This window comes from Xiphias gladius, chromosome 10 (genome assembly GCF_016859285.1).
Source record: "Xiphias gladius isolate SHS-SW01 ecotype Sanya breed wild chromosome 10, ASM1685928v1, whole genome shotgun sequence".
Lineage (NCBI taxonomy): Eukaryota > Metazoa > Chordata > Actinopteri > Istiophoriformes > Xiphiidae > Xiphias > Xiphias gladius.
In genome coordinates, this window is record NC_053409.1 from 8,992,572 (window position 1) to 9,063,135 (window position 70,564).

General features: G+C 43.6%; 1 protein-coding gene across 1 annotated transcript; it reads left to right on the top strand.

The window, feature by feature from the left end:
* Window positions 1-30,900: 30,900 nt before the first annotated feature.
* On the top strand, window positions 30,901-60,277 carry runx3 (RUNX family transcription factor 3). Its single transcript, XM_040137841.1, has 6 exons — window positions 30,901-32,050; window positions 32,831-32,987; window positions 34,469-34,573; window positions 47,319-47,465; window positions 53,377-53,451; window positions 58,625-60,277. Exons 1-6 carry the CDS (start codon window positions 31,793-31,795, stop codon window positions 59,098-59,100), a joined length of 1,218 nt encoding a protein of 405 aa, XP_039993775.1. The 5' UTR covers window positions 30,901-31,792; the 3' UTR covers window positions 59,101-60,277.
* The last annotated feature ends 10,287 nt before the right edge of the window (window positions 60,278-70,564 follow it).

The window sequence follows — 70,564 nt, forward strand, 5'->3', positions numbered from 1 at the left end:
GCAGCATGTAGTGTTGCATTTGACACATACACAGTTCAAAAATGTATCTGGAAAATTGAGGAATAAAGGCTCACATTAAAAAAATTACACAAACAGGCAGACAGCACCAAACTCACATGCACCCGAGTAGCACTGCAGCGGAAACCGAACCCCTCGAGTCTCGTAACGGAACACTGTACGTTATAGAATAGAATTTACATTCACGTTATATTCTCACACAGGCTCACACCTACAGAAATACAGAAAGAAAAGACAGTTCCTTCTCAGTTGTCTGCACAGCAAGCAAGCCACCAACCACAACCACAAAGCCCCAGTATGTCAGCAAGCACCTGGCTATACACCCGCTCCCAGACAGACAGTAGAAACACACACACACACACACACACACACACACACACACACACACACACACACACACACACACAAACAGTCACACACACACACAGGCACATGCAAAAATCTGCACAAGAGCAGCAAAAGATGCACACTTTGGCTTTTCTTAAGTCCTCTAAGGAAAGAGATGCAAAAAGCACCTGCGTCTTTCAAAGCCGCGTCATATCATGTATATAGGTGGAGCAATGCATGGATTACAGTGAGAGTCACATAGTTTCTGTGTCAATGTGTGTGTGTGTGTGTGTGTGTGTGTGTGTGTTTAAATGTATGTGTTTGCGTGTGTGCGTTACAGATGAACCCAAAAGCCTCTAGACCTATTTTCAGCGATGAGCGTGGGAAACAACATCAGAAGTGTTGTCTTCAAAACTGAGAGATCGTACTAAAGCACTACCATGTGTTAGATGTACATGAAACACAAACATAAATATACTAGGATATATATACATATATATCTTTTACATCTTTCTCTATATATTTATATTTACGTCTACTGAATATCTATACTAGATTAGATTAGAAATATACTGTACATATATTTACATATATCTATTTTATATCACTTACTGTATAATTTAGTTTAGGATGCATTGGTATATGCACACACTTAGATAGAAGACAGGCAGCTATAGACATGTATCCATATATGGACAAATACATGCACACACAAAGTCAAACACACAAGCTTGTCTTGGTGGATGGTAAGATAGATTCAGTAGATACAGTGGAAATGTTTTCCAGTGATGAGATAATGATTCAAAAACAACACAAAACGTACACATGCTAGTTCATATCAGTTTGCCACAAAGAAAACATCTCAGTGATCTATACAGACATTGCAAACTTTTAAAATTTTGATAATAGTAAAAAAATACATCTCGACTTGACTCGCTTCTCACTATGAATTTACTGAATCATCATATTCGTCCTCTTGTAAGTTTATATTCAAGGACCCAGGTGTTAGAACCATACATATTCACACCTATCACATTTCCATGTTGGTCTGCGCCAGCTAAACATTGAAACCCAACAGATGTGACAATCAACATAATTATCTCGAACTAAGTGGAGTCGTCTGCTTGACAACTGCAGTTTGTTGTTTTATTTTGTGTGTGTGATTGCGTGTGTGAGTGTGCGCCCACGCGCGCGTGCAATTATAACAAAGTGCATACCGTTTTCGTCCAGCAAACCACACCAAAGTCATCTCGTTTAGTGAGCCCATTTCATATTGCAGATTCTGTAGCGAGTAATGTCCTCGAGCATCAGCACTCTTTTTTGTAACTGCGAAGGTTTGAGAGTTATTTTGGAAACATAAACATAAATTAATTCTGAGTTACCTTTAGCTTTGAAGGGTAAATCGGGCAATATGCATTGCTATTGTTTTTGTCACCAAAGCCAGTGAAATGATACCAACACCAACAATGTTAGGGGCTATTTTTAACAGTGGATCTAGTGCGTGTTTACGGCAGGAGGCCGGTGTATGTGGGAATTCAAATAAATTACAGTGCCCAGGCTCAGCGTAATGAAGAAATATGTAACCCAGCGCAACGTTTTGGGTCACCAATATGTTTTTAATAGCTTTGGAGAACAATGGATAACACAGAAGAAAAAGATACATCAGGATTTAGCACAGACAATATTTGTTTGAGAAAATAAAGAATATCACAAACATCATCATTTGAGCCTCTGCTGTGGGTCTGTCTGTTGTGTGTTCAAAGAGTTTTTCTTTTCAGATTGCTCCATGCTGAAGGTCAGGAATACAGAAAGTGACATTTCTTGCGAATTTCAAGGGGGAAGTTTGTTACCTTAAAGGGGAATTGTCTGACATTACCTCACGTAAATCACAACCAGCGTGTAGTAGTGGTTTAGAATGTAGGGTGTCTATGAGGTAAGCAAACACATATTTTATAAATAACAATTTTCTTAACATTTCTAAATGTTTTCTTGAGAATGCTTTTGATCTGCATTTCCTCGTATGAATAATACCACTCTTTGCAAATGCCTGAGAAGTCTCTTCCATATCGAACCTCAGTCTGAGCAGGAGATTCATCAAAGACGGTCTCAAGGTGCTCTTCGATACTACAGGCACTATGTAGCATACAGGTCTTTAGACTGGGGGAGAGTGGTGTGAGGGGCTGAGTGAAGCAGGTTTATGCAGTATACCTACTCGCACCCTTGAGCCCCACCAGTCATCCAGACTGCCAGTCAGTCCAGGGGGCCTGGGATGCATTAGACGCCAGGGGAGAGGCCCTGAGTGGCCTTCATTAGAAACCCACGCACACACACACACACACTCACACACACCCACACACACACACGCACACACACACACACACACACACACACACACACACACACACACACACACACACACACACACACACACACACTCCCCTTCCACAAAGGAAACACTGTATGTCTCCCTCAGAATAAAAGCCAGGCCTGGATCATAGATCAGACATGTGTAGCGCCTGCTGAGCCTGGTTCTCGACTAGTGAGGAGGGCCCACCAGAGCTGAGGGATTCAGCTACACACACACACACACACACACACATACACACACACACAAATGCATACATACACACACATACAAGGAGACAGCGCAGGCATGCGTTGCAGTGGATGACAAAGAGCAATGAGCTCTGATATTAAAGAGCACAGAGGATGAACAGGGAGGCAGAGACAGGAAGACTTGAGAGAGACCGTGTGTGTGTTTGCGTGTGTTTGGGGAGTTGAGACAGTGTAAGGGGCCTTCAAGAGTGCCCTGTGTCACCATCACCTCATAAAGCATCCTAATGGACGCCGCTTCTATTTGTCAAAGAGAGAGACAAATAAAAGAGAGGCAACACGAGGGGGGGGGGGTGAAAGTGAGAACGACATTTTGGAGAAAAATGGTGTGCGCTATTATGTTACTCCTTTTCAAAAGACTATAAAAGGCTTATATACATATGCCTGCATTTAAAGTTACACGGACACACAGACACAAAAACTTGCAAAAACACAGTCATGGATTTACTGAGCCCGCGTCTCTCATTCTAGGTCAGTAAAACCCACTGAGGTACTGAAATGTGTGGGCTGTCATATGAAAGCAGGTCACAGCTACACACACACACACACACACACACACACACACACACACACAGACGCACACACACGGAAATCAGGGGCAGAGTGATGTGAGGTATATGGTTTCGATGTTGCCCATTACACTTAGAAGCAAAACTCTTCCTAAGACAAACATGCCCTTTTTGATTTGACCATGTGCAGTTCTAACCTGCTGATAATGAAGTGGATTCACTTCTCTACTTTACATAATGCTTATGCATTTTCATGTGGCCCGATCTAATGGCATCAGCTCTAAAGTCACTATGAAATGTGTTAGCTTTTTTTTTTTTTAATGATAAACAAACACAAGTAGATTTGTCTTTAACAGAGTTACCATGGCTACATCACCTTAAATAGACCAGTCAGTGTAGGCACTGTATGATTAAAAAGAAGTCGCTTATTGATTACGCTGATTGTGTGACGTAAGGTTAGCCTTCAGCATGATCATACATTTTTATCATGTCGCGTCATGTGAACCTCTTTGCCACACAGTTACAAACTTTTAATAGATAACAACATTTCTCATGTTGTCTTTTAAAGAATAACTGGAAAATACAAATAAAATAAATATTTAAGATTTTTTTTTTTTTAGTTTCAGATGTGAGCAAATAATAAACCACACTATTAATTCGGTTAAAGCAGCCGTATTTAGTCGCCTCTCACAAACACACACACGGACACACAGTCATGTGTTATCATGCTGGAAACTCTCACGTTCACTCTCACATGCTGGCGTTGAAGACTGAATAACAAACACTGCATCAGGTATGAGCTGTCAACCTCTTTATGATCCAGAAATCTAAAAAGCTACCCCTTACTGTGTTTTTACAAATTATTACTTCACATACAAAACATACAATATGACCAGCTTATAAAACCCAATACATTGTTATTGATTAAAATACCCAACAGTATGTAAAATAGCTCAGATTTGGTCAGTAATAACACTTACATTATATATAATAATTTAACAACGAAAGTGGGAATTCTGCCTGCATGATGAACATTTTTGTTTTGATAGACTAAGTACATTTTGCTGACAGAACTTCTGTACTTTTATTATTTCTAAATGTAGAACTTTAACTTCTAAAAGATCATTTTCTACGTTATGGTATTGCAATTTTTACGTGAACTGTAACTAGGCAAATGAGCACTGTATTTACAGAACATCTTAAATTGCGACAGAACTACTTTAAATTAGCTGAAGCTCAGTATCTCTTTTTAGGGTGTCATTTTGAGTAAAGGCCTTTGAATGCACACTGGACATATTTTTTATTCATTTCTTTAAAAAGTTGTTCGACTGAAGTGACTGTCTCATGCAGCAACGCAGTGACACATAGTCACATGAACACAGTGTCTAAGTAAACCACTGTGCATCTGCTATAGAGGAACATCCTGCCCCACACAAACTAGCATACTTGCAAGCTCGTCTGTCACATCCAAAACCCATGTCTGGACCACAGGAAATATGTATGCACACACAGAGACTCAGACACGTCAGAGATACATGCACAGGTAATAAAACATGGTGAGAATGACACTCTGACAGAATAACTGCATCTCTGCAAGGCCCTCAGCTATGCAGAAAATATGCATTTCAATATGAGTTCCATTTCAGTGGCAAAGATCAATTGGGGAATAGAGAAAGAAACCAGACATCGCAACGTCCAGCTTTTCACTTGTGTTAAGTCAAAAGATCCTAATGATGCACTGAGGTCAATGGGATCAGTTGGTTTGTGGCAAGACCATGGTCTGCTCTATTCTGGTCTGGCTAGGGCTGAGCTGTGTGTGTGTTGAGCGTTGGGGCATTTGGGGTAACTGAGGTCTCGGGTTTATGGGAGCTTTTATGTAAGGCTGAAGCACTTCACCCTCCAGCTGCTCTGTTGCCATGATGTGGTGCCTCTGTGTACCTCAAAGCCGAGTGCAAATTTACCACTCTGGTGAAGATAAGTGGTTCACAAAGCACACAGGCACAATGTGATAAGCATTGTGCCCCCAAACATGATACAACTTGAAGGTGCTCAGTGGACTGTTGAGTTTGTTTTATTGCCAAGTATAATAGCAACTGAATGTGATGAACATTTGGCAGCCAACATATCACATGTGTTGTTTCTTATCACCAACACTTGAAAGCAGCATTACGTTATATGTAAAAGTCATCCCACAGCTACTCAGTGGAATCGAAGAGAATTTGACGCCAACTTTCTGTCTAAGTTGAGAGAATCTATATGTGCTGTGTACTGCCAAAATTTATAAATACATAAATGAACGTAGGTTTGCTTGGCATAAATAACAGAACTTAGATATATATAGTTGTGACTCAACTCTCCCTTAAAATAATTCAGTTAAAACAACTTTTATTTTTATATTTTTGCACCTATTTTTCTCAGCTTCAGCTACGTCACCCTGACTGATCCTTTTAAATACCGCAAAATCAGATAAAAGGGTAAAAAAAAGGGATATCCTTAGCTAGCCTAATTCACAAATTTAAAGCAAAAGCTTGTAAACATGACAAATGTCGGTATATGCCTCCTTTAACGGGCATTAAGAGAACTTACTTCTTATGCACCACTGTTCCTTATTCATAGTATATACATTTTCAGCTACTACTACATTACCGGAAAACAGAAATTCTTATCAAAAAAGTACAGATTACAACTTCAAACGTAACTTCCATTGTTCCTCTTTGAAGACCTTAATCTTCTGGACATTTACATAATTATCAATAAGGACTGATGTGATGTAATTGCCGTGATGAAATGTTTGTATTTTGTACTGTATTTCACGAGGTACACAGGAGGAACTATTTGACAGCCATAAATTGTCCAATTAGCCTACACAGCTCATTGCCAGTGGCTGCCGGCGTTTTGAGTCAACCTCCTGTAAGGGAAGCTGGATGCTGGGTCTTTGTGTTGGCACAGTTTCTGAATAACAGGAAGAGCTTGAGTGAAAGGGGTGGGATGGAGGGTTTCCTACCTGCAAACATGGTAAATTTGTCTTACAGAGCTGTAGCAGGTGCCAGGGGTACCAAGCTGCACTGAAGGAACACAGCTACACCTCTCCCCTTTTGCATTTAATCATGATCTTCAATCTCATCTGTCCTCACACAGCTTATTTTAGCGCTCATCGTTCCTGACAGTGATCTCTGCCGTGTCGACTTTCTCTATAAGTATGCGTGACGGGGCTCTCCTACTGTTACGGCCTATCATAGGCTTTTCTGTTGTCTTAGCCCTGCCGCAGGTTACTGTATACATGTAGCGCTTCTCAGGAACTGTGGGATACGGTCTGCTCAGTGTGTGGCAACACGGCGCCCTCACTCCCCTCCTCTCTGTGCGGTTACCAGAGTCTCCATGTCTGCTGGAGCCAATAAATAAATAATGGGCCTGGTGATCACTTCCAACCGTGATACTGCACGCTAAAACCACTGCATCTGGGAGTGCCTCGTTTACAATGACAACAACAACACAGACACACACATGTAGACACACACACACACACACACACACACACACACACACAGATTAATGCTGAGCTGGTAACTCTGAACCAATTTCTCATACAGCTGCAACTTTCTAAGAATTCTGATCTCTTTAAAAGAACAGTTTTAACTGTTTGGCTTCTGTTGTGCTTTAACAGTAGTTTATTTATAATGTGATAAGTTAGGAGTTTTTATATGTTTTATATTTTTGTTTCTTACACTGTGTCTTGTGCCACTTTCCTCTTTGGAGGTGCCAGTGCTTCTAAAGAATACCTTGAATTAGCTTGACAACTTCAAGAAGAAATCTCTCTGTTAAAAGAGTCTTTTATCGATATAAGTTACGGATAAAACTACCAATCTAAAGTCAGTGACGACTCTCTTTTTTTGTCCATCAAATCTGTGCAATGTTCAAAATGATAAGACTAGACTATGAGTATTCTGTGCTGAAACTGGAAAGGAATATCAGTCAATGGAACAAGCAGTGTAATACAATTAGAAGAAAATGGCCAGTATGAGGTGTGAGTGAGCAGTCTGGACATCGGACCTGTGTAAGCAGCCCTAAAAACGGGCTCCCATGGCCTATCCTAGAGGAAGGCAGCACCATGGTGTTTGATGCAATGACGGCCACTTCATTATAAAAGCCTCCTCAAGTCCCACGCTGCATTCCACGTTTATGGGGAACATATGGGGAAGCCTGCAATTTTTAGACCACAAAATAAGCCCCTTTGCAGCTGGACGCACGACCGCAGTGGGTCCTTTTTGCCTCGCGAGCCACACCCGAGAGGCGTAGGACCACTGACAGTGATTAAACCACCACAGTTTTCTCAGCAAAACAGGAGTTATATTAAGCTTAAATACAGGGGCTTGATAAACAAGGCCTGGGCAGGGGAAAAAAAGAATTGAGTGAAAGATGGCCACAATCATCCTCAGACTATTTTCCCCTCACGGTCATGGGCAGTGCAAAGCCATGAGATAGATTTCAAAACATGAAGCAGATGTTTACCTAGACAAAGAAGAAAAAACACAGAGCTGACTGAGGACTAAGAAAAAGGCCTTGACTCCAGAGCTTTCTTCAAATGTCAAGTTTGGACTGCACTACAATAGAGCCAATTCCCGTTCTTGCACAATGCTGTGGGATGGTCCTATATTTGTTTTGCTTTTCTCTATTTCTCATTGAAAATCCAGATGCAATGTCTTTCTTTCCACAAGTGGACAAAAATAAGGAAATTGACAATAATCTGAAACAGTCTGCTCTTGTGAAAGCAACTAGAAGAAAAATATATTTTTCTCACTTAAATGAAATCTGAAAAACCAAACAACACGAATTATTACCAGCAACAGGTCTCACGTAAAATGATTATAAACTAAATAACCACAAACCCCTGTACTATGAAACCAGTACACCGCACTCTCGAGCATCCCCTTCTCTAAACAAACACAGATGGGACCAGAACCCTGCAGAAACCTTCCACCTCAAATGTACCAGACCTGAGGAAAGGCACAAAAAAACAAAGATGCAGATGTTTACAGCTTCTTAATTTTTTCTTAATCTAAAGAATTCAACACAAAGGTTCAGCCATCACGTCTGCGGCCTGGCAGAGAGTGGTGCTTCCCTGTGGGCCTGTATGACAGCTGTACCTCTTGCTCAGCAGAGACAAACAGAACTGTAATCTGTCCCTGGGCTGGCAGGCCAGGGCCGAGGCCATGTCGGGAGGCAGCAGAGGTGTTAGAAGAGGAAGCCTTGCTGTGTGTGAGGTTAAGTCAGAGGCCTGTAGTGGCTGCGTGGACGGACTGATAAAAGCCCTGGGGCCGCGGCTGTGGCCTCAGCATTCGGCCACACTTGCCGACACGCCGTGTCATTTAGCCCGCGCTGCCGCCTAACTCAACAGCAACTGCTCATTTACGGGGCAGTGCGGGCTACCAGGAAGAGCGACAAGCTCTCTCTATTTCCCTCTCTTTCACACACACGCACGCACACGCACACGCACACACACACACACACACTCAGGACATGGTACTGTATATACGCTTACAGTACAAACACATTCTGTGGTCCGTGCAGCAGTTTTGTCCAGCAATTAACAGAAGACACCGTGGGCTGACATCCATACACAGAGCAGTGTGAAACCGAAACAGAACCAAAACATTCATGCAGCTACACACACACACACACACACACACACACACACAGGTTTCCAGAGAAAGCAATTGGGTCACATGAGTGACCAGACAGTGGTTTGGGTCTGTTGTCCCAGGGCCAGACATGGTCAGAGTGTCACTGAGAGACAGGAGAAAGGAGAGAGGAAGTGTGGATACCACAGGTTTGCAAATGCCAGTGATTTGTGAACTCACACACACACACACACACAAACAGGCAGAAACACACACATGTACATAGTACTGCAAGACCGTCTGGGTAACACCACAACAACACTTAGTCTTTCTCTCTGGCTGCACATATGTCACTCTGCTCATCAGTTAATTTCTGTATGAATCTGAAACAATATGAATCATTTCCTGTTTTTCACATAACTGCAGAATAACTTTCAAATCAATTAAATAATAAATTAAACAGCATAAAGACTATAGAAAAAGAAAAGAGGATATTGGTCTCTAATCACATCTCAGTCTTATACCGTACAAGTAGTACAAGTAGCCACATCAGTGAAAACCTTTCCGTTCTAAAATTTAACCTAGAAAATGAAAAAGTGTGAAAACCACAATCACGTTAAATCGCTTTGCACTTTCAGAGGAGGAAAGAGACTATACCACGCAACAAGCCTGGTTTTTTTTCCCATAGTTAACAAGAAAGCTCAGGTGAAAAAAAAAATCAGAAACACAGAGTGAAAGTAAATGTTTTTTCTCAAGCAACGCCGAGTAAACTTGAAGTGAAATATGTATATTCGGGAGTATGTTTATGCTCGAGTGTTTTTAAACAAAAAGAGAGAAAAACTGAGTACGGGATGGAAGATGAAAGATAAGAATGAGGAGAGGACCCAAGCAGAGCCGAGCAACTGGCACTGCTGCTTCTACTGAGACTAAGATTATGATACTATCAAGTGGTAAGTGAGGGTGGAGGTTTTGCAGGCCCAAAACCACCGGTTCTTACAAACACAGATGTGCTGTGAGTCAGACAAACATAAAACTAGCACAGGACATACATACACAGTCAAGAATAATACGTTCGGTGTTGTTCGTTAGAGACACAACACTTTCCGGTCTCCTAGCAATGTCAAAAGCCACAGGTACCTCTCATTTTCTCTTTCTCTTCATCTCATTCGCTCGTGTCTTTTTTCTCTCCCCTGTGTTTGTGTTTGGTCTTAATACATCTTAATGCCTCTCCAGTTCTTCTACAGTGGTTTCAGTACTCTGTAAACCTCAGTGAGCCACAGTGGCGCAGGCCGCTGCCTGGTTTGAACTCAAAAGAAAATAGAATGTTTCCAAATCTCGGACGACCAATGAAAAGTGAGAGTGAAGACGGCGAGTCAGAGAAGGAGAAGCATGGAAAGTAAAAAACCAAAGCAGAGAAACCAGAGAAAAAGCGACGATGATAGGAGAAAAGGGGAGGGAGGGTGAGAGGGTGGGAGGGAGAGGCCCGGTGACCTCACGTGACATGTGACCTGGGCTCCACCACTCACGAAGGGGAGTGTGTAAGTGTCTCTGTGTGGAGGATGGCGAGGAGGATGCAGATAGACTGTGGCTTTTAGCCTTTTACTGGCACTGACGCTCCAGTCAGGCCACCACCATCGTGGGAGAGAAAGAAAGAGACAGACCACGCTACCAAGCTAGCTGGCTAACCTCAGACCCTCAGTACGCTGCGTGACAGAGGACCACAAACCCAGCCCTCTACGCCGGCCTGCTTCCACCAGTCGGGCTCTGTTAAGTGGGCCCCATCTCATCTTCAGCCCTGGTGAGTCCACCTGGACACCTGGAGACACAAATTCTCTTCTTCCCTCTTTGTTAACTGCTGCTCTCTCAACTACGTACTCTTTCTGCTTTTTCTTCTCTTTCTCCCTCTGACCCTTTTCTCTTCATTTCACTCTCAAACGTATCCTGGTGCTACTGCTTACACATGCTGTTGCTCTCTTTGCAGGCTTGTGGCTTGGGATTCCTGCGGTAGTCACAAACCCTAGATTCTTGGTTGAAAACGGGCTCAGAGCTCCAGGAGCTCTGTCTTCTTGCACTCTCCTTCCTTCTCTCTCGTCTCTCCCTAGTACTCTTTGGTTTCTGTGTTTCAATCCTCCTCTCTTCCTCTGCAAGGTCGGTGGAGATCAACTGCATCGAGGGCTCCACACTGTTCTGGTGTCCCTGTCATGGCATCCAACAGCATCTTTGACTCCTTCTCCAACTACAGCAACAGTCTGCTTAGAGGTGAGTGCTGATCCTCCCCTCTCTCCCTCCTTTTCACTCCACTCACCCCCGCCCTCCCACCACCATCCCCCTTTCTGTCCATTGTCTTGAAGGTGCAGCTTTGTCAGTTTGACAACTTGTTTCTTTTGACAAAAAGCATTGACATTCACAAGTTCATATGTGAGCGCTGGAGCTTCTTGTAGCGTGTGAATGCATTTATCTCTCTGTCCACACACAGTCAGACGTGTGCTGAGGGAGGATTAGAAAGGAGGATCTGATTTTGCGCAGTAGCCCTCATCTGGATGACTGATATGGCCCTTAAAGGGCTCTGCCACTCCGCTCCTGTGTTTTCTGTAGGCTTGATGGAGTGGTGCCATAATGGGATTCTCACCACAGACATTCATTATCAAGTGAAACTCTGTGCTCTCTCTGTGAGAATACGAGCTCGAGGCTCCATGTGACTGGGCCCTTTACTGGAACAAAGCAATACGATAAAAGAGCAAAGAGAAAAAAACAAAACATATTAGGCTCTCTCACTCTGCTTTACTTCCAGGAGGTACTTTTGGTCTGTGTGGTGAGGTGAGTGCACTATACTTGGAGACGCTGAACGCTAGCCTCAATGAAGAAGCCATTTGTTGCCATGGTAATTCCAATCAGACAGCTTTTACTTGCAAATACTGAAGCACTTGAGTGTACAAGAAGTAGAAGAAGGTCGAAAGTTTTACCTGACTTTCGTTTGAATACTTGTTGTGTTTATTCCTGTAAGTGACGATAAACACAAACATAAAGTAGTCAGTCTTGACAGAGAAGTTGTTAATCTGATGGCAGCCGGGGGACTCGGGTGTTCCCACTGTTCCTCACATAACCACCGAGACAGCCACTGAAAGGCAGCAGAAAAAAACAAAATCTCCTTCTCAATTAAGGCCTCGTTGCAGTTTTAATTAGAGACAGCCACAGGAGAAGCACTACCAGCTCCTAATTGTTTGCAGAGTATATCTTAAAATCTCTGGAGCCTCTCTCACACATACACACACACACAGTCAGACACAGACAGTCAAACATACACACATACTCAGTACATCTGCGTCTCACATGAGAACAATCCTCTGATATCCTCAGTGGAACCACAGTGACAGGGAATGATGTTCCAGCATTCTCACAGCTTCTACAGACACCCGTGCATTTATAATTTCCTCCCGACAACGCTCAGGCCTTTCCCCCCTTTATTCTCTGTAACTGCTGGACCTGCATCCCTGTATCTCCTCACTGTTTACAGCTCAGATAGTCGTCGACTTCAGGTTTCAGGCCAGCCATCCATCAGGCTTTTGAGACTTTTTTACCTCTAACATAATCTGATTTTGGGTGCTTGATTTTGATTTTGAACCCTACCAGAGCAGCAAGACCAGATGTTAGACAGTAGGTCAAGAGGGGGAAAAAGAGACAAGCATTTAAAGCTGTAATCATCCATTGGAAATCATTAGTGAATATGCAATATCCTTTTACAATTCATTCTGTCAGGAGACTGAAACCGAACTGCGCGAGAACAAAGGCCAAGAGTCATTAAATCCTCCAGTTCAATCTGAAAGCATTTGAAATCGGGACTACCTCATGTAAGCAAAATACCCCAGCGGTTAGTTTAACAACTTGCATTACACAGGAAAGCAATTTGGCCAAGGTTCTCTTTTTTAAACTTAAATCAAACTGAAATTAAGAGGAACGGTTACAGAAAATCAAGGAGACTGTTAAATGTCTGGCTTCCTGAGCTCTGACTTTAATACTGTACGACATGAAGTTTATGGAAATAATGTATTCATCTCTCCTGCTGTAAGCAACATCTCATTCATTTGAGACATGACACAAAAAGAAACTAAACTCATTAAGCTCTGGTAAAAAAAAAAAAAAAATTAAAAGACAATACTTAATAAAAAATGAAAACATTTAGATTTTTATTATCTTTTCTTGTTATACTATCTTATTATTTCAATTGAAATAAAAATAAAAAGACACGAGCACTAGATATATTAGCGCAATCCAAACACGATCAGTTTGTAGGTGTTACATTGGTACCTCATATATTTCAGCCTGTCTCACAATGCGGACAGAGAACACACGTAAGCATGTGATGTGCAACATCAGATGCACTTCGCGTGAGAAGCGAGAAGACTCCTCACCTCAGAAACCTCAGTTCACCGCTGAAGTTCAGGGAGACACACACACACACACACACACACACACAAAACATATGACACATGCACACCGAATCACAAAGAGAACAGACAGAGCAGCTGTCATTCTCATGGTGTCTAACTTGGCATACAGGACAAGAAAAAGCTAACAGTCCGACAGTTAGTTTGTTGTGAGAGAAAGAGAGATGGAGAGTTTTGCATCAACGAGGCGTTAATCTGATGCAGACTCACAGTGCTGCTGCAGTTCACTGATAACCACAATGAGGCTACACCTGCTAACCCTCACACAGAGGCACCACTATTTAATCAGAAAGCAGCATTTCTGCCTTAGAAAAAAACAAAAAACGAAGCAGGCTCCAAAAAAAGCACCGGACTTTCCACCTGTGAAGCAGAAATGTATAAACTTTAACGGAGTTTTCAAATCCTGACATATCCTGGCAGTGTTCGCACCAGGTGGGGTACCTGGTTTATTGTAGCTGTGATTGGGGCTGTATGGTGAGTCATATCCTTGGCGCAGTTTCCGTCACCGCATTTCCTTCCACTTGGACGGGCCGCTGTGTTGCCTGCTGGCTGTTTTATACAGGGGTCCATTTTTTTTTAGAGTGTTACGCTCTTGGGAGCCAGCTCCCTTTGTGGCAGAGAAAAAGGCCCTGCTTTATTAGGGTGGGAATGGTTTTATACGTTTGGCTTATTGCACTGCATGAATGGAAGTGCGGGCTTGTGTGTGAGAAATGCGCAATGCCTCACCACAGTTGTAGCGAGGTTATTTTGGAGGATTCTGGGAGGTGGTCTGGTTTGTTCTACAAGTGTTTGGGAGGGAAAAGCCTGAGAGACACATGCACAGTGTGAGAAAAAGACACTTTAAATGCACGCAGTGCTAAAATGAATCATTCACAGGGGATAAAACTCAAGAGGAATTTCAAGCTCAATACCACTGACAAATAAAAAGGCACTATACAGTAGCTCAGAAAGAAAAAGACTATAAATTTAACAGAACACATGGCTGGCCTCTAGTGAATTTATTAATAACAAAGTCATATGGTGAAGATTTTTTTTCTCCTCTCTTAAATTAACATGCTTGATTGGAGCCCATTCCAAATCCTGCTGAGTGTGAGGCCCCACAGTGACGCCAAAACATGAGGACTGGCTGAGCGGGCTGAAATCTGTAACCAGATATTAAGAGTTTCAATATTCTAAAGTGAAAGCAAATAATAGAAAACGTATGACAGCCACAGAGCGGCGAAATCCTGTCTCCAATTTAGCTGAGTATAATATCTATTTATAAAACTCTGAAGGCATATTGGATAGAAGAAACGCTCTGGACTTGATTAGGGCTGTAAACGTTTTTGGAGGTACTTATTTACTTTTTGGTCTGTCTCGCCGTTTTCACCGTCTGTCAACACGACTTTATGGGGAACACTTTCAGGGGTTGCCAGTAAAATGGCTTCCAGGTAGAGCATGCAGAGGGGCGTGCTGATTGTGTGGTCGACTAATTCCAATCCTACCTCCACCCTTGTACACTTTGGGCTCAAACCACTGTGCTCAGTGTTGCGTTGGTCAAGGTTAAAGTTGTGCTAAGTGTAGTAGTAAATACAATTTTCTGGTGGTCGGCAAGCAACCACAGGGGCCAGATTCTTTTCAGCCAATCTGATAATATGGATTTATGCTGTAAAGGTTTCTCAGGCTGGGAAAAAAAAAGTGTTCTGAAAGGTTGAGCAACTTGTATCAACAAACATTCCTGGAGGGGGTTACTGTAATTCTTCTGGAAAGTAAACTGGAGGTGCGTCGGCTTTGGAGCAGCATCCAGGGAGGAGTGAATGGGATCTGAGGCTGGGGTCGAGCCAAGCAGGCAGGAAGACTGCTTGGCTTGGTGTCTCAGCCCCCTTTAACACAGTTCATCCAGAGTTGGTCTGCATGTGAAACTCTGTGATCTGATTGTGCATGGCAGCTGTGAGAGCAGTGAACGCAGTGTATGCTGAACACATTCACTGAGGTCATCCTCAGATGAAAAGGAGTGAATATGTACCATTGTCTTACATGATTATTAAAGAGCGGTGGTTAAAATAATTGGTATGAGAGACACAAATGTCCAGATATGATGCAAGTGATGTTAAAGGAATTTATAATGTCTAGACCAGCTACTTTAACCGGGACCATCTGATGTGAAAAAAAAAAAAAAAAAATCGAACAAGAACAAATTGCATGTCGGCAGGAAAATATGCAGACTTTGAAAATGCTTGTATAAGTGGATAACAAGGTGGAAATGATCACAAAATAAAATTCTTTAGATTGATTTTTAAAAAGTAATGCCCATACCGGATGAGGCTCTTATGACTCATTTTTAACGGTTAATTTGCCTCACTTACGAGCTGATAATATTTCATATAAACCCTTAAATCCACATCACTGTTATTAGACTCTTCATGATCTCATTCGTCCTGCGTGGTGGACGACTAAATTAAGGAAAAGCCTTTCTCGCAATTTTCTGTTTCTTAATTTTGTTTTAAACCTACGCCCTAAACCACAGGCCAGCCCCACAGTTTATTACATGGTAAGGTTGGGATTATAGAAAAAACACAAGTATTATTTTAAGCTAATTTATGTATTATTAACCTAAATTTATGCAGCAATTACACTGGTAAACGGAATTCACTTACAACATTTGGCACAGCTCGAATAAGATAAATAATTTAAAGTAAAACTAGAAATAAAACATTTGTTTCATCACAGGTTTGGTTTGTTTTCAGTGACTGTGAGCTGTGACCTGACTCAGATAAAGAAGACCTATTGTTTAGACCCCTCCCTGTATCGTTAAGCAGATGTTGTCAACAACATCCTTTCTGTTGCAGTAAGAAGGAAAAGCAAAAATTGTCTGTGAGCAGGCACAATGTCGATTGCTGTGCACTTTTGTTTTTAACATTACAGTTGCATTCTAACCCACAAATTACTTTAATGGGCAGGCATGGGTCTGGTCGGCAGCACATAAAATGACTCAAACTTATGGCGATTCCACATGTTCAGAAACATATCAGCAGACAGCAACTCTTTTTTTTTTTATACATAAGATGGAACACAGGAGGAATGGAGGGTTTTATTTTATCATGTGTGAAAGTTTAGCAAAGATCTAAGGCCCAGAGGAACTCATTCTGTCACCATCAAAGGCTCATAAGGAATGTTTTTCACAGACAAAAAAAATCCATCCTCCAGACTGAATCTTCACTTCATTATGAGCAACTTTAATCATGCTCAAAACATCCTTATAGCCTATCCCTCTTCCCATAAGCAATAAAGAAAAAATTTAATTACGGTGGAGAAAAAATGCAGATAATGATAGGATGTGAGAGGCTGTAGGCAACGAAATGTTCTCTGATTCTCTATTTTCCCAGAATTTTTTTTCTCAACTTGTTTACATACAGTTAATTGTCATTGCTGCAATAAAACATGTTTTTGGGTTGCTTCTTCCCTCCCCCCAAACATAACTTTAACCGCAGGGAATTGATTTTTGTGGAGACAGCATTTCAAAAATGGGATTTTAGTTTTCTCTTAGACTATTCATTGGGGGGTACAAATAACTGACAGTGCTGCTAACTGCATCGGTAATGGGCCACCTAATTGTGCTTTTCTACTCTGCCTTGCAGTGGGAGTTTAGCATCAATTATTATGTTTTGACTAAAAGACAAGTCAAAGAATAGTTATATCGTTTTGAGAGATATGCCTATTTGCATTCTTGCAAAGAGTTAGAGGAGACTGATATAACTCTCATACAGTATCTGTTGGTTATGTGAACCAGCAACCAGCCAGTTAGCTTAGCATAAAGACTGCAAACAGTCCAAGGGTAACAAAATCTGCCCACCAGCACCTTTAAAGCTCAGTATTAATCACGTTACACCCGTTTGTTTAATCCGTACAAAAACTGAAGTATAAAGATGACGATTTGCAGTACTACAGGGGGTTATGTGTCTGACTATTTCATGGCCAGATGCAGTGACTTCTTAACCACACATTAATGACAGGATTCCAGGAAATTACTGTGCCCGGCCAAGAAATAATCCCACACACAACTCCCCATAAAACCAAAAATTGCTTCACATTTTAGTTTTTGTCCCAAATAAGAATATTTCCCAAAATGCTGAACTAGATCTTAAAGTAAAATATAAAAAAATTAAAATGATGAAAAAAAATTGATTAAAAAAATGATCTACAGTTAGCTACATAAGTACTTGGACGGTGACACAATTTGCATAATTTTGTTTCTGTACACCACCACAGTGGATGTGAAACAAAGCCATCAAGATGTGACTGAAGTGTAGACTTTCAGCTTTAATTCAAGAGGTTTAACAAAAGTATCACATTAACCGTTTAGGAATTACAGCCATTTTTATACGTAGTCCCTCATTTTTAGAGGCTCAGAAGTAATTGGACAATTGACTGACAAACAGTTTCATGGGCAGGTATGGCCTGTTTGCTCATTATTTCATTAAGCAAATAAAAGGTCTGGAGTTGATTCCAAGCGATGAATTTGCATTTGGTAGCTGTTCGTGGGAACTCTTAAAATGCAGTCCAAAGAGGTCTCGATGCAAATGAAGGGCTGAGAAAACAAAACAAACCTAACAGACAGACAGCAGAAACTTTAGGAGTGGACAAATCAACAATTTGGTGCAATCTTAAAAATAAGGCATGAACTGGTGAGCTCAACAACACCAAAAGGTCTGGAAGACCACGGGGGACAACTGAAGTTGATAAACACAGAATTCTTTCCTTGGTGAAGAAAAACCCTCCACATTATCTAGCCAAGTCCAGAACACTCTTGAGGTAAGTGTGTCATTGTCAAAAACTACAATCAAGAGACACTTTCACGAAGGTAAATACAGAGGGTTTTCCACAAGGTGCAAACCACTGGTAACACTCAAGAACAGGAAGGCCGGACTAGACTTTGCTAGAAAACATCTAAATAAGCCTGCCCAGTTCTGGACAAGATTCTTAGGAAATATGAAACCGAGAATAACTCGTACCAGAATGATGGGAGAAGGAAAGGAACGGCTCATGATCCAAAGCCACCACATCATCTGTCCAACATGGTGGAGGCAGTGTTATGGCATGGGCATGTATGGCTGCCAATGGAACTGGGTCACTGGTGTTTATTGAAGATGTCACTGCTGATAAGTGGCAGGGTGAACTCCGAAGTGTATAAGGCTTTACTATCTGGTCATATTCAGATTACGATTCAGTCACATGCTGCAAAACTGATATGGAGCTTATGAAAGCAACCCAAGAGCTTCTCAAGGCAAAGAAATGGAATATTCAGTCACCTGACCTCAACCCAACTGAGCATGCTTTTCACTTACTGAAGGCAAAACTGAGGGCAGAAAGACCCACAAGCGAGCAGCAACTAATGGCGGCTGCAGTAAAGACCTGGCAAAGCATCTCAAGGGAAGAAACTCAGCATCTGGTGATGTCCATGGGTTCCAGGCTTCAGGCAGTCAAAGTCTGCAAAGAATTTTCATCCAAGTATTAAAAATAATCCTTGTATTTAAATTATGTTGGTCTGTCCGATTACTTTTGAGCCTCTGAGAATGATTGAATATGTATAAAAAAGGCCGTAATTCCCTAAAAGGTTTAATGCAATATTTTTGTTAAACCCCTTGAATTAAAGCTGAAAGTCCACACTTCAGTCACATCTTGACCCCCTTCTTTTCAAATCCACTGTGGTGGTGCACAGAGACAAAATTACAAAAATTGTGTCACTTTCCAACTACTTATGTACCTAACTGTATTATCCCTGAATCGCAACAGCTTTCTCTACAGCTGCTCACTTCTGTATTGGCTCAGTAGGAAACACTATGCTAGGGATTCCCCCTCAGCTGTGCAGCAGAAGTGTCCCTTCCATCTCTTCTCCACAGTCTGTCTGCTGTGAGGTCACTCTGTCTGCTGCAAACACTGTTCTCACGGTCGCAGATGCTGCCGTCACAAGCACAAATGCACAGAGAACTTTATCGTATACATGCACCAACATACACACACATACAGGCTACAGGCGACACATGCTCACCCACAGAAGTCCACCGCCTGAGTTTTTCCCCATGCTGAGTCAGAGAGGAGCAGTGCATGTCAAAATGATGACTGTGACGTTTTTCCCCTGTAAATGCAGTCTGACCTCACTGTAATAGCTGGTCAGGACTAACATATGGTCTCCCGATGCCTTAGTCCAGCAAAAATACTGACATGGTGACTAAAGAGCAGAGAAATTAACTGAAAAATATCAGTGACTGCTTTCTTGATTTTATAAAGTGAAAATGTATGTCTTGTGCTTAAAAAAATATTTAACGGACTACTGTGTACTGCGGTTACTCTTGTACTGACAGGACTGAGAGTTTCTAACCTGTGAGCCTTTCCTATGAGATACAACGTTGTTGAATTCACTGCCTGCAAAGTGAAAAGTGTGACTTGGAAAGGGTCTTTGCATTTTAAGGGACATCTGTTGCACCGAGAAGCTTGATTTTTGGTGATAGATGTGACTTGTTACAGAATTATATATTTGTTTGTAGTCAGGAGGGTAACATGAACTAAACAGCATCTTTACACATTCTGTCATGTTGAAGCAAAATAACACTCACATTAAGTTAGTCCTCAATGAAATAGGGAGTCCCCTCATGTCTCCACTTTATAGCATGACTGCTATTTGTGCTAACACTGCCAACCTGGCAGAAAGACATTTGTGTCAGAAGTGCCTGATGGACTTGAGCACAGCTTTTCCCCTTTAATCAGTGTGATGACATAAGAGGCAGAAAGCTAGCCAGTCATTCAGTCAGTATAGTTTGATTAACCTAATCACCAGGCAGCCAGACTCCAGGCTTCTGATGGGGTTTACAAACGCTCCTTGTCATCGTTGTGTCATTAGCTCGTCGTTAGCCGCAGCCGCTTTGACGTGGAGCAGCAACGTGCTGGGCCTAAACACGGCAATCAGGGGATTAGTGTGCAGTTACAGCAAAGCCTCAGTGGACACCTCAGGCTCTGAGTCAAAGAGGAGAAAGTCCTGCCTTACTGTGCGAGCTCCACGTGGCCAAGGTGCTAACTGTACATGGGCAACGCCACTACTGATTAGCGACGGAGATGATGAGAGGAAACATTCGGTCACTTTGGACACACGGGTGGTTTACTGGACTCCAATTAAGCCAAAGCTTTGACTCAAGTAATGATTTGAATGGAGGGACTTCACTGAAAATAAGTTTTAGCCTCCAATTAGGTTTGCTTAATCTAGAACTGGGAGTCAAGCCCAAAGACATCACAGAAACAGAGCTGCATGCAACGCAGTGACTCTCTGCAGTTGCTGCAGAAAGGCTCAGTGACATTTGGAGATGATTCATTTTCTTTTGATTTAATTTGAAATCAATTGTAATGACTGCCAATAATCACTTACTGTGCAAAAGATTAGATTTATGAGGGATGATAGTATTATGTGTCTAACTGCTCTCCTGAGCTCCTTGGCATGCAAGCTGAGAGTTGCCACACCCTTGTTTCCTTACGGTGAGAAGCCTTGAAGGCCAGTTGAGTACTTTCCAAGAGTTGTCTCACGTCTGCAGAGGAAAGTGGCACGGACACTTGTCAGGAAACCAGCACCGGGTTCCTGCTCGAATCTGGTTGGATTTTGCGGTGAGTCAGATGGTGCTCGGGAGGCCGAACCCCTCTGAAGAGGAAAATAAATGCAAATTCAATATTTGGGGGCTCTTTGAAGTCCATTTGCACTTGAATGAGTGTGACAGAACCTGGAATGACCCCTGTTGAAAGAGTCCCTTAACAGTGATGAAAGGAGCTGAAAGGGACAAACATTGATGACAATAGTTGAAAAGTTGGAGATGTGTACACTGTGTGTATTTGTGTGTGTCCACGTAAGCTTGAATGTGTGTGTGCAGTAGCATCATACATTTGACCATTTGAATATGAATACATTATGCAGCTAAGAATAATACAGTTGGCCCAGTGCCTGCTTGGCAAAGCCCTCTCTGACTTGTGTTTTATCGGTTAGCCTTCACGTCATTCATTTCATTCGTTACACACCTCAACATGTTCCTTCACAGGAACAGGGACCTAGTCTCAGAAAATAAAAACATGTGGCTTTGTTGCAGGGAGGAATGAACAACAGCATTCCATATGCAACCACATCAAAGGTCCCGCTTGCCATGGGGCTAAATGAGGGCAGAGTGTCCTGCTTGCCCCTCCTGACATGACTGCCACTAATTAACCAGAGATCTAAAACTGACACTTCCTCTTCATCACTTTTCTTCACATCTTCACTCTAATCTCCGCAGTTTTTAAACATACAGGGTTCCTCTTTGGGTTCCAGTGAGAGGGGACAGCCACACAACAAGCACAAAGGGGCATTGTCTGCTGGTGAAAAATGTGGTTTACAGGCTCTGCTATAATGGCTTGGTGGTTGCTGGAAGCCATGCGCACTTCCTAATATTCGGCTCACATGCGATTTCATTTTGAGAAAAGACTGAGCTATGGAGCTTTGCTTTTGTGTGAGAGGGACGCCTCACAACTTCTTTTCTGAGCCGACAGGCTCGGGCTCCCTTACCCCCTCCCTGCTCTTTACCCCCTCTTCCCCTCTCTGGTGGCGCTACTATATTTGTTTGGGATCTCTAGCGATGGAAGAGTAGACACAGACTGCGTTGCCAGTCAAACGTGTTCGGGCTGTCAGACTGAATGGCTTCCAGCGCTGCGATCTGTCTCCTCTCCTCGTCAGTGTGAGCTGTTTGATCTGACAGAGAGACTCCATTAGAGACACAGGGAAGTTCAACTGCTGGGAGGTTGGATGGCTTCAGCAGTCAGAGTAGCAGCCCAGAGAGAAAAAGGTTTGCACACACAGTCTGGTTGCAATCTTGGTGTCTGTGCTGTGTATCTATAAATGTCTCTGAGCATTACTTGTCCTTATTCTAGGTGTGTGTGGTTACACGTAGACGAGTGCAACGTAGGAAAGCCCAACTGGGCTGACATATTTTGGGGCTCTGTTGAGCAAAGGGGTGATGACGCAGTGGGTAATGATATCATAAATGTGCGGCGCTGCCGAGCTGCAATGACAGAGAGAGAGGAAGAGAGCGAGAGAGCGAGAGGGAGAGAGAGATTATTTGCTGAGGCAGTGAGAAGAGCAAGTAAAACGTGCTGTCTTCTTCAATACACATAATAGTTTGCCTTCAATCTCACGGTGGTGATGACCTCACAAACCTGCACCGCAGTCCAACAGAGTAGAGTAGATGTTGGTGTCAGAGTGGTGAAATGGTAGGCAATTGTTTGATAAATGTGCCTCAAAGGTTCAGATAAAGACCGTCACTAGACAACTTCCACTCATCAGGAGGAACTCTGAAAAAAATTTCAATTCTCTGAGACGAATTTCCAAGTATTATCAGGGAATTAGTTTTAGACATGCTCAGGGTAATTTCATCACCTGCTTGTAATGTGTTATAACTGTTAAAAAGGAGCACGGAGAGTGAATTGATGTGGCTCCTGTGAAAGATTTCTCCCCTGATCTGTGTGTGGCAGCTGGGCTCTGGCAGGGCTCTGGCACCAGGGCTGCATGGCAGTTAAACTGTCACTAGCAGGAACTGTAAATCTTTTGCACAAGGTGAATGCAGCATGAGAGCACCACAGGTGTCTGTGCGCACTGCTTAGCGGTTGCAAGTTTGTCACAATACAACAGTTTGTCTTTGTCCCCCAGCCATCCTGAGGAGCAGTCTCCAAACTTTTTGCTGGACACATTTGGTAAAGTCAGAATGAGTCCAGATACTCTCTCTCTCTCTCTTTTTCTCTCTCTCTCACTGTGTGTGTGTGTGTGTGTGTGTGTGTGTGTGTGTGTGTGTGTGTGTGTGTGTGTGTGTGTGTGTGTGTGTGTGTGTGTGTGTAAGCTTCTGTGTGGGTACGTGTGTGTCTGGAGGGGGTGGGGGTGCTGTCACTTTGGCAACGCAACTGCACATATTGCAGCGATTACCACAGCGGAAAAATGTTTTTCTGCAACATGCAATTACTACAGATTACAGATTGCCGTCCTTGCATCAGAAGCTCTCGCCAGAAAAAGAGAAACACTGTGCATTTGTGTGTGTATGTGGATCTGTGTGTGTCGTTACACACAAATAGACAGTCAGACACTGTGACAAAGAAAGATGAGAAATGATTATAGCTCACACTAAAAACCACAACTGAAGAAAAATGGGGGAGTTGACGTATTTATGGGTCTCATTTAGATTTAAAAGTTATATTGACTTTCAGGGGTAAATAAAGACCCTGGAAAAAAATACAATCTTTCCTTCAGTAAAATGAAGAAAAGTAGAACAGTGTACATTTTGTAGGCCTTTGTCCATCAACGTCAACATTATGAAAAACATAAACTGGTGTCCTCATGAAGTACAAAACCCTAAATGCCACAAGCCATATCAATTTTGGACTTTACATTTCGTTCCAGGTTACAAATCACCCTGAATATCAAAAAGCTTCCTTCAGGTCACACTAAACAATATAGCCCAAAAGTGGTGCTCCGCAGCAAGGCAAGGCCCTATTTACAATCCCACCAGATCAAAACTCAACCCAAAGTGCTCCTATAATAGCACTGGGGCCTTTTGGTGAGCTTACCATCCAATGCTACTTTTAGTGGGTTTCCAAAGAATAAACAGGCCTGCGAACCACATCACAGGCTGCTGACTGTCATCGTTGGGTAAGTGTACCCGACGGATGATGTGAGGGCGGAGCGACCGTGACACTGGGGTTTACGGCAAGTTCCCCCTGCCTGCCTCGGGTGTGGTGTGTGCCATTGAGCAGGGAGGGGGCCTGACCACATCCAACCCCCAATCACAGTGAACCCATCTGAGTGTCACACTGTGCCTTTCATGACTTTGCGGGTCATTGTTAACACGACAGAAGTGAGTCCTGATTTTTTAAAGACTGAGGTATATTTGTTCATGCAGTTGCATTATGCTCACAGACCAAATAGGATCTGTAGCAGCCCCCTCTGGAGCAATAGTGGAAGAAGTATCCTTTTCTTAAGTAAAAGTACCCACACCACAATGTAAAAATACTCCAGTCCTGCATTTACAATTGTACCTAAGTAAAAGTACAAAATTATTATCAACAAAATGTACTTAAACTGAGTAACTTTTGCTAAGCAGCGGCTACTATAAGCACAAGTGGTGATGATTACAGGATAACAGTAAATACTATAATGTAGTGTAACAGGCACAAATAGAGAAGAGTCAAAAACTGTCAGTTATACAGCAATATTGAAAATCTGCTTGCTAACATTAGCTAATAAGCTACTGGTCATACCAGACCAGGTAAGGTTGTAGCAGCAAAACTCCTGAGTGTACTGAATTAAAAAACAGTTAATTTTACTAAAGGTGAATTAAATTTTTCATTTGCAAGGGGAAGACTGTGTTATTTTATTTTTTATTTAATAAATAGAGTTGCTTTAAAGTATCATAAGTACCCTTCCTGCAGAAATATTGCCCCTGTCACTGATAAACAATATTATTAGATTGTTAATACTGATACACCAATGCGCAAGTAGTATTTTACAGTTGTGGCTTTTTTGATTTGGAGCTCGTTTTAACTACTCTATAACAGTCAGTTTAGTCAAGTGGTTCCAAACCTGGTGGTTGGCCACCCTCCAAAGGGTCACAGGAGAAATCTGAGTGTTGTGAGATGGTTAATGGGGTAGAAAAGAAGAAAAAACTGCATTCTGCTACACAAATTTGTTTTCATTGTTTTTGACTATTCTGTAATCTTTGCTTTTTGGAATACTGGATAATTTTACTTCTTTGGGCCTTGAACCTTTATCTAAATGAAAACATTTGAGAATTTTAGAGGGGAACTGCCTTTTTGATGGCACAGCTATTGATAAGACACCAGAACTCACAGACACTGACTTTAAAAGCCAAAAAGATTCGGAACGACTGGTTTAATCTTTAATGTTTTTTTTTATGTGAAATCTTAAACTGAAAAATAACTATTAGCAATAGCAGTCAAATAACTGTAGTAGAGTAAAAATATAAAATAAAAATACAATATTTCCTTCTGTAAAATAGAATAAAAAGGGAATACTCAAGTAAAGTTCATGTAAAATTGTACTCTAGCAGATCGGGAAACATCTAGTGGCACCACTACCAAACTCATCGCATAATGTGTTCAGTATGAAATGACGTGTCAATTAGAAAAATATGTGCTTGGCACGTTTGAAAATGAAGGCAGTCTTTAAGAAGTCCATTTACATTCAACAGACAGACATAAAAACATAGTTGGAGTCGTCCCCCAACAGCCATTATAGTGCTCAATTGATTCAGAGGGCTTTAATAAGCCCTTGGCTCCCCTCCGCACCTTTTATAAAATGTAAGCAGAATATTAAAGATGCATGAAATGAATGTGCTCATTGTCTCCTCTGGCGACTGCTCAGTTCAACGCACCTACATAGTAGTTAGCTGCTGGGTTTGCAAATGTCACCAATCTCTTCATCACTTTTAGGATAATGTATACTCTAAACGCCTCCAAGGATCTGAAATTGGGACCTGACACTCTCATGAGTTACTGGATATCTAAAGTTCTGCAAGGGACAAACTATAGAAGTAAACCATAGAAATTAAAATAAAAATAAAGTTTTTTAAGGTCGTTAAGAGCTAAAACAAAGCTTGAGCGCACAAATGGATTCCAGTGATCTTTAAAACTAACACAGACAGCCTTGGTGGAGAAAAAATAACATCAGAATTTATGTGATCAAAATTGTTCAATGTGTTTCCTATTTTCTTGTCTGAACATCAAAATGGACAAAAATGACCACCAATTGTGATGTGCTGACACATTATGTAATCAAAATTTGAGAGAGAATCAGCCATCAGAGTAGCAAGAGCCCAAAACCCAAACAGTCTGTACCCACTCACTGTTGTTTAAAAGTTTCTCCATATACTTGTGTATATAAACACTTCGACGCTAGAATATGATTTCGCTTTGAGGGGACTGGCACAAATGGCTTTGGTGACTTACATCATGCTTGGAAGTCTAATCACAGACACTCTTGTCATATCGAGCAAAAAAAATCCATTTCGTAGCGAGCTATGTTTCAAAAAAAGGGAGGGAACGGTAAACAAGCCTGGCGTCCCGCAGCCACCACAGAATTCATCATTCAAAAAAATAAAAAAAAATTTAAAAAAATAACCCAAGCCCCAAAGTAGAGCTAATTTAATCCGAGAGGAATAAAACTCCATTTCATAGAAGTCGTCCATTCAGAACACTCATATTTCCACTGAGCAGAAACCCCCGGCTGAAATTTGAGCAGACACTTTTCGGAAGGAATGCATTCAGTGGGTTGAGGGCCAAAGCTTGCCCTGTAATTTGTGAATGTACAGAAATGTGTGACCGCCACAGCTCCTCTAAAGATAGAAATCTTTGTCTTATGTCATCGCTGAACCTCAAACTATTTCTAATTGCCCCCATAGCCCCCTTTTCCAAATGAATAGCTACCCATCCAAGGGCTTATGTGTGCATGTCTGAAAATAGCCCGGCAGTTTATACAGGCTAATAGATCATATTCAGTACAAAAAAATGAAAAATTTAAAGGGATCTCCACGTATTTGAGACTGTCCCCATCTTCAAAGTGACTTAGGTGGCACTGAAAGCCGTGTGGGTGGCATTTAGAGTCAGGTATACGTTTACAGAGCCCAAAGGTTTCCACTGGTTTATCTGCTAATGTGGATCATACTCATACTCTTAGTCTTATTCTTTACAGTCTGAGTCATTATTCATTAAACTTAAACTAAGTGGGATTTCCTTTTGGTTTTATACACACAGAAGAGGAAGGATCTTTAGTGTTCTTCGTTAAAGACTCCAAGGAACCTTGTGATTCGTAAAACTTCATTTTGCAAATTTATTTAGCTTTCTCCAGTGTTATAAATGACACATTTAGAAGGGTTTGACTGTGGTGCTATAGGAAGATTTCCTGGTTTCTTTATGGCCAACAACCATTTTTTGGTACTGAAGTGACCCCGTTTTATGTTATGAGCGTACATTATGACTCAGGTCAGGAAACCAGTGATGAAGGGAACCTCTTAGTCAAGTTCTCACAGAGTAACCCATCAGTAACAACGCTGTAATTTCTTGTTTTATATGTGAAGGATCCATTTTCTTTTCATTCTCGAATGGTAAGAATCATATATGCGGAGGCCCATTTGAGGTGGGTCTCGGGGTTTCACATGTCCTGCAGGAGTTCGGTCTTGATTTCAGGCTCAACCCACCCGGATCATTAAAAATCGTTCAGGGGCACAGCGGGCTCTGTCCTCAATGCCTGTGCGGCTGAAACTGTAGAAACTGCATGTTGAAATGCAGAGGTCTAAATGTGACAGGCGCCCGGGGCACACATTACAGCTGAGCAGGGTATAGCTGGGGCGTGTGGTCACATATTAATAATGAACTAGGGCAGGAGGATGACTAAAATATCACTGGCATTGTCATTGTCCCAGCTGAGCTTTACTCAAAATAGAGGCCACATGATAGGTGATCTGATCAGAGACGATTTCTTGTAGTCAGGATTGTAGAGGTTTAGCTGCTGCTGTTGCGTGGAGTGATCTGACTGTGAAATAAGGTTCTGTGAGTTGGGGTTACCCTGCATTTTCAAGTCAAAAAACAGCCAAACCGACTCATAGTAGGTGGCCTTTCCCCGGGAACCTTGTAAAGGAGGGTTTCTGCTGTTATATGCTCTGAGCTCGGAGGATGTCAGTAATGGCTTTACTATCACAATTTAAATAGTCTTTATGTCTGTGATTGGTATCATTTCTAATTTATAAAATAAAATAGGGTTGTTGTTTTCTTGTTTTGTTTAAACTTCCTGTTAACCCCCTTGAGTCCCCACACCTAACTGAACAACTGTCCTAGATCACCTAAAACCCAAGCGAACGCAAACAGGGAGTTTCAGGGTGTAACACAAGCTTATAGGTTAATATTTCTGTGACCTCAAAAGAGGCACTCCAAAAAAAAAAAAAAAAAAAAACTTTTTTTTTTTTAAAAATACGATGAAACTAAAAAAATGAGAACAGACACGTAGGAGCTGTTTTATGTAGATTTGATTTTTTGAACTAATGTTTAGCAGCACTTTCCCCGAGCAGATAATTCAGACACAGGTATGGAATAATGTTTATACACTGCATAGGTTTTTTTTCTACTTGTGTTAGTGCTTTTTCCTTAAGGATTAGTGCACACTGCATCGTTGCACCACCGCTGACATTGTGATTTTTCTGGCTCTGGTTTGGTCCCAAATCACAGCTGTTGTGAAAAATAAAATGGCATATACACACCACTCAGCCAAAACATTAAACTGGTTTTACTGACTGGTTTTAATGTTGTGGCTGGTCTAATGTTCACACCTTATTTGGACACTTCCACTATGAGGAATTCTCTATATGTTGTCTTTTTAACTTTGTAAATCTTTCCTCTGCGCCTCTCTCTGCCTCCCTGACTTGGATCAGTGCGTTAGGGGGAAATTGTGGGAAAATCTGAAGCCACGCGGATGACTCCTCGCGCCACTTAACTGCACCTAATTTATTCTCGTGCAAGTAAACAGCTTGAAAAACCGCCACACACACACACACACACACACGAAGAGGCAGGCACGCACGACAATAAAATGTGTTATTATTAAAATGAAACATCGATTGATTGGATGCATTTTAAATGGATCTTCAAGGAAAATCCAGATGACTTGCTCAATATTTCTTTTATTTTCAATTTCCTTTTTGCATAAATGATATTAGGCCATTTTATGTCGTTTTTTTTTTTTTAATCGAAGCTGACAGAATGTTTTAATTAATTTCTGGACCAGTCAAGTCCCGGAATATTTCAAAAAATAATGTTAACCATCGTAATGAATAATAAACTCCATCAGTTCTCACCAGACCCAACAAGGTCTTGTATACAGGATTTTCAGCGGTGTTTAGGAAATTATTCGTGTATTTACTGTAAAACACACAAAACACTGAATAAATGAAATCTCTAAATGTTGTATTTAGGGGTGGAAATATTAACTCTGATCCAGCACATGGCTTCACCGTGCGGTTATTAAACGAATAACTGTCACTATTTTTAGGACAATTTCATTTCTCAACAATTATAATTAAGTTGATTGTGATTCTGGCAAAAGCTCAAATGTAGATGCGGTCAGATGTTTCCCGACGCGTCTTCCAGCGACAACAACGCCTCACAAACGCGATTCGTTTCGCTGGTTCGACCAGAGTCGAAATTAAATCAAATATCCAACTTTCTCAGAGCACAGATAAAAGTTTCCTTTTCCACTGCAGATGTGAAATGTCTGCCCTGAAGACTGGCTGAGCTGACGGCGATTGAAAAGGCAAATGCGCCAACTAGTGTCGGAAGGCAGCACGGCGGGGGCTTTGAAGGGTTTGCATCGATGCAACCCTCAACATTTCAGGCTTCTAATGAATTCAGCCTCTGGCACACGCACTTATTACTCTGTTGTGTCGATTGACGTGGGGGGCAAAAAACTAATTTGCTTGTTTGCTTTCATTTTCTTATTGAACTCAGCCCATTAAAGTGATACCAATCTGTCCCAAACCCCTTAACTCCAATTTTATGAAAAAAAATTCATTCACCTGGAGGTGTGAAGGTGTGAAGCCGCCACAGATATAATGGCTTTTCAAAACTGAATAAATGAGAGTAAAACCACAGGCCTCTGCAGTCTAAATCCTTCTTCAGGCAAATCATAAACAGCTCAAATTCCGAGCAGAGAAGGTGCAGTGATAAATCACTGCGACTGGGATAAAGGTGATGATCTTTTATTTTCTATGTTATTACATGATATTAGAGCCTTCCCTAAAAGACTAGCAATTCGCAATCTCCACACAAAGGTTGTGTTGCACAAAAGCAGGATGTTTTTTTTTTTGTGTTTTTTTTTTACATCTTGAAAGTCCATCAAATTTAATGTCTAACACATTTATGGTTGCTCCACCTCGCCAACGTTGCGTTATGATTATTGGCTCCAATGTAAAATCAATTTGCGTCCAAATAAATCTAAGTCTTTTTTTATTGCGTTCTGATAAACCGAGGGTCCCTTCTGCAAAAGCAGCTGCCTTACATGTCACAGTGCGTCCGCATTTTTCCCCATCGGTTGACGCGCGCTGCCTGTGCAGTGTAGAAAAACGCGAGCAGCGAGAAAAAGCACAGATAGGGATCAATAATTAAGCTCGTGTGTGTGACAGCAGCACGGGGTGGCAGACGGAGCAGCGGCGAGTTTGATTGGTCCGGTGAAAGCCCAACCCAGCAGAGTCATTGGTGGAGATCATTTCCACACTCCCGAGCACTAAACACTAAAATGACTCGGGTAAAATAATATCGCGGCACTCTGCACGGCAGTTCAGCCTCGCGGCTCCCTCCTGCGCCCCAGAGCCCTGCCACAGCGGATAACTTGAAAGGAAACTGGAGCGACAGGACAATTCCCTCTATCCCACAGTAGCGTTGTTTTCGTTTTTCGTGGGAAGATCCAACCAGGATAAAGTTGCGAGAACTTCTGCGCACGAAAGGGACACTGATATACTTCAACTTCAGTTTGACTGTAGATATTCGGGTTCGAGAATTTGAGTTTTACGGTTCTTTTTTTTTTTTTTTTTTTCGTTGTTGTTGTTGTTGTTGTTGTTTTTCCCAGCGGAGTCTGAGGAGGCGTCTGGCAGTCGCGATCATCTGTTTTAAGAACTCTAGTCGAGCAAGGCAGTCAAGCAGGACCGCCTAACTTCTTTTTGCATCACGTCTGGATTATCTGACCACACTGACTGATTTGCGATTTCGGAGTGAAAGCTCGGGTAGTTCGGTGGTGTCGGCATATCGTACACACGCGGTCGGCACTGTCCGTCAAGTGTGGGACAGATAAGACCCGCGACAGACGACAGACTCGGCTCTGAGAGAAGTAGGGGAGCGCGCGGGGCTTGTGTCTGAAGTTAGCGAGGAGAGAGCAACGCCGATGTTCCTCAGGCGGACGCATCCTGTGCAGATGATCTAGGCGCACAGTCACCAGAGTTCACGCTCTCTGTTAAGGTAGCGAGGCTCTCTCCGCTCAGACTTAGTGCGCTCTCGCCTCCATCCTTCCGCGCTCACTCGGCGGACTCCTGAGACCATCGGCGCCTGGAGGAAAAAGAAGAGAAAAAAAGAAAGAAAGAAAGAAAAAACCCCCCCCTTTTTTTTCTTTTTTCTCCCCGAGAGTCCTGCTCTTCTGATACAAACCAGTCAGGTGGCACTGACCCAAGCTGTTGTGATGCATATTCCCGTAGAGCCGCCCACCACCAGACGGTTCACGCCGCCCTCCACGTCCTTCCCCTGCAGTAAGATTGGAGACGGCAACGGGGCCATGGCCACCCCGGGGCCCCTCAGGTCAAGACCGGACACGAGGAACGTGGTGGACGTCTTGGCGGACCACGCCGGCGAGCTGGTCCGGACCGACAGCCCAAACTTCCTCTGCTCTGTGCTCCCGTCTCACTGGAGGTGCAACAAGACGCTCCCCGTGGCTTTCAAGGCAAGACACATGGCTTCTAAATATCATTGATCATATTTGATTGTTAATGACGCAAACTGTGTGTTTTTTTTATTTCTGGGAAACGCATGAGAAACGACTTTTTGATTTAAGAGCATCCAGATCACTTTTTAAGGAGGTCATTTCATCGAAGTTATTCGGGCTATAAATAAGAGCGGGCTCTGGAAGTTGGGCTTTTTTGCTCTCTGCAAATTGCATTTGTGTAGGATGTAAAATTATTAACAAGTACAGGTAAGCTGTTCCTTTACTAGCTTTAAACTCCGCCATACAGAATAATAGCACCCTAAAATCGGCCCAGAAATTATTGCAGAAAAGAGGTCTCCAATTACAAGAGGTCTGAACAAATAGATCCGAGCTCAATTTTCACTGCTACGTTTTGCTCTACTATATATTATTGTGATGCTTTATAGGTAAATTATTTGTGGCTTGTGTCAGCAACGAGCCTTGGTTTGCTTAAATCAGGTGTTTGGCTCAGATCCGATGAGAGCGCAAGGAAAAATACGCAACAGTAACAGAGTTGGTAATGGCATGCATGTCATAAAATTGTTTATAAAATGTATATTTAAATGCTAACCGGCTACGCTTGAGGCGTGTACTTTAGGGAATCTCCCAGCTATATAATTTGGTTAATTGCTGACATTGTGGTGAAGATGTAACATTATTTGAGTTTAATACGGGCGCCGGATACGGTTTTTACGCGCGCGTTCTGCGTGCATTTGGTCCGGCGACCCAGGCTGACCGCTCGCTCTCTCCTGCGCACAGGTCGTGGCTCTCGGCGACGTCCCCGACGGGACTCTGGTCACCGTGATGGCCGGCAACGACGAGAACTACTCGGCCGAGCTGAGGAACGCCTCGGCCGTGATGAAGAACCAGGTGGCCCGCTTCAACGACCTGCGCTTCGTGGGCAGGAGCGGGCGAGGTGAGCGGAGACTCTCTGTCGCTTTCCCACACACACACACACACACACACACCAGCTAGCACACGCACAGACACACACACACACACATAAGAGACTGGCAAAGTCTCTGCTGGCGATGCCATTTGCAGCAAATTTTGGAAACGCGCTTATAATAATAATAATAATTATTATAATAATAATAATAATAGATTATATTTCTGGGTCTAAGCGGACTGACAACTGATAGCGTGCTATTATTTTTTAGTGAACGTGAAACATCGTTAAACGTCTGGATCACCGAATATGTCGCACGGCCAGGAAGCTGTCGTCCATTTTTCTCCCCTAAAATATAGCTTGGAGGTGGATGCCTGCCAGTTTTGGCCCGATCTCTGTCGTGTAGTACAAAGATCAAAACCACAAATGTGGAATCGTTTAGGTGTGGGCACGGCGGGTGCCAGCGCTTTGCCAACTGACGTTCGAGGGTGTCATCTGAAATGTCTGGCCTGCGTCACGGTGCACGGTTGCAGTGTGACTGCGGCCTAATTTTCCTAATCCCCGGGATTGCAAATAATTATCCACTTGGTGTAAATCTGAGGCGAGGATGAAAAAAAAAAAAAAGAAAAAAGAAAAAAACCACCTCGTAATTCGTGTCCCGGGGCAATCTGTCAAACAATCCCCGCCACCACGAAGTATTATTTTTTTTATTTTTATCGGTGTGTTTAATTGCTGCAGGTTAAGGGAAAAAAAAAAAAAATTAAATCGACACATCGACAGACCTATTTGCAGGGTGTTGTGCTAAATGCACGGGCGCGCTGCAACATTTCCACACTGTACTGAGTGAATCCAAACCTCTCCATTTCTCTAGGGTAAATAACCAAATATCGTGAACTAAAAATGACCTTAAAAGCCTGAAACATCTTCATCTAGAGGAGGCATTTCTGTCATTCCCCGCAGTCTTCTCTGGCCTTTCTCCGGCCTTTTATACCTCATTTGAAGTGAAAATAGATGTGGTTTGATGACTGGAAAACGGCTCTCGTCTTCGAATTAAAAAGTAGCCCACACCTTTCATTTCTGTATTCGGCTACCCCGCCCGAGGATTCTTCTTCTTTTTGTCTGTCTTCCCACGCACTCGCTTTTCAACGCGAGATGCCTTTTTTGCAAGGACTCTGATGGAGATGGGAGCAAGATCTGGTGTCGTTGAACACAATAAGCTGTCGCTATAAGAACAATCTGGAAACACATTCTCCCAATAATCTAAATTGTACCCGCAGTTTTTTGTTTTTTTTTAATTATTTCATCTATTGATTGATTTCATTTATTTTTTGAAAAAACCTTAATTCAAAGGCTGCAGAAGAACAAAAGCAGGTGGTGATCGGAGGTTGAACAAGCGAGGCATTGTTACAAACAAGCGGGAAAAAAGGGTTGCACAGATAGTTCGAAAAGGCCACAACAGAAGGTGAAATGTCTCCCATAAATCTCACGGACATGTTGCTGTGCTGCAGGGAAGAGCTTCACCCTGACCATCACCGTGTTCACCGGACCGCCACAGGTGGCCACCTACCACCGCGCCATCAAAGTCACCGTGGATGGACCCCGGGAACCGCGCAGTGAGTACATGCAGGCGCACACACACACACACGAACACACACACTACTCTTGTTATTGCTAAGAAGCATCGTGGTGCGATGTGAGCGCCGCGGAGCCACTCGGTGGGGGCAGTTCTTCGCTGTTCTGAGAGCGGGGGTGTAAGTATCTCTACAGGCTTGAAGGACTGCATGAGTCGAACGCGGGTGATATAATTACAAAGTGATACTGCTAGAAAGTCGGATAACGTGTGTGTGTGTGTGTGTGTGTGTGTGTGTGTGTGTGTGTGTGTGTGTGTGTGTGTGTGTGTGTGTGGGCTATATATTCCTCACACTGTGGAGGCAAAAATCTGTTCCCACGATCACGTGGAAAAATACGGTTTCCACTCGATTAAACCTTAGGGCTAAGACTTGTTGGGGGGTTTAAGATCAGAATGAGGGCCAGGTGAAGGCCGAGGTTCGACATGTCGTGCTTATAGTAAGCCTCTAGAGACTGAATGTAGCGCAGTATATTGTCCTCACAAGTAGAGTAGTGCAGTGTGTGTGTGTGTGTGTGTGTGTGTGTGTGTGTGTGTGTGTGTGTGTGTGTGTGTGTGTGTGCGCGCAGTATGGGCACAGGGACGGCCCTAGTCAGAGGAAACTGTAAAGCATATTAAGGCATAACTCAAGACCACTAAGAGGAGCTGAGTGAGTCTCCAAGCCGCAGGTGGCTCAGCTCAGTGAAAGCCCACTCCTCCTCCTCCTCCTCCTCTTCCTCCCTCCCGGCCCCTCAACCCCCAGCTCCCCCAGCGCTGGTCAGAAGGGTCCTACCTGCCCGACCGCATAAGCGGACTCTGGCCACCGTTAGCCCTGGCAGGGAGGCTCGCGTGCCGGAGCTGTTAGCGCCACCCTCCAGCGGTTTGATGCTGCTGGTGTGAGGGACGGTGGAGAAACGGCGTTAATCAGACCAGTCGGTCTTTGCCGAGGGAGGCGGGCGTGCGCGGATTTCCCGGGAGCTTCGAGGCGGGACAGACAAGATGGCGGGGATCTCGCGATCTACCTGTGGAGAGATGGCGTCTGTAATGGGGGCCTCTGGGCGGTGGTGGAGGGGGGCTATTTGGGAGAGGGACGATTTGGCCCAGTCAAAACAGACCACAGCAGGGAGAGAGAGAGAGAGGGTGGCAGCAAGTGTCAGATGAGGAGGGAAACGGCTGGCAGAGAGGGAGCTGAGGGGCACAGAGAAAGGGCCATCACCCCCCCCCTCCACCAGGCTATTTGCAGATTTATAAAAGAGAACAGTGACTGTGAAGGAGGGAGGGACGAGATAATAATAAACACTGCATATGTGAATGTGTGGATGGTTTCAATTTGATTGTCTTTTGTTTAAAGAAGAAAATACCAGAGCGTGTGGGCCTGTGCTAAGATGCATTCTCATGAAAAAGAGGCTCGGCTTGAAATAACTCTGTACATTAAGATTGTCTCCCGTCTGTCTGTCGGCGTGTTACAGCTTCAGCTGGGGCGTCAGCGTGGCCGCGCTACTTTTACACTGGCGCTGGGCGCTATGAAGTGACACCGTTTAATATAGGGCAGCGGGAATTCAGGGCTCCGTTAAACTCTGTTACGCGGTGCTGAGAGGGAATTCGTAGAATGACAGAAAATAAACTTCTGCAAGGGCTGATTTTAAAGAATATATCTGGAGAGGATTTGAATGACCTATGACCTACTTCAGATGAATCCCCTGGTGACTAAGATTTGTGCAAATGTTTAAAATACTGAGTCAAATCTTATCTGAAATATGAATAAAACATCCAGTTACTCTGCAGTGTTAAACAGATCCAGCATATACCAGGAAATTCAAAGAGCTGATCACGATTAATTGAATAAACATTTGGAAACTCATCATATTTATATTGGTCATTGTCTTGGTTTGAATGAGTGGCCAGATCTGAGCCGAGTTTTCAGTCCAATGTGGTGTACTGAAGGGCTTTTTAGCCTCAAAATAGAAATCACTTGTGAGATGAAATAAAGGACCTCTCTTATTTTAACAAGAGGCACTTTCTAAGAGTAAAATATCAGTCATGTCCCGGCACAGGAACACACACTACCATTCAGACCTCATTAGGACCATAAAAATAATCACATTCTTCTCTAACCACAGGGCACCACATTATATCAGCTGTACAACGTCTAGAGCCGAGAGGCACTATTGCTAACACATGAAACTAACTGCATTTTTTCATTATAAATCTCATCCCCAGAAACACTCGTATATTCCAACGCTGCTTTGACCTCTTGATTTTTCACCAACAATGCCGCACAATGTTGCCTGTGCGTCTAAGCCTTAGCATTCATAGGGGAAGAGAGAGAGAGCAGACAGCCCGAAGCCAGACTTGGCTATGCTGCGTTCACCTGTCCGCAGGCTGGCAGGCCGCGGAGCCGGCCTGCACGGGGCTTTACAGGCTGTTTGTGCAGGGCCGGCATTTGCATGGCTGCCAGCCAAGCAGCGGCGGGAGCTGGCACCGGGGGAGAGGAGGTTTTATTAATGTTTACTGATCCAGTCAGGAGAACCTGATGGACAGGACGGCAACGGTGGCTCGCCTTCAGCAATGTAACAAAGAGCACCGTGCTTTTCTGACGACACTTGAGCTGTAAAAAAGACTCACAGATGACCAAGCATCCACACTCACACACACACACACACACACACATAAATGGATATAAATACATAGACACACACAGACAGCCTTCTGTTCCTGAACAGAAAGTAGGCTAAATGTTCAGCTAAGTATTTTTGTCTCCCTTGCTGTTGATTTCCTCATCACACATCCGGCATTCGTCACCATACCCCTTCCACCCCCCCACCCCCCCTTCTGCCTTTTATTCTTTATTATTAAACTTCTGTCGAGGCCAAACTGGAAACACAACTGTTGCAACTGTTGATGAAAACTCTCCCTCCGCTTCTGTCTGGGCAGCAGCTTTAACATTATGCCTCATCCAACAACAAGAGAGAGCATGCCGAGTTAGAAATTCGAAAAAAAACAGAGCAAAAGACGTAAGTGTCAAGACCCTCCCTGTTTGTTGCCGGTATCAGATGCCTCTGCAACACCACTCACACTCTCGATGCACCCTGCAGGGTTATTCTCAATTAATCCCACAACTTTATTTTTGGTGCCCTTCTCACTCCCTCACTTATATATGACATCAGCCGCTGCCTATTTCCCCCATGGGGGAGGGGCCGTTTGTATTTCTGTATCTCTCAACCTGAAACAAATCAGTCCCCGGGAAGAAAAGATGAACTCACCTCAACTCTCCCCTCGCTGCCTCTGTTTGCTCACCGCAGGTCAGAGAGATTAAAAAAAGGGTCAGAAATATTTTGAGCTTGTGAAATACTGTTTAGAAGTTCACTGAAACTTAAGTTTGTAAACGTGTAAAAAAAAAAAAAGAGTTGCACAAACAGATATAATTTGTGCAGATGTGCAGAAAATATTTGAAAATTAAAAAAAAAAGAATGTGTGCAGCAATGATTTCTAAATTGACATAAGAATTTTTGTGAATATCTGAGGACAAATTCAAAGCCGCGTCTGAAAATCGACGTATCAAAGTTAAAATCTGTGTGTGTGTCGCTTAAGTTACTTCACTAGTACTGAATGTTCTGACTGGCAAATCAGAAAACTACATTTTTTCGTGAAAATCAAAATCTTTTAGACCTGTTTTGTTCCCACCCAGGGGTCTGTGGGCTGATAAGAAAGCTGGAGAAACTGATAGAATAGAACAGTTGTTTGCTGAATGTTAAGGGATGTGGAGGCCTGTTGTACCCCAGTAAGGTCAATGCGTACACCTATAAACTGCATATGTCCAGATAGAAGTCAAACACACCCATAGTCCCACGCATCCACCGAAATCACACAAGTGCTGTCGTGTTTTGTTGCCTGTATTTGCTTGGCTGGGTGTGTTCACACAGAGAAGAGAATGGCAGGCATGGGGGGGGGGGACTCGCCGCAGCAGCAGTGGGGGTGCTTGTTGGAGTTGGCGGGTTGATTCTATTTGCATTTGGCACACAGACTGTACAGAGTATGCAAATAGACAAACAATGACATTTGCTGTGTTATTTTTCCTGTGATATTGCAGTCTCTCTGTAAAGTAAACAAAAAGATAGCATGCGCGTTGTTGTGTATATATTTGCGTGTGTGGGTGCTCAGCTCATGCACCTGCCAGGTGCGTTCATCTCTTTAAGTCGGCTGTATGAGCCACGCCCATGCTCCACAAATCACATGAAAGGCTCCCCCTTGGTGCGAATTGCTCTCTCAAAGGCGACTTTGATGTTTGAAAATGGAGATGGGTGTCTTTGAAAGAAAGGCCTACAGGTGTATCAGTGCCAGGGGAGGGGAAAAACAGTGGCATGTCTGACACCGGGTGCTTTCCTGACTGCTAATGGCTCGCCAGGACTCTAAGATGTATGACCTGGAGACATAGTGGCCTGTGCACATAATCATACGCACGCACGCAAGTACGCAAACACAAAAATAGTGATAGTGGTTAGCCTCAACAATCAAACTCATGACCGACTAATTTATGATTTGATAGAGAAGATAGTCTGCCTCAATACCACTCACAGACAGATGGGAACAGATAAGGGGCAGATTTTGTGTCTTTTTTCCGAGAAATTACTCTTTGACGTCTGCAGTGACCGGAGGCCGTCAACTGTGGCGCTCCTCCTCCTCCTCCTCCCGGGGGTCACTCCAGGCGCATCATACTTGGCTTCAGTGATTAGAAGTAGAGCAAATATTGGTCAACTGATAAATCCACTGGAATGCAGCAGTGTACGTTGAACGGGTTTTGGACTGATTTCAGCGAGGAACTTGTATGTTGGGATAAAACCTCCACCACATTCTGAGGTCTGTGGCTTGTGATTATTGGTGACGGATGAGGACAGTATCCTCCAGCGGTCATGCGGGATCTCTATGCATTACAGGCAGCCAAAGACACTCCATTGTTAATTATTTTGTAAGACATTTTTTGCCTCTTTATTTTAAATATGAATGATTGCAGGACTGTTGCTGTCAGGCATTCAAATTTAATAGCACCGACATGAAAGCATCTGTAATATAATCAAATTTTGTCATGGGAGGGTAAATAAAGGACTAAGATAGAAGCTCTTTGACCACTGTTGCCACCTTAACCACATCTAGGATCTTTGAGGGCAACTCCCCTTGAGGGCCACACATACACACACACACAAGAACACAGCTGCTGGTAATCCTACTTAGGCTTTTTTACTTAAGCTTTCATGTGAAAGCAGAGCTAATTAGTCTAAATACCTCGACTAAACTGAGATACAAAGAAAATATACCCAATAGTCTATTACTGGCACTCTGTTTCCTTTTATCCCCTCGCTGCCTCTGTTTGCTCTTCGGCATGTTGCTGCAGTGGCAATGCACAAGTTTCTGCTAAAAACAGGAAAAAAGAAGAACATTGTCTAACATTTTGAAACAGGGCAATGTCTCCTCCTCGGGCCAGCTGATGACTGTCAGAGACAGACACACAATGGCCTTGGGGTGAAATGCCCTTTCTTTTTCCACCCAGACAAAAATTTCCGCCCTATATTTGGTGACGCCAGATAGAACAGCAGGACACACTAGGAATTACCGAATTATTTACAGAGGCACCAGACAGCGCTTCAATCTGATGATGCAAGTAGAAAACATTTTCTCAGAATCAACTGAGAAGCTGGGCCAGTGCTGCTACTCAGCTCTCTCGCGCTCTCTCTCTCTCTCCATCTACTCCCTACCCAGTCCCCCCTAAACTCACTGGCCTAGCGTCTTTCCTGTTTACCTACCTATGAAGGGAAGTAAAATGCCCACTCTGTATGTGCTCACTCTTCCTTATTTACACTGACCCATACAGGAGGGAGCCATTACGACCTTTCAGCTGTAATTCAATAAAAGTTCCGATCTGCATTTAGAAAAATAAATGGCCCATGAGTGGAGGAATATTTTCTCCCCCGCTGCATTATGACAATAAACTGTTTTCTGCACTGGGGCAGCGGGGGCGGGGGTGTAGGTGGGGGCGGTTTGAGGGAAGAAGGCACCTGCTGGTTACTGGAAAAGACGCTGTGTACCACCACCCTGTGGTTTGGATATTTATTTCTTCAAGCCTTAATGGTTAGGAACAGTGAGCAAATAATAGGTGTAGCATGATCTTTCTTTTGCTTCCAGGAGCAGAGAAGGTTGTAATCCTCTGGGTAAACACAGAGGGAAGTTTTGACTTTTCAAAATAGGCTGGAAACATCACAGAAAAGAGGTCAGTCTTTATCACCTCAACATTACTGCAGCAGTCCACCATGATAACCTTAGAGAAAGTACTGAAAGTAAAAAAAAGGGCATGCCTACACAGTGGAAAATTCACACATTTCACATTTCACACGTTCACTTTGACCCACCTGGAATATCAATTGTCATTCTGAGGAACTGTGTGTGCGTGTTTAAGGGCAAATGCATGCGTGTTGCACATTATTGTGTGTGAGCTCGTATGCACAGAGGTGTGAACGTGAAGCCGTTTGACACATCTGCTGGCGTTGCATTGATGTATGCGACAGCAGCAGCTTGTCTTCCTGTCCCACAACCTTGTGAGGCCCCCACCTTTCCCCAGCATCTCGCTGCTTAGAACAACCTGTCTTACACTTATACACAAACATGCACACACATGCACAACAACCCCATTCACCATTAGAACTAAAATAACACACTCAAAGCAGCTTATTGCTTTAATATGATCTGTCACCGCAGTCAAATAGGCCTTCTGTGCTCAACAAGGCCAAAGCAGCAACAGCAGCAGTGCGGGGAAATCTATGAAGTCTGCAGGCAAGCAGCCAAAAAGGCCTGAAAACAACCCCACTCATATCACCCCCAACATGCCTCAACCCCTGAGTTACATGGTTTCGCACACACAAACACACAAAGTACAGAACGGTGGGACAAAAGAGAGATGATTGCACTCAACATGCTACGGGCCTTGTTATATTGTTAGAGAATCCGGGTGCATTGGGCCTCATTTTGGCACCCCTTCACTCTCCTTTGCCTGCCTCAACCTGCTTGGCTGTAGGGCTGTCCTTGTGTGGCACTGCTTCTGTTCCACACAGACACACACACACACACACACACACACACACACACACACACACACACACACACACACACACACACACACACACACACACACACACACACACAAATAGACACGCAAAGAGCTTTATCCCCTTATCAGAAAAGGAAGGCTGTGCTCTTTGCTCAAACAGTCTCATGTAGCAACTTCCGCTGTGAGCAGCTTGTTTTCAGGCCTGCGAGGGGGATTTTCACACTGCTGATGTCCCCAGAGAGAGGCTGATGCATGTGCCTAAGGGACCAGATGATCCTGCAGCTGTTGCCACAGTGGGTGAACTACAGATAAAACAGTGCCAAAACTTTTGCTGACCTCCTCCTGAAAACTTAGATGGAAATAATGTCTCCAGAGAAAAAATAAAAAACCATTGCTACTGTATTCAATGCTTCCATTTTCGTGACAAACCCTTCAACTCATACCTAGTTTATGTCCAGAGAAATAAACAGTCCAATCCATGGAAACGATATCGTTGTAAAACTCAATGCATTCATACTGAAAGTGTTACGCAAGTATTATGTAAATGGGTGTAAAGTAGTGTAATGTCTGTGTGTGGCTAGCATCGACTCATTTAGGCCCAGACGAGACAGCCACAATCACCAGCCAAGGGTAAAACCCACATCCTACAGGGTCAGCCTCAAAACAAGAACTTTGATTCGCCCCACTGTAAATACCCCACTGTGTGATTGGTGGCCATGGGAAACACGGTGCCAGAAACATTGCTGCAGGGATGCTTTTTGAGCTGTGCACTGATGCTAGTAATAGAACGAAAAGGGAAGTATAAGAGAGTGTGGTGGAAAGAAGCAGGGTGGGAACGAGAACATAGGGGGTTCAGGTCCGCTAGAGAGGAGGAAGAGGAAGACAGGTGTACAAGGCTTTGCTCAACAGATGTTGAAACGTCCCAAGTGTCTGTTGAGGGCAAACGGAAGTTTGCTCACAAGCAAGTAGGCCTCGCTGCAGCATATGCTCAACTGTCGCCCCACATCGCACTTTTGGTTTTTCAGAAGTCTTACAAGGATGCTACTTTCAAGTTAACATCTTTTCAACACTTAACTTTCAATACATTAGTACATACAGCATGGGCTTCCCTAACCTAAAGGGAAAGCTAGATGCATTTTAAGTTGTGGTAATACTGAATTAAGACAACACAGCAAAAAAGCTAAAAGCTATTAGAAAAATATCAAAATCAGTTGCCATCATATTAGTATCAGAAGTGCTTCTTACACTGCCCAGACATTTTTGTATGTAATCCTATACCGTACTTTACAGTCTAGATATAGTTTTCAGTGTTAAGTGTGATACATCACTCCAAATCAATTCTAGTCTGTTATCAGGGGCCTATCAAGTCCATTTATACGTCAAATACAAATATTTACACTTCAAATATATTCAGAGCAGACTTGGGCTGCGGCCAAAGCACGTATTGCCCTTTGCCATCCAGATAGGGTTTCACTTTGCCCCTGAAAAAGCACCCAGCCCTTCACTAAAAAGAGCTTGTGTCTAATGTGTCTCCCTTTGGACGGGAACATATGTTTCTTTCTTTCAATGGAGACAGGGACAAACAGCCAGAGAAAGAGAGGAGAAGTAGAGAAAAAGTGTGGGGTGAAGGAAGGAAACAGTTCATATTGGGTGATCATTTAGCTGTGGTGTCAGTGTCGAAGGCCTGGCTGTCACCTTACTGAGCAAACACTGTCTCTGTGTTGAGCTGATAGTGGCTTTGTGGATGGAAGGCTGGGCAAGGATCAGTGGAGTTTACCATTCATGTGGTCTGGTCCTAGAGCACCAGGTGCAATCTCATGAAGAAAAAAAAAAAACAAAAAAAAACTTCACACTTTTCAAATCACTTACACTTGAACCTGTTCCCATGTGCTTCAAAGCACAGGGGCAAAGGAGCAAAGCAACATCTCAGGTTTTGCTGCAGCAAAGATAAAACACTCAGGAAATAAAAAGACACAAACACTCACAGAAAACAAAGCAGGGCTCAGAACGGCACACCTATTTCTTCAAAACACAGCCATCGCCTTTCAGTACATCGTTAATACCAGACATTTTATATCAAGCATTTTATTTGCTCTTCATAGACTTCTATAATGCTTTCAGATGATGTGACCGCTACTCTGAGAGGAGGCTAGTAAATCTACAACCTTTAGCATCCATTTTGGCTCGGGGTGCATATTGAGCGCTGCTGTTTAGGCCTCATGTGTGCATTGGCCCCCATCTCCCAGCTCTATCTTGTGGTTATGATATCATAGAGAGGAAAACAAGGGCATTCTTGCCTAAGTGCACCCTGACACATTAAATATTCATCCAACCACAGAAACCCCTCTGAAATGGGGATGGTGTGGCGCGCTCGCACCCCTCTGGCCCCCGGCCCTGTAGAGTACATAGAAGTCGAATGTCGGCGGTCGGCGCAGACACACTGCGGCTACAGTCAGGGTCAACTGGCCAAAGAGAGCGTATTAACACAAGGTTTAACTGGTGGATACAGGTTCTGTTTCCCTGGCCGTGACTGTAATGCTTTAGAGAGTCATTAAAACTTTTCTACAGTAAATAATTGTTTTCTTTCAATCAGAGTCAATGTGCGGGGAAGAAATAAGGTTCAAAGTAGGGCTGTCCCATGATTTAAACCACATGCAGGGAGGTACATGTTAATGATAAACAAACAGTTTAACTCAGAATCAAAGAACTCCTGTATGGCCAAACTTATTATGGACTGTACATATAGTAGAAGGAACTACAGAGTCTTATCACAGTTGCCTTGCAAAATTTACGTGGATGCAAGTTCAACGAAATAAAAGTTTAATTTTTTTTAGTAGCTACATGTAAAAATCAAAACAAAATGTCTTGTAAAAGGCGAAAGGAATTAAATGTGATTGTGCTGTCTTACTGATAGGTTTATTTTATCAGTATCCAAGAGACAAAGGCAGAGCGAAAAAAAGAGGAGAAGGGGAAAAGAAAGTTTTGAGCCACCTCTCAGTTGATGAGTGGTGTTAACAGCAATTGTGGGCCCTGGGTTAATGAGCTACAGGCCTTGTTTGAATGAAGCCTCTGCTCCCCTTAAAAATCACGCTCTCACAGCCCACTAAACCCCCTGCTGGATGCTATGAACAGTGTGTCACCAAACGCAGTGTGTCCTTGCCAGCTGAAAGTGGGCCACAGGATCCACAGCTAGGCTCAAGAGTGTTTGTGTGTGTGTGTGTGTGTGTGTGTGTGTGTGTGTGTGTGTGTGTGTGTGTGTGTGTGTGTGTGTGTGTGTGTGTGTGTGTGTGTGTGTTTGTGGGCAGCTGAATGATCACTTTCATCCCTAAAGAGCCAGCCAATTCATCTTAGACCACCACTGGCCGCAGAAAAACTGACCAATTATCATTTTTTTCCTGCCTGTCTCTCTTTTTTTCCAACCATAGAGCGGTGGGATGTATCATTTCCCTGACCTCAGCCGTTTGAGGTGGTGTAAATCTCTTAATAACTACACAAGGACACATATAGGGGCTATATTTGGAGGGTTGCTTCCCCTGGCCGCTCCTGCTCTGGCCTGGAACAGACAGTAGCCACAGTGTCTATGTGGGTGATGGAGCCTGGACCTGGCGCTGTGTGTGTGTATTTGAGAGAGAGAGTAAGAGAGAGTGAAAACGCTGGCCTTCATTCCTTCCATCACAGTTTAAAGAGCAGAGATGGCAGACTGGCTGCATGGGAGCGTGAATAAAAAAGATATTACAGAGTTTGTGAGGGGGTGTGTGTCTGCCCAGGATATGTTCCTGAGTAACAGCACGGAGCAAACCGGTCGGCCAGTGGTCGGAATCACACGCACACACACCTCGTCCTTTCCTTTGGCATCCCACGTCCTATTGCTCGGGAAAACAAACAGCTGTAGAGCAGCAACAGAACTGCTGTCTCTGCTCAGACAGATTAGTCATGACTGAGTCTCTCCTTTCTCACACAAGTAAAGTGCAACGTAACTGTTGATCAGTGGGTGTGAAAAAAAAAGTACCGAAGTATTCTGTGCTGTACTTTGACTGGGGACAGCAGGAAGTTTGATTTTAGTGCCTGCCTCTGTTAAAACGTGTCCGTGCATCTATGTGTGCCTGCGTACCCTGTTTGTATCTGTATGCATGTGTGTTGGCGGGCAGTGGAGCTAGATATTTCTATATAGTTTGTAAAGAGAGGATGGAGGAGAGGTTGTGGTGGGCACAAACAAATGGACAGAGCGGTAAACGAGGGAAACTTTACCCATGGGTCAGCCTCAGAGGGAAGATATATTGCCCATGGGTCAGTGGAGAGAAAGGACGGGTAAAATCCATATTGGTCCGTCTGCCTTGCCCCCTTTATATAGTGATAAAATATTCAAATCCAGCCATTACTTCACATTAGGCTACTCTGTAGAGATGCCAGGGAGAAAACCACAGAATGTATACATGGTGGTTCAAACACAGTTTTGGTGCATTGATAGTTACATTAAAATCTCTTCCTCCCATTAGAGGCAAAGCCCTCATCCGGACTCACATCTGATATTTAAGGTGTGTTCACATGTGGAGCATGTGCATGTATGTGTGTGTTTGAGTATGTGTATTTCTACATGTAAGCGTACATGTGGGCGTCTAAATAAAAGGTATGATCAGATTTTTTTGTTTTTTTTACCATCTCCCTGAACAGGACATCAAAGTGATGATAACGGTGCTAAGTGCGTTAGTTTCCGGGTCTGGATTAAAGAGATGCAGCAGATATGCTTCACTTAATCAGCAATCATTCTCACCTCCTGCAAACAAACATGCTCTTACAGACACACACACAAACACACACACACACACACACACACACACACACACACACACACACACACACACACACACACACACACACACCTACAAAAGCTCTTTCAGTCTTTCTCTTTTTGTCTGTTATGTTTAAGACTGATGACTACATGGTTTGGTAGCTTTGTCTGGGTGTTTCCTTCTGACTAAGTGCTGTGTCAGTCAGACCTGAGTGTGTGTGTATGTGTGGGTGTTTGTGAGATCAGTAGATCTACTCATTATTTCTTGTTTTTTAAGCAAGATGGAAAGATAAATATAACTTAACTTCATCAGTTCACAGAAATGTAAGAATTCATAGACTTCGTAGACTTTAGGTTCAGGGAAAACAACATTCCTCAAGCAATTATTTTCAACCACTTATGCTATCGTTATCTGTGGATGACGCGGCAGCAGGTGCAGCTTGGGTAACACTTAGTGTCTAGCCAATGTATTTCAAGGTCTGCTAACATTCTAATAATATTTTTGCATTTGGAAGCTGAAAACATGGTGACAGTGTCCCTGTCTCCCCTTATATAATTTCATCCTGTGTGAGTGTGTGTGTGTGAGGATACTGATGGTCTTCACAGTCCAAGCCAATTTCACATTAATTACAGTTGAGACAGGCAAAGAGAGGTTGTTTTGCCAGGACATGTCAAACTGCCCGGCTCCATTGAGATTTGAGAGAGAAAGAGAAGTTTTCCAAAAGGACTCTCATTATTGTTTTTGCTATTTTTGTACAACTCTGGAAATATAAAGTGCCATTTTGCGCCCTTTTCCTGGTTGTGTAGGCAGTAAATTAGCAAGTCCTCGATTCCTCTCTTACCCATCCTCTCATGTTGCTGTTTCAGGGCACAGAGTGAAGATAGAAGACCCCCAGAAGATGCAGTTCTCGGACAGGCTGTCAGAGATCGAGCGCTACCAGCGGACTATGCGAATAGGCCCAGTGAACAATAATCCCCGCCCCATCCACCAAACCCACCTCGGCACCACACAAGGTGAGGACCACTGATCCAAACAACCACAACCAACCAACATCCCCAAAATCACACCATAAATTTCCACTCACATTAATTGCCCTTACTTAGAAGTTAAATACCTCCTTTAATAAAACAAACATATATAGTTTTATTTGGCCAGTGGGTAAGTAATCTGTAATAGAGATCTGTTACACATCAACACAGTACATGCCATTCGCCCGGCATTAAACTAAGCAAAGTGCCCTTCATGTGCATTTCCTCTATGGGGGGCTTTTGAGATCTGTTCCACTAATCCAGGAGCTGTTATATGTGTTGGCCATCCAAGGGGAAGCTCGTGTCAGCTCTGTCCCTGGATGCCCTGCGTTGGTGGTACCGGGCCCCACAGTGTGCAGGGTTGAGTCTGTGGCCAGGTGGCATGGCGGGTGCTGCCAACCGCGCTTGGCCTGGGTGCTGGAGCTGGCCTTCGCACACCGCACACTACAGCCTCAGGAATGTAACAGCCGCCCGCTACCTTGGCAATCACGTCACTCTCAGAATGGTCGAATGTGCGGGGGTGGGGGGTCTGAGACTCAGACTGAGGTGGTGCGATGGAGGGGAGGGGGTTGTTTCAAGCATGTGTGTGCGCTGTGGACAGCTGCGTGGGTGACGGTTGGAGTGAGGATGAGTGTTCACTCTCCATCATATGTCAGAGCCTCTTTAACTGGATGCCGTGTCTGGGAGCATGCAGACCTAAAACACACACACGCACACACACAGTTTTCCTATCCCACCTACTCTCTAGTTATGCTAGCTAATGAACCTCATTACCTTTGTATCAGCATGTTGCTGTGTACAGGAGAGCTTATTTGTTAGTGCTGCGCCATGTGTGGGTGGAACTCTATCAGTGTGTATCACAGCCATACACCAGTGTTTGGCCTTGTGCTTAAGCTTAGCCAGCGCTGAGTCACCAGTATGGTCCTATCTAACAGCTGACTGTGGAGAACACAGGGTCTTTTACCCTGCTCCCCCATGTCCTTACTTACTGTTGATGTTGATTTTGTTCCCTCGCACAGCCTGTACTGAGCAGAAAACGTGTCAGCCATTTTAGAAACACCACCGACCGGTTACGCTGAAAATAAACAGTGTGGAGCTTCAACACAATACAGGCACTGTGATGATAATTTTCTGATGGTTTAGAGTTTGGCGTGAGCTCTGTGCGTTGTCTGCCAATAAAAAGCCCCCTGCAGCTAAGCTTTTACTGGGAGCTTTAGGTTTCTGAGGGCTGACTTGACTACGCGGGGGGAAGCGCCCCAGTCGGCAATGAGAGGTGTACAGACTTGGTCCAGACAGCAGACGAAGAGGAGCTCTTTGCTCTGCTCTCGTCTGCCTAGTACAGGATTAGGGCAGGAATCAGAGCGTCATTGGCCTGTCAGGCTTCAAAGGGCTGCGTTGTTGCAACACACACATATGTACATACACTGTGAGCAGACATAACACATTAACATCAGTTGGAACTGTCAGAGACTGTTAAGGCCTTGAGCTTCATGTTACAGTTGCCAGTGACTGGAGGCCATCTATAAGAAGTGTGTGTGAGGGAGATAGAGGAGGGGAAGGGCTGTAAAAACCACACACCTTAATCTGTGGTATTACCATCATGACGGCATACCGCAGGGCAAGAGTGGTAAAATAATTAAATAACAGAGCAGAGGCCCCTTTCTCCCTCCCACCACGTCTATCTGCTGGAGTGCCTGAGCAGCAGACTGGAGATGTGTGTGTCACTGCTCAGATCAAACAGAGTGCTCCTGTATGTGTAGGAATCATGCACAGACAACACTACAGTATTACGAGCAAAGCTCAAACAAAAATAGACCTGTTGTAATAAATCCCATTCAGAGACACACCGAGATGTTTACATATCAACAGCACACACGTCTCTGCTTTTGGCAGCCCTGCCAGACACTGTTGTATTTTGCAGATAACTTTAAATCCCAGGGCCTGTTTGTTTGGGAATTGCTGGGTGATGGATCGCCCATCAACACATTATAATTAAGTGGATTCCCGTCTCGCTGTTACAAAAGATGTTTTCCATTATCCAGGGCTGGGACCTTGCATTTTCCCCTTGAAGACAACTAAATAAGAAAATACAGCGTCATCTCATCCTAAAGCCTCCTTGCTTCATTTTGTTGTCTGAGCCATGAAATACTGTCTGTTTTGATGTCAACAGGACATGTCTTCAGACATCAGCTCAACACTGCCCTGGATTCTTAAATCACACACACACACGCAGATGATTGCAACATAGGCACATTGAAAAAACAAAACACACACACATATATACACCGTTCCGTGCTAGTGTTGCAAGTTCTCCGTTTGTGCCCCAGACAGCCAGGGTAATTAAGAGCTCATTACAGTGCATGCAGTGACAGGATTCCTGCACGCTGGCAGACGCTGCATTCGCTGCTTGTTTTTGTTCTTCATTGGCCACAGGTAAGCCTGCTAGACATGTGGAATGACTCTCTGAGAGGGCGCCCATAAAGTGCGTGTATGTATGTGCGCGCGCGCGTGTGTATTTGTGTGGTTGAAAATACATGGTTCAACTAGTCCAGTCAAGCAAATCTGACACTCAGACAATCAAGTACTAAATTGTTATTCTGGTTTTCAAAACCTCAAGTGAGGTACATGTGTATACTATATGTGTCTGTGGGTGGCAGATTTTCCCTTTCTCTGATACAGAATGTAGTTCGTTCTCTAACATCTAACTGTGGCGTTGCATTTATGATGTAGACACAGTTCTTTCTATTCTTAATAAAAGCAAACAGTTGGTAGAAAATTTGATTTCCCTCAAAGTGTAAAGCAGAAAACAGACCCCAGTTTTACCTTGTTCCATTTTTAAATGCAGACAAAACTTAACAAGCCCCTGGCACAGCCTCTAACAGACAGCTGAGACGAAAGCGGCTCTTTTAACTTAAATGTGTTTTAACGGGGGGGGGGGGGGGGCAGAAGCAATTTAATCATCCAAAAAGAAAGTCCTGGCACTTTTGAGGTGGTATCATTTAACATGTTATTTGTTCCAACACCTGTGTGTTCTTCTCTGAAGATGAATATCAGATACTAACATAACGTTCTGCCATCAAGTCAAGTTCTCAGTGCTTTGATGAGAGCCCAAAAATGTGCCTGTCTGTCTGAATGTGTGACCCATGTGGTGATGTTATTAAAATGTCAGTAGAATCTTGCAGAAGTAATACATTGCACACTTCTTTTTTTTTTAATGTACTCAGCATTTATCTTTCAAATTCTATTTAAAAAGGAGCAAAGCTTTTCTATTAATGACACTTCCACAAATGTTGGTACTTCTGGCTTCCTTCTGCTCAACTGGCACACATCTGCTGCAGCTGTGGCCCTCTTGTTCAGTATGTTCAGGCTGTGGCCTCTAGACTGGACTTAGCTTGAGAAAGTCCTGTTTGATGGAGGACCGGCCCAATGCAGCCGTGCCCCTCCTCCTTCGTCCACAGTGACCACACTGTTTACTCCACATAAACAAGCTGGCCGGCCCCCCAGGTTCGAGGCAGCACCCTCCTACTGCCGCTCACACTAATTCACACATCCAGAGTGACATGATCAGCCAATTAGAAGCAAGCGCAAGACAGGAAATTAGCACCGTCAGGTAGCTGTGGTGTGGACTTTTGAGCATAGCCGTTACGCTAGTTGGGTTTCATGCTGATTTCTGCCAAAACCAAGCAGGAAGCTGGCCCTCTGAGGCCAATACAATCAAAACGAGCAGGAATCTGGACCAGTCCTTTAGACACTCTGTTTTACTTCTACACTCCACTATTTACATAATATGTCAATGGCCACCACGGAGTTTATTTGTTATGGTGCCTGAAAGCTTCACTTGTGGTTACTCTCTTTTTGTGACCCTGAGATGAATAATTCAAACTGAAAATGTTTCTGTTTTCCAACAAAAAAAAGAATCTTTTGAAGCCGCCTCCTTGGTGGAAAAAAAGAAAAAGAAAAAAAAAGAGAAGTGAGAGCAAGTTGTTTTTTACCAGACTCAACTGTTTGTGTAAGTTATAATTTCACATCAGAGTCGGGCTGAGTTTTACATTTCAGCAATTACAGAAACTACATGTGTGCCATGAACAGTCTCTATTGAGTCTGGGGAGAGGGGAAGGGCGGGAGGATGACAAGCTCTCTAAGAGAACATAGGATTTTTCAGCCCATGTGTTTGTTTTTGCTCACGTTATAAGTGAGGGCTCAAAAGACATATCAAATGTCCCACATAGCTGAGCCAAGGCCGTGTTCCTCCCCTCTCTAACACGCTCTCTTTCTCTCTCCTTCCCTTGCTGGCGTCTTTCTTTCTCTCTTGCTTGCTCTTTCACATTCTCTCCCCGTTGCGACGCCTAAGGCCTAAGTGAAGCAGGAAGCCAGCACAAGGACCGGCATTCACTGTGTCTCAATGACACGCTTCATTACGGCAGGCACATTACATGTCTCAGAGGCGTTGCTGGATCCCGAGTCACGAGGATGGACGCCATTTTGGCTCAGACATCTTCTCAGCCATCCCTTTCATCTCCACATGCACTTTAAAAGTAGTGCATGTGTTTATTTGTGTCCTCCCCGAAACTACACTGGCACCACCCCAAAGCTACTTATTAGTGACGCAGTCGCCACTTCTTCCCATTTCAGCCCCTTCCTTCCCCACTCCTCAGCTCCACCAAAGGGGTTGGTCCTCTTATTAACAGGGGTAATCTGTGCCTCTGGTATTGACGTTGTCTGCTGGCCAATCAAAATATTTGAAGGAAATGTTTATTTTCTTGAGCGAATCGTACCAGCTGCTTGCAAGCCTTTCTGAATAAGACCATTTATGTGTAAGAATTTGCCATTGTGAGGCATAGTGCAGGACCTCTCGTTGACTGAGTGCTGATTTGGGCCTTTGCAAAGGAAGTGGAGGAGCTCCAGGGGAAGCAAAGATCTTACACATGCTGAGTCCACTTCGGCTATAGGTGAACAGCCCAGCACCACCCCCCTCTCTGCTTCTGGCATCCTCCTCCATCCTAATTGCCACTACAGGAGGTTAGGTTTTTACTATATTGCGGGATCTCAGCAGCAGAGGACAGAGTCATAGTGATAACACATGGTTGACTGCTGTTGTAATTAAAAGTAGAGCACCATGAGAAAAAAATGGGGTTATACACTATACAGGTTTCTATCTTTATGATGAGAACATTTACATGCATTTGAGGAAAAAAGCTTTTAGCGATATTTAACACTGCTCAAAGGCATGTAGACTAGACTTCTTTACAACCCATGTGCTGAGACTGCCCATGTCCACAGAGCTCCGTGCAAGTTCTCTTGTAACAACTGCACCGTCTCAGACCTAGAGCAAACAGCCCCTGTTTGTGTCAGGCCTCCTGTGGTGTGGCCGTTGAGTGTGAAGCAGGGTCCCACGCGTTGGGCCAGTAGGTCCTTGACCCTCCTTCGCTTCCTGACAGCTTCGCTGGACAGGCTAGCGAGCACCCTGTGCTTCACAGGTCTCCGCTGCCTCTCCAGTGTCTCGTCTGAAAGACCCAAAAATATCTCCCATGCACCCATCAAGCATGTTTTTCCAGGCCTGGTCTCACTCTGGTGAGAAAACCACCCCTCCTCTTCCCAGTCTTCACTGCTCAGTCAGCAGAGGCCAACCTGTGACAGGAAGACACATCTCCAAACCGCCAGATGTCAGGACAGTTTTGACAAGTCTGTCATGGAGGGTTTTTTTGGAATGCGCTTTAGATTTCTAAGACTCAGGCAGCGGCTTCCTGACCCTCACACATATACAGCCCACACATTTCTCTGCATTTCTCAAAACAGTAAAATTGTGCAGCCCCACACAAACAGAATATCTCCACTGACTTCTTTATAATATGGAGACCCTAGTGCTCACCTACTGTTCACATTTTGTATTATACAGCCCTTTGGCAGGAGCAAATGGACACCCCCGCTCTGAAGACATGCAAGGTGGAGGAGGACCTGAGACCATGGCCAGGTGAGACATTAAGATGCCCTTCTTCCCAACTTTGCTGTGCCATAGAGTCACGTATAACTATGTTTTTGGCTACTCTTTCAAGTTTTTTTTCCCTCACACAAAAGTCTACTCCTCTGATCTGCCCCAAAATTTGATGAGAATTTGAGGATGTGCCTGCCTATTCTTGTGTGTGTGTGTGTGTGTGTGTGTGTGTGTGTGTGTGTGTGTGTGTGTGTGTGTGTGTGTGTGTGTGTGTGTGTGTGTGTGTGTGTGTGTGTGTTAATGAGAAAAAATTTTTCAAAGGGTGTTTGTTAGTTGCCAAAACATAATCATAATGAAAGTACCAATGAACAAGCAGCATCAGGGGTGAGGTCACTAGTAAACAATGGCCTTAATTACTAAGAGTGAGCAAACAGGCTCAAAAAATGCAGAGGAGATAATTGATGCAGTTGGGACTGCCAAAGTAAGGTCATACCTTCCAAATGGTATATCTTTCAAGAACATCTCAGAACAATCTGAAGATTTCCAAACTAATTTATTTTAATTAGCAGAGACTCTCACAGCCTTTGAAACAAACAGTGCCGAAGTGGAGAAGCTGGAAAGGCAGGCATAACTCAGGGTGTGCCATTTGTTGTGACAATTTTGGAGTGTGTTTCATTTTGCCTGTAGGGCCCTACTACATCCCAGAACATTCCTAGGACGCCACCACTCTGCCGGCCTTCTTTTTCTTCCTCTTCCTCCTTCCCTCCCACTTTCTTTCATTTGTGTCTTGGTGATTTGGATATTTGCTGCTGTCTAACAGCCCCCTCAGTCTCCTTTCCGTCCCCTACCCAGAAACCAACACACAACACCAGACAGTAATCCAATCACACTGTGATGAGGACAGACATTAAGACACGCACACACACACACACACACACACACACACACACTGAAGAAAGACGAAAGAAGACTTATATTGGGCTCACTGGTCTTGCTCTTCTTTCTAAAGTTTATCAGATAGGATACAATGCCTGAAGCTGAAAACAGAAATTTGACAGTTTGAGTGGTGAGACTGGGAATTACTGCTTGTGCAAGGCCTTTTCTAGCCACAGATTCACTGCAGAGCAAAACATTCACGATGGTGTGAAAAATGTGACAGAGTGACAGTGACGGTCGGTGAGAGGATATGTCTGACATAAACTTGAAATTCCAGCCCAACAGTAAAGAAAATGTGACAGAGATGGGAGAAGACATAATGAATGATGATGATACTTTTATTCATATACCTTTATCCTTACAACAACAATATCTATGGTCTATGGACAGCAAAACACATCATGTTGTAGCTTTACAAGAAAGTATCATATCCCTCATAGACAAGGATTTACTTAAACATATTACTCACGTCACCATGTTCGTTGATGCATTAGGAAAATCTCAGGTTTTTTTGTAATCACAACCTTCCTTTACACTTGCTAGTATTGCATGTCACAAGTTGGGGACATGCAAAATCCTCCGCGCTCACACGATAAACATGGCGGAGGCTTTGGGGCTGTTGACCGTGGTGCCACAGTACAGAGGTGATTATCATTTGCATTCGACATGATGTTCTGGCCCCAAAGCCTTGGTCCTTAAATAAACACCTGTAGATCGTCTGTGTTCATTTGGGTCTCCTATTCTTTGGCCTGTGCAGCAGCAGATCTGCCCTGGCATTATGCTGCCTTGTCATCATCGCCATGTTATCAACAGTGACTACTCATCCTAATGGCATCCGTTCAAATGACCCAAACCAGTCAGTAAATCAGACACTCTCTACCTCTGAAAGGAGGTATAAAATCAACAGTCCAGCACAGCAGAGTCTCTTTAGGGATGATATGAGGGAGACGATGAGAAAACAATCTCACTGCACAGCACGGTGTGGACAAGCCTAGGCGTTTCTATCTCCCTTTTCCTTCCCTCCACTTATTTGCCTTAGACACCATTCCCTGGGCGCTGGCCGTCACAGTTTGCATCAAGCCTGAGTAAACATTTCACAGGTGAGCGCCTGGATTTGCATCTCCTCATTGCCAGCCATCGTATGTGGACACACACGCATATACACACATAGCCCTGCGCACAACTACACACGCAGACATGGCCGCCTCAAACTTACACTTATGTTAACAACCAAAATCAGTTTCCCCCATAAGCAAATGAGGCAAACCTCCCGTCGTATCTGGGTTACACGCTTGACTGTGGACTAGTGGACTTATTGAGCTAGGCAAAAAGGAGGAGGAGGACTCCACCCTTGCTGCAGAATTAAGTGCGTGGCTCTGTGCTTCAGAGCTAGCAGAGAAAAGAGAAAGAGAGAGCACTGGAACACTATGTTCTCTATAAAAACCCTGATTCCCAGCTACCCGCTTCATAGACTGGGAACATCACAGACGGCAGACTGTGCCAGCTAGCCCTCTGGGGTCCATCCCCTCTCCTGTCCCTGCAATTTAGTCAACACATTTCAGATGAGCCTAATGGAGATCATGTGTGGTTTTAGGCCGCAGAGGTTACAGGCAGCTACTACTAGGCTCAGTTAGGAAGACCCTCTCTGCCAAAGATACACCACTGTTACCACAGCCACAACAGTGAAGCCTGTACTTATACTGGGTGGGGGAGGGTGGGGATGCAGTAAGGTATGCAACGTAGTTAAAAGGGAGAAAAAGCAGACTGCAAAACTTTGCTTTTCAATCACAGAGTAGTTTGTTTAGCCCTCTCCTCCAGAGGGAGCTGCTGTACTTTAGAGAGTTTAGGGTAGTAGCAGGCTTCCTCTGGTTCACAGCCAAGAGGCTGGTACTGGACAAGCCCATTAAGGTGTTGTGATAAGTGTCCAGTCCAGTTTCCGCTGACAGAACACAGGAGTCGATCCCCACCGCAGTTTAGCCAACACGTTTCCACCGACTCCAATTAAATGGAGATCATGAGCGGGGAGGGCGGCAGCAGCCAGATTCATCAAGTCCCCACGCTACACATCTCCTCCCCAGCTTCACCCTGAAGCCTAAATTTAGAACAGACAGAAAGAGATGAAGGGACAGAGAGAAAGGGAGAGAGAGAGAGAGAGGGTAAGTCGCCAAGAGAGAGAGGCAGAGAGCTAAAGAGAGAGAGAGAGAGAGAGAGAGCCAGCGAGAGAGAGAAAGAAAAAGGGGGAGAGAGAGAAAATCAGCAAGAGAGAGAGCCAGAGAGAGAGAGAGAGAGAGAGAGAGAGAGAGCAAAGGCTTTTTGGGAGTCCGGTAGGAATTAGTGGGCCGACTCCACTTCACCCGAATCAACAGCAGCTGAAGGCTTGGATTTTCCTCGCGTGAAATCAGATACGGAGTCTGACTCCAATGCCTGGTAGACTCTGGAAAAAGAAACAGCCCCCCCCCACCACCAAACTCCCTCTTCCCAAAAAGAAGAGGAAATTCAACTGCAGAAGTGTGTTGTTGAAAAAAAAAATAAAAAATCTTGCAGGGGCCATGGAAATTGCAAAGGAACAGATTTTTTTGTAGCTGAAAATGGACCCTGTTCTCCAGACATAGGGAAAAGACATTTCAACAAGACTGTGGCACGCAAGTTTGGCATTCTCCCCCCCTCAGGGCTATGGCGTGCAAGCGCTTGCTATTTCACAAATACAAGCTCTCTTTTCTCTGCCATCTAAATCCACATTTTACACTTGCAGTCATGTGGGCACATTGGACCCATGAAAGCCACACAGAGAAATAACCATGGATTGAGGTGTGTGTAGGGTGCAGGAGAGTGTGTACAAGTGGCAGGTGTAGATGGAGCGTACTGTTATGTTGACATCAGGTATGAGGAACTCTCCCTAGTCACTGTAGAGTAGAGTAGATTAAGGGCGTTTACAGTTGCAGAATATTTCGGCCTGGCTGCTGGCCACCTTTTCGTCTTCCAAAATATCTGAGCGTTATGAGCGCAAAGACTCAACATGCTTAACTTGTCAGCCAAGACTTCTACCTGAGCATTATAATGCAATGTTTGTGGAATCAAAACAGCCACGATGCTAGTGTGCGATTCCCCTGACTGCTTTTTAGTGACTTACATATAAGCTAATGGCCTGAGAAATCAATGGGGAGGGTAAATACTATAGAGGTTTACTAAGCATGGCGTAAGTGGCTTAATACTCATAAGACTGATATGATACCTCCTACTAATACCAACTTATACTGTATAATGCAGCAGAAATATGAAACATAACTGTCGCTGCACCATGGTCCAAACTCAAATGCTACAGTAGGTGGCAGCAGGCAGTGTTCAGAAGTCCTACATGACTGCAGGACTGTGAGTTCACATCCAAAGCTTAAGATGTAAGATCAGCCAGTAATACTCTTCAGTTAAGTAAGAGGAGCAATATGGTGTTTGACTTAAGGAGCTAAGTTGGTGACAGTAGCGGCCCAAAGTCTCAGAGTAGCAAACTGCCAAGTCAAATCCTCGGGCAATATCACTATTTTCCTTTTGTCAGCTGAATAAATTAGAAAGTGTGCAGTGAAACTGAAGTCCTAACACCTGGGTTCAACTGTGCTCTGTTACCTGTGAGATTACAACTGGCATTTAATTCTGACAGGTCCTGGACTGTGATACACATTAGAGGATATTCACACAGAAAAACATTTCTCTCTCTCTTCCTTTCCTACCTTCTTTTCTTTCATTTTCCTTTTCCCTCTTGCTGTCGGTCTCTGATTGTGACTGACCTCTTCTGTCACCCAAGTGTGATTTATGATAAGCTGCACAACAGCGCAACGATCCGTCGGTGTTTATACAAAGCACCCCTCACCACTGACAATGCCTCTTTTCAGAGAAAGACAGAGTACTACTGCGTTACTCTCTTTTGTATGACTGGTAGGAGGGCTGTGGCGAGGGGGCCTTTTCATAACTTCAGGCTTGTGCATGAGGCTGTGGGATGATGTGCTGTCAGTGCTTGATGACTTATTAGGCAAAAAAATGTCTCAGTTCATTACTTTGAGCAAACATTTCCATGGACAGGCATATCGCAAGAAATCTGAGCTCAGAATTGGGGGTTTGGAGAGGTTTGCTGTTGTTGAGATGTGGGTCGTTCTTTTTTTTTAGAGTAATAGAAAAATGAGAAATCGCTAAACCGCATGTTTCATAATCACAACAGAAGTCTTCATTCATGGCCGAATGTTTGTTGACTTTTTCAAACCTTTACTTTCTCTGTTTCTGCCAACAGGGACTACAGATCTCTTCCAACAGAGGACCACCTTCCCATCTCTGTCGCCGCTGACTGACCCTCGCTTCTCAGACCCCCGCATGCATTACCCCGGGGCCTTCCCTTACTCCGCCAACACCTCCAGCACTGGCATCAGCGGCCTCAGCATGTCAGCCTCTTCTAGATTCCACACCTACCTGCCTCCACCCTACTCGAACAACCAGACCCAGAACTTCCAGTCCAACTCCTACCTGTATTACGGCACAGGCTCTGGATCCTACCAGTTCTCCATGGTGGCACCGGGGAACACCGGGGGCGAGCGCTCTCCCACCCGTCTGCTGTCCTGCTCGGGGGCTGGGGGCACCGGAGGGACCAACAGTCTGATGAACCTGAACAACCAGAGCGAGGGCGTGGAGGCTGACGGCAGCCACAGCAACTCCCCCACAGCCATGAGCGCCTCGGGCCGCTTGGATGAGTCCGTCTGGAGGCCTTACTGACTGACAGACAACTAGACAATCAGAGCGTGCGGGAGAAGGCAGGGAGGATAAGTAAAGAGGACGATGAACAAAAAAAAGCTGAACACTGAAAGTAGAAAACAAACCAAAAAAAGAGAAATGTTGCATGTTTGTCTTTTTTTTCTCCGGCACTCGCTTTAAAGACTTTGTGTTTTACCAACTTTCTGTGTTTTACCAACTGTCCCAAAGCCCTTTATTTTGTAAATTTTGAGTGAACTCCTGCACTGTGCTGAAACATGTACTCTTAAGGGACTATAAAAGCCATATTAATTGTGATGATGTTCAGCTGAGACTGTAAATAGAAGTGAAAGTAAAAACCAGAGAAGCCTTGGTAACATTTCAGGATCATTTGTCTGGTGTAAACAGGTACTCAGCAAAGGCAAAAGAACAAAAGGCAATGGAGGTATAATCAAGCAGTACAGCTGATGAACTGAAAAACCACAGCAGGACACTCACCAAGCAGACTGTTCAGACTGATCCAACTCACTTGGTGGGCGGAGAAGAGCGGTACGACTGGATGTTTGCTCCACGAGTGACTCCGACATCCTTCTAAGGCATGGCTGCACTGCTGTAGCAATCGGTTCTTTTAAGCTTTCATTTCTGGAAAATTTGAACACTGCAAATACTTGGTCACTTGTGAAAACCTCCTCGAATGCATTCAGAGCTGTTTCATGTGCTCACAGTACTTATGCAGTACCTTATTGCCTAATTTATTAACCAAATGAACACAATAGCCTTTGGTGCTAAGGTATGCAGTGGATGTTTCAGAACAACCGCTGCGTATGAGAGAAACTCATCTTATCTGTCAGGTCTCACGTGTTTAAGAAACGAATTGTGCTCTGCTGTGTCAGTGAATCAAGTTTCAACAGGACAATGGCTGATATTTTGAGGAATGTAAAAGACTAACACAGAGGAGTGTTTATTGGTTTCTTTTTTTCTCCAGGAATATTTAAGTCCTGTTGTGTCTACTCTTTACTTTTTCTTTAAATTTCTTATTCAAGCCCTTTTCTGAAAAAAGAAGTCCTAGTCTGGTATTTTTCAACTGGATGACATGGTTTACTTTTGATATTTATTTGAGCCAAATTGTGAGGAAATGTACACATATACCCAAAATCCTTGAGCATTTCCCGCTACCTTTCCTTTTTATATATATATATATACACAGTATAAATATATATATATATATATATACACAGTATAAATATATATATACACAGTATAAATATATATATATACACAGTATATATATATATTTATACAGTATAAATATATACAGTATATATACCATGTTTTGTTGTTAAGTATAAATTTGGAATTTGTGTAATATATTGTTACTAAATTATAAAAAAACAAAACCTTTAATGTAATTATTTTGTTTTCCAATGTAGCTTTGATGCACTAAAAACTTTTATTCCTTATGAACCACGCCAAACAGATTCTGTTAGTAAGATGGTGTATCTACAGCCGTAATCTTTTAAACAATTTCCAAATTGCCTTCCTGGGCTAAATGAGTCATTTGCTTAATTTTTGCACTATGTTTGAACTCTTGTATCTCTTTTATGGTTTTGCATTTACAAATAACTGAAAGTCTGCAGAGGAAAATATATAAAAAGAAAATTCCTGCACATTCATTTGCTGAACAAACTTAAAGTGTCCTTTTAACAAATCCTTCACCAAGTAATTAATGACTTCATGATTAGACACACACACACACACACACACACACACACACACACACACACACACACACACACACACACACACACACACACACACACATTCCTGCAACACAGGTGTGTGTCCACATTCCCCCTGTTCTGAAGGTCCTGATCCCTCTATCCCGAGGTGGGGTACACAACGACCTGTTGTGCACAGGTCCCCCTGTTCTGAATAATCAGTGAGTGCTTTGAAGCCTTTATGGCACTGACTCTGTCTTTGCTGGTCTGATCATCAGTGCCAGGGGCCCATGGCTCTGCCAGTAATTCGTACACCTGTACAGATCATCTTGGTATGAGCCACACTAAGGCATCTACGGCGGGTATCAGATGTCTAACATTTACCGGGAAAGTCTTCCATGAGAAGGAAGGTGATTAGCATTCATGGCTCTGTAAGATGGGTACACATGTCAGATTTAATTTCAAAGTGAATTGTAATCCAAAGCTAGCATTAGCAGCTCAGGAAAAAAAAACGTTATCCAAGGTGTGTTGCTGAAACATAAAGACCGTCTGCCTTATTCCTATTTTTTCACAATCAGTAACAATTTCTCATTCCTATTTCCCTTTGATTTGGAGGAAAACATCCTCAACATTTCCTGCTCTCTCCTCTGGAGCCTTTATATGGTAGAACACCTTACTTTACTATAGGCAAAAATCATGCAGCTAGAGAAACCACATTTGTAGTTATATTTGTGTGGTTCCTTCAGAAAAACCAAAGATCTTCACAACTGCCTGTAATACAGTTAGGATGTTAATGATGGGAAAGATGTGTGGTATATGAATCATGTCTTGATTGATCTCTAATATCATTCTTTATGCGAAACTAGAAAGCCAAAATGTGTAACTGAATTGTATTTGATTGTATATTGAATTAAAGAGCACAATGTTACATTTTCTTTTATTTCTTTTTAAAAGAATCCCCCTTTCCTTTTCATATACCAAAATGTTACGTCATCTTGCTGTTGTCACTTCTCTTTATGCTCAAAGCATGTACATCTGAAGCTGATATGTTAATTTAAGAATCTCATCTACGTATGTAATAATATCTGCTTCAATATTGAGTGCTTGTACAATTTGCAGATGATGTAGTTTTTAATCATTTTAATTAAAAAACATGTGTCTTACTTTTGCCTTGACAACTGCTGTTCATTTCATAAAAAAAGTCAATATATTTTAAATATATTTTAATTAAAATAAACTCTGGGAGAGCATTATGACAACACATCATTTTTCATTCAACTCAATTGTCCTACCTGCCCTTTTGAGAAAATCACACATATTAGACTTAGGTTCAGTATTTAGGGTCAGTCTTCAACATTATTCAATTTACTATAAAAACAGTTCCTTACTATAAGAGTTCTCTTAATTTTGAAACTCGACGCTCAAAAGTCTGGATTGCGAGGTCTTTTATGGTTTAACGGGGGAGATGTTGAGAGTGAAAACGTTGAACATGGAGGCACAGGGTAGAAGTCAGGTCCAGAAACCCAGATACCATCACATCAGCTGAGAAATGAGCAGGGGGAAAAACAAACACCATAAATCTTCATGGGACGCAATTTCAAGCCAGCGCATTCTGCCCCAACAAATTCTGTTCTTCTAGCTTGTTCTTTCGCCTCATACAATAAATACCATACATGCCACCGCCTCCATCTCATAACCCTGGCGGTTCATTGCTAGTTCATTCCCAATACCCGCTTTAATAATTATATTCCCATTAATGAGACTCTCACTGGCTATTACCCACACTTCTCCGAGATTTGAAAATGCCTCAGCTGTCAACACGGTGGTGGCCACAGTGTAAATAAAACACAGCTCAGGAATCCAGCACCACCCCGGCAGCCTCCATGTTAGTGCATGTCGGCAAGTTGTCACTTGTTAAAAACAATACAGGAGAAGTTTGGAATGTTGACCCTCTTTTTTAACCAGCTATGTGGTTAATTTATGCAACGCTGATGGCATCTGTTTGGTCCATTTGAAGCTGAGCCACAAGATTAAACACTTGAGATGTTACCTCGTGGGGTGGTCTGATTTTAGATGTCTCATGTGGTTAACCTGAAATACAATACCCACAATTCCTCACTGTTAAACTAATGCCACCTGTTGATGTAGCATGAAAGGGCTTTCACTTCTAAATGCTTTGTTTTTCTTCAGTTTTCACTTTTTTATTCTCCCCATTTATACTCTTCTGTATCTATGCTCTTTCCTGTCTCCTTTATCCTTTCTCCTCATTCAATTCTCTATTTTCTGTCCTTCAATATGGTTTCTACTGTGTGCACGTCAGGCCTTCTATGGGGGCAGTGTTGGCAGAACAACAAAGCCTTCGGATGCACACACGCAGCCTTGATACACACTGTATTCAATTAACTCTGCACACTCAAAGCATTTCCACGCACGCACAAGAAACTCATACACACAATCCCCTGCTGACAGATCTCACAGCACCCTCCACCCTGACAGCCCGAGCTCCACTTCACAGTGTGAGTGTATGACAGATCTGCACCATTTTAAACATTCCCAACTATTTCCTCCAGGTCTCATCACAGAGTAACTCTCTGCCTCGTTCCTCGCTGATCTCCCACCGCTCAGGAAGCACAAAGAAAAGATGATAAGCTTTCAATTAGACCCGGCTCAGGGGAATTTTCCAGCTTACTTCACACACTCTGTGAGACCCGACTCTCTCGTCCACATGTGGGGAGCAGAGGAGCTCTCATCTGGCTCGGTCTTTGTCATGGGTGTACATGAACTGAACTCCTTTTTTCATCTTTTCTCTGTTCCCGCTATGCTGTTCTTCCGAAAATTGTAACTCTCCAGGAGAAGAGGAGAAACCTTTGCCTCGGTGGGGCTGCTTGTCTGGATGTAATTGTAGTCAACGGCATGATGAATTGGTTTATAAGATGACATAGAAAATTGCTTTTTAAGTGGATGAAATGTAAAGACAACTAGAGGCATGGTTGTGAATGTCAGAGAAAAGAGAAACTAAAACAATGAGAATCCCTTAAGAGAACATCTAACTAATTTCTTTTCATGAACAGCACAATGTCTTTGTTTTTCTTGTATTAAAATTGAGCCTTGTCCCTCACACAACTTTATCTTCAATTAATCAGAAAGATAAGAGAGAAAGCATTATTTATAGATTCAAATGAAAGACAGAAAGAGATGCACAGGACATAGAGAAAAACAGAAGGAAAGAAAGGAAGGGAGAGAGAGAGTTTTTTGGAAAAAGCGCAGAATCGTTTAAGCCCTCTCATTTCTCATGAACATAGTATCCTCTGTCGCTTCTGTGGTACCTGCATACGAAACCCATTAAGGCCTCTTCTGCAGCCGCTGACCTCTCCTCCCCCGAACCCGTGAGAAGGAGCGGGCTAGAACCGGCTTGGTTTGGGTGCCTGGTACATGACCAGAAGTCTATTTTCTAACCAGACTGGTGGTGGGAACAGAGGCTGCCGTCCAAAATCAGGGTTCCCACAGATTGACCGAGAAACACAGGGGCCAGGGGCTATGAAACCACCAGAGCTGTGATGCAACCGTTCTCACACTGACGACTAGCGCTGCCTTGTTGAAAGGGAGCGGGATATGGAGGGAGAGATGAAGAAAGAGAGAGAAAGAGGGCTCTCCCAGTTCAGAGGGATCCGAGTGAAGGTAGTTTCTCATCCATGCTGGGTCTATAGAGACCGCTCTGTGTTACGATTGACCAGGCAGCTCCCAGTTCCCACAGTGGAGCATCTCTCTCTGGGGCTAGCACTCAGTTCCCGCTCAGACCCAGAGGATCACTGAAAGCTTACAAGAGGCACTTGCAGAAACAGTCTCACTATCAGGTCGATCTAGAGAGCTGCCATCATAAATTTAAGGTCAACATCGTGTGACCCTAAATGATCAGATGTCAGATCATCTCAAAGCACCAAATGCAGAACTACCATCAGGCCGTTTCTTGTGAGCAGCACTGCAAGATACACCGCTCTAAAATGTCCATTATTAACAGAGCTACAACAATTGGCCAGCTAAATGATTTGCAACTATTTTGATAATTGATTAATCTTGAGAATCATATTTTCTGACAAAAATTCTCTATTTCCAGCTTCTCAGTTGTGGGGATTTTGCTGTTTATCTTTGTCCTTTATGACAGTAAATCAAATATCTTTGGGTTTCGGACTGTTGGTCAGACAAAAACAAAACATGTTTAGCTATTAACTTGGGAAACACGAAGACAACTGTTAATTGCAGCCCTAAATAGTAGACTACATTGAAATTTTGTTTTTGTTTCTGTTTTTTGTGAAAGGTGTGACACTTTGACCTATTTCAGTCATATTTCAGGCATAAAGGATCCCAGAGGGATTTTTAAGATTTTTAAACTATGTAGCCCGCAGGTGGGTTTTTTTTTTTTTTTTTGTTTTGTTTCGTTTTTTTCTTTGTAGCTACGATTCAAAGAATTTCACAAGAGCTCTCATTTACGAGGAAGCACTAACACAAAGAACTGTCTTGATAATGGTGATAAGATGATGTGGCAATCTAAAACAATCTTCTGAAGTTAGGCTGAGTCGTCGTTCCTCACTCATTGTGTCATAGGAAACCAAGAAATGTAAATGAGTCAAAACCAGAAAAAGGCCTTTATGGAAACCCAGCAGACCACTGCATGGTGAACCTGTGGCCCCAGCCATGGTTAAAGGGTATTCTGGCTAAGACCACAGCAGCTAACTTTCATGTAGATGTCCTAATGGCTTGGATTTAGATGCTTGTCATTACATAATGACCACAGCTTACTATGTCTAACCAATCTGACCTTAATTTGGTTAGTTACTTAGGGAAATAAAGTAGAACATATGATATGAGAGGATAATAGCTTGTAGTGTTTTAGGGTTTTTTTGTCGACTGGAATAATGAAATGACATGCTTTTCAGAGTTTGATTTAGACATTGCATTTGCACTTTACCAGTGAACCAAAATATGTTTTTACTAAGAGAGCAGGACAGCTTCCCAGAAACAATGCTAGTTGTTTCCCATACAGATTCATGAGAATTGACCGTCTTTTTTCTGTCTTTTTTTCTCACAGAGAAAATCAGAATAACGATCTGTACATGTGAACAGTGCTTCCTCTATAAAACAGGAAATTAACATACACACACACAAACACACACACAAACACACACAGAGACTATAAACACCACACACTGTAGCTCTCTGCCAGGCTCTCCCCCATCACGGTGGGGTCCTGAGTTGGGGGGGGGGGCAGAAGGCGAGAAAGGGAAACTGAGATCCCAGTGGACCAGGTCTCTGTTCACTTCCTGCTGAAGCAGGGGAACACGCTAAATTGGAAGTTCACATACACACTTATATCTTTCTGTCTCCCGTACTTTTTTGATCTATGTGCGCAAGCAGTAAGTAAAATGAGGATGATTGCTTAAGTCTGTTTTGAATCATGTGGGAACATGATTCAAAACGGCGTTGCATTGCCGGGTCCTTTTTGTTCCCACTATCTACTCTGGAAGCAGCAGAGTCAGATACAGTCATGCGTGCAATTTTTGATGAGCCAGTTTCTTTGTCTCCCAACACTCTGTGTCCTCTAAAAGCAAATGTCATCTAACTGGATGACGAACATCCCTTCACCAGTAAGGGTTCATGTGACTGAAAAGAAATCAGTTAGAACCGCTGAAGCCCCACAAACCTACAGCCTCCTCTGACCCATTAACTGACAGCCACTCGACATTAAAAACATTTTTGCCCTCATCCTCTCAAGTGTCATTAAACACAAGAGCTGTACAAAAGTCTGTTGTCATCTTTCTTAAATCATCACTCTTTTCATAACAGTCAGATTTATTTTTGTTGGCAATTTGGCACTTGGACCATCAAACACTGTCATCAAGAGAATCAAAGCCAGGTCTGAATGAATCAAGCTAATGCTGGCACCCAATAAAGCGTCAGCTATTGTTGTTGTTAGACAGGTGAGGTGATTAAAAACCAGTGCTTTGGTCTTTTTATCTTCAGTCTGCACTGTGTGTGAGGCAGTGTTACACACCCCCGTGTCTGGCCATGGCTGCCCCGCAGGCCTCTCCAACCCGTTCCCATGGTTCCATGGTTCCACTATAGTGACTGAGGACTTCCTCAGGGGACACCTCCCACACACTGGTTTGTTTTCATCCTTAATGGGAGATCATCTTACACTACTTACGGTGTGTGCGTCTGAAGTAAACAGTTTGTCTGTGTGTGTTTTTCCTTGCTGTCTGTGCATGCACCTGCATAGACAAAGGCTTATCATCAGGTATGAGTGTGGATGTGTGTGTGAGTTTACACACATGAATACAACCAAATGTGTGCGCGCACACTGGCCTGCAGACATCAAGCACCTTGATTTCTCCCCCTTTTGTTTTTTCCCCATGAGGCAGAGAAGAAGAGGAATGAAGAAAAATGCTTTAGAGTGTCTGGAGACATCTGTTAGGGAGCATTCATATTTAGGAATAATTGCTTTTAAGTGCTGAGATATAACAGCCAAATGAGCCATGGAACAAAGAGGGCTTGTGGGGGGATGGAATATGAAGGCCGGGTAACGTAGGGGTTTTCCTGAGAGATGACAGTGAGGAAGAGGATCAGAGGGAGAAAGAGTTGAGAGAGATAACACATCAGATCAGGGGGTGGCGATCACAACACTGATCCCAGACAAGCTCTTCAGCTGTAAAGATGGCCTCAGACTGTGATACACTCTGGCTTGCACATAAATATACATATTTTATCCTCTCCCAGTTTGAAGCCTACAGGTGTTTGTGCTTTATGAGAGGCCCTATACTGCACCTCAGCAGGGGCTGCAGCAGCAGAGTGAGCCAAGGAGGATTTGGGCTTTGGGACGTCTTGATGGATTCGTGCCATACTATGAGGTGCGGCCTGCCGGCAGGCCACTCGCAGGAGGGCACAACAGACCTGAACATAAACAGTCAGTTCCTAAAGACCATCCATCAAACAGGTCCAACGAGGAACAAAATCCGTAAATCTCCAATCTTTTTGGTAGAGGTTTAATTGGTAAGTTATATAACTTCAACTAAATGTGTTATGTAGATTAGGAAGAAATTATATCTTATACATTAAATCAAACAATAGATTTCTCCTTGTGTTTTCTGGGAAGTGCCATTCCACTCTGCTCCACAGTCACCCTGTATTTTGCTAAAGAGTGGCCCTGCAGTTTTCTTTTTGTGGTTTTTGGAAATGCCCCCACTTTTCCGGCCCTGCTCCAATTTTCTTTAAATACAACCGTAATTGGTTTGATTTCCTACCTCCGGCCTGGTGGTGAAGGGGGGGGTAACAAGCGGTGGTGGGACCTAGTGAGGGCCAGGCAAAGGGGACCCAGCCCACAGCAGGCGAGCCACACGCTTGGGTGGCAATACAGTTTGGTCTTCGGTGCCAGCAAATACTATTCCCTCGCTTTAAAGTCTCTTTATGGGTAGATCCTGGAAGCCCATCAGTAGAAACTGGCATAAATTTGGCACAGAAAAACACACCAACACACACAACCACGCAATAATCAGAAATTCCCAATACCTGAATGTGTCTGAATCATGAAAATACACACATCATAACAACTTTTCTGTTTTTGTCTCTCAAACATCACGCCCCTGCCAACAAATCTTGCGACACTATCACAAAGGCATTCCAGCCTCCAAATCAAAACCAGTCTCCTACAAAAAGTCTATTCTTTGTGATTTCTCAAATGGGGAGGCAGACAGAGAGGAGTGTGAGTGTGCCGCTCATCAGGCAGGCATGAGTAATCAAAAAGGAAATAAGACGTAGCGTCTGGGAGAGGCCAAGCGGGCCCCTACTGATCTGCAGCCAGCTCATTGTTCTGCCGTTCTATTGTTTCCTGCTTGGTTGGCAGATCAGAGAGCAGCCAGCCAATAAGAAGCCAGCCTAAATCTGTCCTGGTCTTGGAGAGCCTTTAGGATATGCCCCAGGTGGCACTGATGGCAAAGGAAAATCATTCTGGAAAATCACTGACAACAATTGCATTGGTATAACGATAGAATATAGATTAAAAGGAGAAAATATGAGGGAGCTTAGCAGGTATAAAAACATACTGACATTTACTTTAATACTGCAGAATTTCAAATTATATCTTGTCTACCAACAAAGCCACTGACATTGAAGCCTAAAGATTAAGCTAATGAACTACTCTTAGAGGCTACAGTGAGAGGTGCTCTCAGGCGAGGGAGAGTTAAGCAATATACACACACCCCTCCCAATGACTGAGTTGGCCAAGTGTGCGTGGGGGAAACTGGATCTGCACGTTGAAAAGTGTCAGTCTGGAGTAGAGGAGGTGTTGATTTTTACTGTAACCAGCAGCAACCCAGAGAGGACCTGTTATGGTGGAGTCCAGGGCCAAACACAGCCTGTTAATATAGGATGGGGAGACAGTAGAGGAGTTTGTCTTCTTTATGATGGCTGGAAAAAAAAACAGACACATTTCCAACCAAAGCAGGATTCTGAGGTATGTGGTCCAGCCACAGAAGAAATGGACCCAGGAGGCTTCCGTAGCCCGAGCGCTGGTGCAGAGAGAACATGGGGACTCATCCAAAAACGGCACAAAAGTGGCACGCACATACACACAATGTGCAGCCTTCCCGGCAAACGACAGTCATCTCGGTGGAAAAATACAGTAACTGGTGCATTAAAGCCCAGGACTTTGAGGGATTGCAGGGACACAGTGGCATTAAAGGCAGACGGACCATAGGGAAACACACCACACAATATCCAGAAGGCAGAGGAGTTTGTTAGGCAAAATGGGTCAGTGGCGAGAATACACCCACACACTGTTATGAAGAATTAAATTAAGATGAATTGGGCTCATACATAACATACAGTTGGAGAAGTATGTGTACATGTGCTTGTATTACAGCGTATCTGGGGATATACCGTACGTCCACCCATACACATATCAGATATGTGCATCCTCTCTGCATATCAGAATGCCAGTGTGTAAGCCATCAAAGCCAGACCTACCCAGTAATTATAGTGATTTGAAACAGTGTAGGCCACAGCGCCTTTCTCTGCAAAAGAGGGACCTTGCTCCTAATAAACAACTTTTATAAAAACAAGATGGCTTTAGAAGCAGAAACAGAACGCGGCTCAACAACAAAAAAAAAACTCCCCGAAATCCAACTGACTCAATTGAGGCCTGCGGTTCTGTTGCCACATAACAACCAAAACGATGCACTTATAACCCCATTCCTACTGAGCTCCTTTCCCAGTATCAAGCCACAGGTCTCTCCTCGTTAAGTGAACCGTACAAATACTCAGAGGTGCTGGCACTTCTTCCCGTTTGTCAGTGTGAGACGGGACTTTTACTGCTTTTACTGGGGTGAGTGAGCCACAGCTTTCCCTGCTCAATCAAACAAATTCCCAAAATTCTAAAAGCTAATGCGGCTCAGGGCTTACTGAAAACAGCGTAACCAAGATGGCGACGGTAAACCAGCCTTTTGGCTTTGTAACCTCGACCTGTGCGTTCCTGATGAGCGGACGGGCTGGGGGAATAACACTGACTGTCTTATTAATGCTTAAAGCATTTTGACAGAGCCTTTTGTTACTTACTTAAACCAAGCTGCCTACAACAGCCTAATGGAAGTCTAAAAGCCATTAGGCTAGAGGGCTTAGCCAACACAAACCATGCACACAGTGTATGAAGGAGCAGCTAAGGGCAATCAATATATCTCGGCTCATTCTCCTCCTCCTCCTCTTGCTGCTGCTGCTTTCCTCCT

What these genes read in the sequence shown, in the direction of transcription:
- runx3 (XM_040137841.1), top strand. Translation starts at nt 31,793, where the DNA reads ATGCATATTCCCGTAGAGCCGCCCACCACCAGACGGTTCACGCCGCCC. An exon ending in CGTGGGCAGGAGCGGGCGAG is followed by an intron (nt 32,988 to 34,468) that starts GTGAGCGGAGAC and finishes GCTGTGCTGCAG; the next exon opens with GGAAGAGCTTCACCCTGACC. An exon ending in GGACCTGAGACCATGGCCAG is followed by an intron (nt 53,452 to 58,624) that starts GTGAGACATTAA and finishes TTCTGCCAACAG; the next exon opens with GGACTACAGATCTCTTCCAA.